The sequence below is a fragment of the Leptinotarsa decemlineata genome, unplaced genomic scaffold (assembly GCF_025532065.1).
Source record: "Leptinotarsa decemlineata unplaced genomic scaffold, Ldec_3_MD MMD2_tig00026328_RagTag_RagTag, whole genome shotgun sequence".
Classification (NCBI taxonomy): domain Eukaryota; kingdom Metazoa; phylum Arthropoda; class Insecta; order Coleoptera; family Chrysomelidae; genus Leptinotarsa; species Leptinotarsa decemlineata.
The window spans coordinates 14304078-14360513 of record NW_027412688.1 but is presented as its reverse complement, the minus strand read 5'-3'; the positions used below and the strand labels follow the sequence as shown (position 1 = coordinate 14360513).

Here is a 56436-nt window from a genome sequence, read left to right as displayed (position 1 = left end):
TTCTAGGTAATTTCTAGTGAAGACAAAAAATAACTAACTTATTGTAAGTGTTTAAGGATGTGGTATATGCGTGAAACAGGCATGGAGCGCTGTGAACGATGAGGGAATATAAAAATAACAAACGCCAAACAGTATTATTTTTAAGTTATTACAATTTATTCCTTAAAATTATATATCATTAATTAATTACGACAGTTACACTAACAAATAACATTAATCTCCTGATGCTATAGCGTGAACAATATTTTTTGTTAGCCCATCTTTAGCTAACACAAACAAACTGGATGGTTTACCAACTCGAGAGCATGCCACATATAATTGTCCGTGTGAAAAACATGGTGTGCTCAAATCTGCCACGAATAGACAACGTTTGGCCTTGGGATTTGTTGATGGTCATTGCAAATGCCAATCTAATTGGAAACTGAATACGTTTGAATTGAATTGGCACATCTGTAGGTATAATAGGAATCCGTGGTATTAATATATTTTCACCTCGGAACTTGCTCTTCAAAATGTTGGCTTCGGTAACGTTTTTCATTAATTTTTGAATGACTAATCGCGTACCGTTGCACAGCCGTGACGGGTTCAAATTCCGAAGCAAGATAATAATTTTAATCGAAATAGAGTGAGAAACATTTACGAAAAAAACGATAATTGATCAGTTATCGAGCAGGATGAAAATTGATGAAATTACTAAAATGGCTATTAAAAAATAGGGGTTGGTGATAAAAGGGTAAAAATTTAGGATTGTATGTATTTTTTATTGCTACATGATAAAAAAATAAGAACAAAAAATTTTGTCAAAAAATTAAAAAAAAAATGTTAAGGGTGAACAACCCTTATCACTAAGGGGTATGAAAAATAGAGAGTAGCTGATTCTCAGATCTACTGAATATGCATATAAGGTAACTAACATTGTGACACGAGAACAAAGAAGAATATTACATTAAAATTTTCTAAAAATCGTTAATTGTTACAAAATTATGGATTACCGGTAAAAGCCATGAGGTTGAAGAACAAAGAGAGAGACACAAAACAATTGACAATGTCAGCTGTCATGTAATTTAGTTTGAAAAGGTGTGTTTGTTTGTAGATGATAAACCATGGAACAAAAGAGAATATTTTGGTGCAAGTGTGATAAGAGACATCTGCTGTTCTGTAAGTAACTCAATGAGAAAACCCAAAAATCAAATATGTTCATTAATTGAACAACATCCTCATTAGTCTTGAAGAAAACAACAAGTGAAGAGGTGCTGTTAAATGAAAGTAAAACCCTGCCTTAGGAGGATGTTGGAATTATTTGTTGAAAGAGAAAATGTAACTTATGAAATTATATTAAAGAAAAAACAGAATTATTGTTGGTTTGGAAGTCATGTAGGCATAGGCAATGTCTAATAAAAACGCATAGATTTCACTGAGGTGATCAATGTCTGATCTTTTATTGAGGCAATTATTGGATTGTAAAATTAATGACATTTCCATAAACAATCTTTCAGATGTATTTCTTTCAGTTGATGAAATTTGTGTTGAATTATAGTCCATTTTATGACCTTCTTTGGACACATGATTCTTAAGAGCACATCTCTCAGGATGTAATCTACTATCACTTTCATGTGAGCTGATTCTGTCTTTGAGTAATCTTGACGTTTGACCAATATATTCGCTACCACAATTTAAGCTTGAAATAGAATAGATTAATTGAGATTGAAAGTTAATTGGAGTTTTATCTTTAAGTTTAGAAAATAATTTATTTATGGTGAATATGGTTCTAAAAGCTATTTTTACATTTGAATCTTTGATGATTCTGCATAACTTGGGTGTCATATCACTCATGTGTGGTAAAGAAGAGAAAAGTATAGGAACTGGAGGTGGATCAGTCCCAATTGACTCTAAAGGATTTATGTCCAAGTGGTTATTGTTAATTTGAACGTCAATGGTTGACGTACTAAATAAGATCTACTTGAGTAGAGCATCCGGGTAGGAGTTGTTAATAAATAATAAGGAAAGTGTACTTACATTTTTTTTATGACAAGAGGGATCGGAAATCTGCAGAATGCGATTCTTCATTTGTTTGACCAAATTGATTTTCGTTGACTGTTTATGGTATGACCAATAGTTTTAAGAACCTACTAGAACTGATAGGCTTGCGATACCAATCTATGAGTGAAGTATTATCTGGTGTTCTGATAACCTTAGTGTCAAGGAATGGAATCCATTGTTTGTTGTTCTCAGTTTCGATGGTGAACTGTATGTAAGGGTCATAACTATTAAAGATGTCCACAATCTCAGATATTCCATCTTGAGGAAGGGATATAATAATGTCATCGATATATTTTTTTATAAAGAAAAGATTAAGGGGAAATACCTGTAAGACCAAATCTAGCAGGTTATCCATGACGAAAGTTGTTAAAATGGGGCTAATCTTAGCTCCTATTGGAGTACCAAAAGTTTGTTTGTAAATTTTACCATTAAATGAAAAATGTGTGTTATTAAAAAGGAAAGCTATAAGTTGGAGAAAATCGTCTTTTTGAATGTCACAAAATTGACTAATACGTCCCCACTTTCTATCAATAGATCTGAGACAAGTGTCCAAATAGACATTACTAAAAAGAGATACAACATCTAAGCTAGCAATAACATAATTGTTAAGTAGTTTCATTTAATTGAATGTAGCGAAAACATCAAAAGAATCTTTAATATAGTATTGATTGTCAAATTCATAAGCTTCAGTTAAATTATCTGTTAGAAAAGAAGCAAGTTTTTCAGTGGGAGCGCCAATTGAAGCAATAATGGGTCCAACAGACAGGGTTGGTTTGTAATAATTGCCTCAATAAAAGATCAGACATTGATCACCTCATTGAAATCTATGTCTTTTTATTAGACATTGACAAAAATCTACATGAATTCCAAACCAACAATTATTTTGGTTTTTCATTAATAAATTCATAAATTCATTCATAAATTTCGAACATTTTCTCTTTCAACAAATAATTCCAACCTCCCTAAGGCAGGGTTTTACTTTCATTTAACAACACCTCTTTACTTGTTGTTTTCCTCAAGACTAATGAAGATGTTGTTCAATTAATTAACATATTTGATTTTTGGGTTTTCTCATTGAGTTACTTACAGAACAGCAGATGTCTCTGATCACACTTGCACCAAAATATTCTTTTTTGTTCCGAAGTTTATCATCTACAAATAAACACACCTTTTCAAACTAAATTACATGACAGCTGACATTGTCAATTGTTTTGTGTCTCTCTCTTTGTTCTTCAACCTCATGCCTTTTTTATATATATATATATATATATATATTATATATATATATATATATATATATATATATATATATATATATATTTCAATATTAAATTCTACAAAAAAGATTTGAAGCTTTATATCTTCTAAATTATCTGCGAGCGCTTTCGACAGTTGGTAGTACTGTCATCATCTGTCACTCCTCAAACTGAATTGGTCATCCTGACTTGAAAACTTCAAGTTGATTATTTGATAATCGATGCATGTTGAAGTTATTACGAATAGTTTGCTTTTTTCACAAGAATGCTTTGGAAATAAATTTGACGTTTGTGAGTAGTTTTGGTAATTACATATTTTGTGACAGTTAGACGTTTTGTTGAAGTTTCTGTAAGTAGAAGTAGAAAACCCTTATTTTGAAAAAATGGATTATTTAAACAATAATGCTCATTTAGCCGATATGCATTTCGTTTATGGCCTTGCGGATGGCAATGCGCGCGAAGCAAGACGTATTTACCAGGAGCGATTTCCTAATCGAGTACTGCCTTCAGCTCCAACATTTGCTAGTCTCCACCGTCGTTTGGCAGAAACAGGTATCTTTAAGAGGGCAGCTGATATTATTGGAAGACCACGAGCCGGCCGAACCCCAGAATTGGAAGAAACTGTTTTGAACGCTCTCGAAGAGAATCCAGAAACAAGCACGAGAGTAATTGCTGAAGCTGTCAATTCTACTCAATCCACAGTTTGGAGAATTATACACGATCAACAGTTTTATCCATACCATATTCAAAGGGTACAAGCTCTTTTGCCACGAGACTTTCCCCAACGCATTACTATGTGTCAATGGTTTTTGAGAAAATTGGCTGGAAATCCTAATTATTTAAGATATGTACTCTTCACGGACGAGGCAAACTTCTCCCAAAATGCTATCACAAACTTTCATAACAACCATGTTTGGGCTCTCGAAAATCCGCACGCAGTTAGTGAAAGGCATTATCAGTATCAATTTTCTGTAAATGTATGGGCGGCAATAATTGATAATTACTTGATAGGTCCTTTCTTTCTTCCGCTCCGACTGAATGGCGCAACTTACAGACATTTTTAAGAAAGTGAATTGCCGGGACTACTTCAGAATGTACCATTAGAAATTTCGTATCCGCATGTGGTTTATGCATGCTGAAGTTTGTCAAAGTACATTTGAATCACCCTGTATACTGTATATCCCGTTTTGGTTTTTGTCTTCTTCTTTTTCATAGCTGTTTATTTTTTGTGTTATTTTCGTGTGTGGCTTGTATTTGATGTTGATGTTCAATGAATTGAAGATGTTTGTTAGTTTTTTGGTTTGGTGTCCTACATACGTAAATGCTGTCCATCGTTGTGTTGTTTTGTCTGTTCGGTTGGCTTGATCCTTGTTCTGTATTTTTTATTTGATATTGTTTTCTAATTTATCTATTGTATTTTGGGTGTATCAACAGGAACAACAACCACAGCGTCAAAAATTCAATGGAATTCACAGACAGAATCTCAACGACAAAAGTCAGCCCGAACACTAATCTATTCTCATTCGAAATAAAAAACATGTACTCCAACGTACCAGTCAACGAAAGTATAAACATCATATCTGATAAACTAATGAACCAAAACATAGACAAAACTTACATCAACACAGTCTAAATACAATACTCAATCAAAATTCTTTCGGATCTGAAAGAAAAATTTATAAACAAACAGATGGACTAGCGATGGGATCCCTACTATCTAGCATTATATCCGAAATATACCTGCGAACCATAGATGAGAAAATCTTAACAATAATAAAAACACATGATTAAAATGGAGAATGGTTTAGATACGTTGAAGATGGACTGAACATATCACAAAACAATGGTAAACGAATAGATCAAATAACAAAAGAAATTAACGAAATAAATCAAAAAATATTTTTCAGTATTGAGGAAGAAAACAACTCGAAACATAAATTTAACAGTCAAAAATCACTTATCGAGGAAAGTACTAATCAAAAAACAAGATCTAACATTCAATATATTAAACAAATCAATATACACTCCTAGAAACAATAAACCTAGAGAAGATTCAACTCAAAGAATAGTACCTGTTGTAATCCAAATACAGGCAAATTTACCTAAAGCAACAGAAGTACCTGTATTGAGGCGTTCGGACCATATAAAATGACACACAACCAGCTGTCGAAAGCGCTTGCAGATAATCAAATATATCAATATATATATATATATATATATATATATATATATATATATATATATATATATATATATATATATATATATATTACTATTAATGTAAGTTACAAAAAGGATTTGAAGTAGGTACGGAGGATCATGAAATGAATTTTGAAAACCCAAATATATTAGATAGAGAAACCAATGCAACTAAAAGAATATTTTATGATACATATTAATAACGAAGAACATTCAATGAATAAACGAATTGATATTGATAGTCTCAGCAACATTTACACGTACCTACTGAAATATGATAAAGAAAATAAAAGATCTAGTAATTCGAGTATCATTCAGAATTTTCTCACTTGACATTGTCAGCCAAACATTTTTATCAACTGTCATTTATTAATGTTTTTCTATCTGTTTTTGAACCTTTTCATATTTTATTCTCACGTTAGTAAGTTCTCCATATTTATATTATATTTTTACAAGATATATAATCTTATTATTGTAGTTGTCCTGACAAAGGTGTGAAATATACCGAAAGCTTGACATATAACAAAGAGTTTTCTTTGTAACAGCCCAGCTATTGACTGCAACCTCACGAATTGAACCGAATTATAGTTAATCCAGTCACTAATTATTCTGCGAAACATAAGTGGAACCACCTATTGGTGTGACACCCAAGTCACCTTGCCAAGTTCTTTATGTCAGTGTTGGTGGTTTGACCAATCAACCGACAACTGCGGTAACAGAAATTTGGGAAGCTAACCTGAAATGCCATTGGAAAACGAATCCACATGTTTCTAGAAATGATATAGAAATGATACTTATGTTTCGCTTGCGTTTACGAAGCTATTTTTATCAAGTTCTTTCTTGGTTTTTCTCATTTTTTCTTCAATAGTATAGGCCTTAGGACTGTACCTTGCGGTACTCCACAGTCAATCGGCTTTACGTCACTGTGTACACCATCAACATTTACTGACTGAGTTCTATTATTTAGATGACTTTTGAAGAGCCTCTGACACCAATATCTTCCAGTGACTGCAGAAGGAGACGGTGACTAACAGTGTCGAAAGCTTTCGACAAGTCTACAAATATACACAGATAAGGACTGCTCCCATTGAGGGCTTCTGTTATTTTTGTTGTAGAAGCAATTATTGCGTCTTCAGTAGATGTCTTCTCTTTGAAGCCAAATTGATGTTCTGATAAGATTTTTCATTTGTTGAGGAAAGAGACTAATCTGTTTTTAATTATTTTTTCAAATATTTTTGAAAAGTGGCTTATTAAAGATATGGGACGACTTATTTCTAGAGTATCTCCTTTTTTATGTACGGGAATTACTACTGAATTCTTAAAGGCTGACGGGAATGTACCTTGTTCAATGCATTTCTTTACAATATGCTTTAAAGGGTCAATAATATGATAACATATAATTTCAATTGTTTCAGCTCTGAGATTGTCAATACCAACTGCCTTTTTATTTTTCAGTGGTCCTATTATGATCTGGAGTTCAGCTGAGTCTACCGGAGTGAAGACTAAGGAGTTCGACATAGTTATTCGTCTTAAGACAAAATTTGGTTTTTTTTTGAGTTTGTTGGCCATTTTCCTACCCATACCTGAAAATTTGGAATTGAATTCGTTGGCAATATCTCTTCTGTCTGTCAACACCCGCCCACTTTCGTTTTACTAATTTCTTGTACTACTTCCCATACTTTTTTTGTATTATGATTGTTTTGTTCCATTTGATCTTTATAATATTTGGATTTAGTTTTTTTATGATAGTGTTCAGTCTATTCCTATATTTTTTGAATCCAATTCTGAGTTCAGTATTATCAGGTTGTCTTAGGAGAGTTTTTTCATTTTATTTTTTATTTATAGAGTTTAGTAAACCATCAGAAACCCAAGGTGCAATTTTTTTATGTCTCCTATTGAATTTTCTTTCCTCAGTACATGCATTCACCGAATAAGAAATAAAATATCAATAAATATATTTGTCGCAGAATCTGCATCATTTGAAAAGAATACCGGGTCCCAGTTTATACTTTTGAACGTATCGTTGAGTTTTTTTTCATTAATGAACTTGATAATTTTAGTTTGTTTGTTGTTATAACGAGTTTCATTTTGTAACATAATTTGAACACTAGTTGTATAGTGGTCTGTTATCGATGTTTCCAGAATTATTGGTATTATTTGGTCTTCAATATCAACACTCGATTTTAGAAATATGTGATTTATACAAGTGCTACTGTTGGCTTGGACCCTTGTCGATTTGTTGATTGTAGATATATAACCATGCTCATTCAAAGTATTCAGATAATCCGAACATACATCGGGATCTAATAAATTGATGTTGAGATCTCCTGCAAATATACAAATATCATCAGTATTCTTGGTGTTTTCTAGAAATAAATTCATAATATAATAATAAAGAAAAGTAAAAAAAAAACTTTTGATTGTACGTCTCGATCTGGATAGCACTTTATAAAATATATTTTCTTGTATTCTTCAATTCATCTGATATATTCATCTCTTGATTTGCTCATTGAAATTTCATTGACAATGTTTGATTGTGGACATATTAACGTGAGATCGCTTCTCAATGATTTCGATATTGTTAGAGATCATTTAGAAAATTTCAAATATGACATACTGGGAATTTCTGAAAGCTGGTTGCATGAAGGTATAAGTGGAGAAATGGTACAAATAAAAAATTATGATTTCATCAGGCAGGACCGGAATGGGAGAGGTGGGGGTGTTGGAATTTATATAAAAAAGCATTTGAAATATAAGATATCGTATCAGAATCCCAAAGACTTTTTGGAACAGATATGGATTGAAACTACAATTTCAAATAGAAAAATTATCATAGGAAATATATATCGCCCTCCCAATTCGAACTTTGCATAATTTATAGATCACTTCGAAGATACTTTGACTGAATTATTCACTGAAACCGATGATATTATGATATTCGGTGACTTCAATGTCAATATGTTCATGAATGATGATAATTATGTGGTTACTCTTAAGAATCTAGTAGACACATTTGATTTATTACAAATTATCAACCAACCCACTAGAATAGCTGACAATTCTTCAATATTGATCGATTTGATTTTCACCAATTCTAAAGATGTTTCTGATTTTAGCGTTCGGGATCTTGATATATCTGATCACATGCTCGTTTACTGCTCCACGAATGTAGAACTGAAAGCCTGTCACGATTATTCATCCAGTTTTAGGTCTCTACGTAACATAAACATGCTCTGTTTTCAAAGGGACCTCGAAAACATAACATGGGATATTTTGTACTCGATTGAACACATAGAAGAGAAAATTATTTTTTTAACAGATAACCTACTGCAACTTTTCAACCATCATACACCTGTTCGATATGTGAAAAACAAAAGAAAACCATATAGTCCATGGATTACAGATTCGCAGAATGCAAAAACTAAGGAATGAATTACTCAATCGTTATCGGTTGACAAAAATGGTGGAACATAGGGAACATTACAAAAAACTATGAGAAATTTTGTCATTGCTGCTGTAAGGTCCGAAAAAAAAGCGTATCTGAACTATAAATTTAAAAAACTCAACCAAAAACAAAAATGGCAAGAATTCAAAAAACTGAACATTGAAAAAAAACAATGCTTCTTTACCAGAAGAACTACAGGATGTTTAGGCACTCAATCGGTACTTTGTTGACTCATGTAAAAACTCTCGCCAGCCAAGCACTAGTTTACTAGATGAATATACTGCTGAAAAATTACCAAAATTTTTTACATTCGTGGAGGTGAATGAAGAATTTGTTTTTCAAATTTTGAAAGGTATCAAGTCTAACGCATTTGAGTATGATAACCTTAATATTACTCTAATAATAATATGCTGCCCCTTTATTGTGCCATATATAACGTATATAATCAACTCTTGTATACAAAACTCCTATTTTCCACAGGTATGAAAGGAAGCTCTCGTCAATCCTCTGCCAAAAATAAGTTCACCATCAGAGTTTTCACACTTACGTTCAGTTTCGATTCTACCTGTTCTTTCGAAAGTGCTTGAAAGAGCCATTGAGTCAGAAATAGTACCATTTATCAACCAGCGAAACAATCAGGTTTTCGGCCAGGTTACAACTGTAACTCTGCATTGACTGATGTGTCAGATGATGTTCTGAGGGGAATGGACGGAAGTAAGGCAACGATCCTGGTGCTCCTGGACTACACAAAAGCGTTCGATATGTTGAATCATAGAATTCTATTGACAATTCTAAATCATATCGGCTTTTCTGTGCGAGCTTGCGATTTGATAAAATCATTCCTAACGAAAAGATTACAGCGAGTAGTGTATGAAAATGAGACATCGACGGCGATCACTGCCACCACTGGTGTACCTCAAGGGAGTATTTTGGGTCCATTATTTCATTTGATTTACACTGCACAGTTCGTAAAGTCATTAACTTTTTGCAAGTATCATCTTTTGCAAGTATCATCTATACGCAGACGACACGCAGCTATACTTTTCCTTTAACCCACCAGATACTGCAGCAGCAGAATATTCCCTCAACTATGATCTGCAAAAACTTTGTGAAGTATCAAATGAACATTTATTGAAAATCAATCAAAAAAAATCCATGGCTATACTTTTTTGTAATCATAGAATCAGAGAAGAATTGCAGGCATCTTTGAACATTAGTATAGCTAATGAGATTATTTCTTTCAGAACATCCGCTAGAAATCTGGGTTTGATAATTTGACAATAAACTCAAATTCACGGAGCACGTCATGTCGAAGTTGAAAATTGGCTATGCTGATTTGAAAATGATCTGCCGCCAGAGAAAATTTTTAAATCAAAGCACAAAGAAAGAACTTTGTGATTCAATTGTTCTCTCACACATGAACTTCTGTGATAGCATATATGGGCCGTGTTTAGATAATAGAGATTCCGGAAGCATTCAGAAATTACAAAATTCTTGTTTAAGGTTGATATTTGGTATAAGGCGAAGACAGAGATTGTCGCATAAACTAAAGAAAAGACATTGGATGAATATGTATAATCGAAGACTACTTCATACAACCTGTTTTTCTTATAAAATTTTAAAATCCGAAAAACTCCTTTATTTACACAAAAAAAATCATCTTTAGAAGCCATGATCATAATGTAAATATTCGTAGAAGAGGAATTATAACTATACCCTCCTATAAGCAAGAGATATTCAAACGTTCCTTCACATACTGCATGGCAAATCTTCTGAATAAATTCCGGATCACTGACTTCACAAAATCGATGGCGTCATTCAAAAGAATAATAAAAGAGAAACTATCTCAACATTAATATATTTAGTATTCAACTGACAGTTTTTATAATATTCGAAATATAATAATCTCAATCTTACTCTCAGTATATGCATTTTCCCTCTGGGCCTCAACAGCACCTGATTTCGTATCAGAAAGCTGACAATAGGCCAATTAATCTGTATGTCACAAAATATATGTATTATCATACTGGTCATGTAATTGTGAATTCGGATTAATAAACATATTATTATTATTATCTATGAATTCTCTAGCATCTGAATGTGGGGATCGATAGATTGCTGTAACAATTATATTTTTTCTACCTGAGTGGATATTTTAATGTCCATTATGTTAATATTATTGTAAATTTCAGTCTGTTAAAAAGTGTAATTCAATGATATTTTCACATAAACTACAACGCCATCATTTTGATTATAGTGACTTTCGTTATATAGCATGTTATATCCGTCAATAGTGAATAGAGTTTGGTCAACAATATTCCATGTTTCAGTGAGAATCAAGCAATCCATGTCTGAATTCAACCCTTGTAGAAGAATTTTAAACAGATCAAGATTTTTATTGATGCTACGAATATTCATGTTTGATATTTTGAAGTTATTGTTCAATGAATTGATAGTTAAAACATTAGTGCATTCCATAATATCTTCCAATGAATAAGTTATTATTTTGCTGACTTTCTGCACATTCTTTCCGTAAGTCCCGCCTCCAGTCCCGCCAAATGTATAAGCTCATGCAATATTGCAACAAATCGATCTTGGACATTGTCAATCATGCTTGGGATAAATATTACTGGAGTTTCATCCCAACACCAAACCGTTATTTTAAACAACTCGACACGTTTGTTTGAAGGTGATTGACAATGTTTCGTGATGAATTTCACTAGTTCGGACTTCCATTGTCTATTAGATAAAATGATTTGAAATCCCTGAAACAAGTAAAAAAGAATAATTAAAAAAAGAGAATAGTTGAAAATAACAATTATATTAAGCAACAATAAACCTGAAATGAAATGATAGTAAAATAACCTACAAGTAAAAATATAATAATTGAATAAATAAAAAAAATAAAAATTAAAGGAATGCAAACAGAAAATAATAAAAATAAAAAAGTGTAGAGATTCCAAGTCACGTTAGTTCACGACGTTTCGATTGTTGGTATCTACAATCGTCTTCGGGTGATGACTGGACTGATTCCTCCGAGAGATGACTATTTTATAGGTCGTTGAAATACTTTCACTTTCTCTACTTTCCATTTTCCGCTTCACTGATTCCGTGAGAGATGACCGATTTGGCGGGAGTTGGTCATTTCTCGTTTGATGATGGGTTTCCATATGTTTCGTATATCTACGCTGGCCTGGCTGAATACGTTGTTGGACAACATGTATGCGGCTTCCTTAAATTTTCTCCTGAACCAATGTTCCTCTCTGTGCAAGATCTCAGCTTGGGACCACTCGATGTTGTGTTGATGGGTCCAAACATGGTCTGCTATTCCTGATTTGCTGGTTTCTCCTCGCTGTGTGTGCTTCTTGTGCTCGGCAATGCGAATATTCAATGGCCTCTTAGTTTCACCAATATAGGATTTTCCGCACTCACAGGGTATCCGGTAAATGCAATTCTTGGAATCACAGTCCGCGTTTGGGGGCCTGGTTTTCGTGAGGCTGCTACGAATAGTGTTACCGGATCTAAAACAGGTTCTAATGTTGTACTTGGAACCAATTCTTCTTATCCTCTCCGATAATCCTCTGATGTAGGGAAGTGAAAGCACTGGTTGTGACGGCTTCTCTTCCTTGCGAGGCTCCTGCTGTCTTTTGGCCAAAGTCTTTTCTACCATCGCTTTGGAGTATCCATTCCGCTGAAGATCACTTTTGATGATGTCTAGTTCCTTCTCGAGACCTTCCTTTGTATTACAAAGCCCAAAAGCACGGTCTAAAAGAGTCTTGATGATTCCTCTTTTTGTCGATTGATGGTGGTTGGATTCGTGGTTCAGATACTGTCCCGTATGAGTGGGTTTTCGGTATACAGATGTTTCCCACTTAGTGTCGGTCCTCTTCACCAAAACGTCTAAGAATGGCAATTCATTGTGGATTTCCTTCTCCATTGTGAAAGTGATGGAAGGTCTCACGCTGTTGATGTGTTTCAGAAAGGCGTCTAGTTCAGTATTCCCGTGGTTCCATATTATGAAGGTGTCGTCAACATATCTCAACCAGACTCGAGGTTTCTTGTGGGCTTCTTCAATGGCCAGAGTTTCAAACCACTCCATATATATGTTGGCTATGACTGGTGAAAGTGGCGATCCCATTGGCAGTCCCTCATCTTGTGTAAAGAATTCGTCCTTCAGTTGGAAATAACAGTTTCGTAGCAGCCTCACGAAAACCAGGCCCCCAAACGCGGACTGTGATTCCAAGAATTGCATTTACCGGATACCCTGTGAGTGCGGAAAATCCTATATTGGTGAAACTAAGAGGCCATTGAATATTCGCATTGCCGAGCACAAGAAGCACACACAGCGAGGAGAAACCAGCAAATCAGGAATAGCAGACCATGTTTGGACCCATCAACACAACATCGAGTGGTCCCAAGCTGAGATCTTGCACAGAGAGGAACATTGGTTCAGGAGAAAATTTAAGGAAGCCGCATACATGTTGTCCAACAACGTATTCAGCCAGGCCAGCGTAGATATACGAAACATATGGAAACCCATCATCAAACGAGAAATGACCAACTCCCGCCAAATCGGTCATCTCTCACGGAATCAGTGAAGCGGAAAATGGAAAGTAGAGAAAGTGAAAGTATTTCAACGACCTATAAAATAGTCATCTCTCGGAGGAATCAGTTCAGTCATCACCCGAAGACGATTGTAGATACCAACAATCGAAACGTCGTGAACTAACGTGACTTGGAATCTCTACACTTTTTTATTTTTATTATTTTCTGTTTGCATTCCTTTAATTTTTATTTATTCAATTATTATATTTTTACTTGTAGGTTATTTTACTATCATTTCATTTCAGGTTTATTGTTGCTTAATATAATTGTTATTTTCAACTATTCTCTTTTTTTAATTATTCTTTTTTACTTGTTTCAGGGATTTCAAATCATTTTATCTAATAGACAATGGAAGTCCGAACTAGTGAAATTCAACTCGACACGTGTCGAGGTAACGTATTCCAAAAACACTTTATTGTGAGATTTTCACTAAATTGTTTTACAAAAACGCAACACGTGTTTCGCCATACAATGGCTTCATCTGGCGTGTCTTGGCGTGTTGAAAGACACGCCAGATGAAGCCATTGTATGGCGAAACACGTGTTGCGTTTTTGTAAAACAATTTAGTGAAAATCTCACAATAAAGTGTTTTTGGAATACGTTAGTTATGGATTTTCATCAAGTATCGGCCGATTCCATCATATACGTGTCGAGGTGTTAAAAATAACGGTTTAGTGTTGGGATAAGACTCCAGTAATATTCATTGCTACACCAAAGGTTTCAAATAGTACGTTCGGAATAGACAAATCTCCGTTATTGATGATTAAAATCGTCCGTCCTTTGACAAACCAATTCAAAATCTGCCGCTATCCCTCCAGCCACGAATAGAAAACGCTGAGTGCTTAATAATTTTTCCATCAACGAGCCTATTTCGATCCGGGACAGAAATGTTATTTGAGCTCTTCGAATGTTATCCGGTGTTATCGGGTTATGCATTTTATTGTATCCAGGCAGACGAAGATCTCTACGAAAGATTTCGAACTGCGCTTAGGCTAGAATGTTTGAGTGAAGTTGCTACTGATGTTCATGAATGTTTTTCGAAAATGATTCCATACTATCAGTGATGATAGATTATGTATTTCACGATAAATCAATCTTGCTCGCCTCACTAGGGATGTTTGCAGTCACTAGCATACCTGTTTGGCTCAAGCTACTGCTGCTTGGTGGTGGTCAGCAGCCGATCCTGAGTAAAAATTTGATAATATGTTCACCTGTTTGTAGTCCAAGACGTATTAGATACGTGACGTATGTTAACTTCGATCTTATGTATGCGTTGGATGATTGCTATTATTTTTATTGTTATTGATATTCGGAATTCTATAAAATTACTAAATTGAAAAAAAAGGTATCCAATAATTATGGACTCATATTGAATAGCAATCAATGAATTTATCAACAAACGTTGATGACCGCTTGACTTTGATGACCTCTGAATTGAATATAATAGTGAGTCATTTTGTACTGTACAGTTTGCCAAGTATGACACTATAATATATGTGTTTGTAAGTCATTCGAATCGGGAATTAGTATTTGCGTTTTAAAAGGTTTTGTGTAGAAATGCGTGTATTTCAGATGCAGCGATTAGCAATTATTTTATTTTTATACGCAGTAGGTGGTTTAGAAATTTCGATACCTTCTTTACCTTCGGAATCATGGAAAGCAGCTCTAGTATGTAGACATATCATGCATGAATCAGGTAAAAATTTGTAATTATTATATTAGTGATTATTTTTATTTCCCGCAGGTAAGTTTTTCCCTCAATTTTCTATAATCGTGAAATGTCTGGTTAATGATGAAGACAGATGTAAGACCATTCACTTGCTCGGCAGATTTTCCGAACTATTAGAAAAATAAGGGGTTGCTATATTATAATAGTTCAAACTTACAGACATAATTTATTTTAGTGAATCAATATTTTGGTAATGAAGTAATATGCTTTCAAGAATGTAGACATATTTTAGTTGAAATCAAGTACCTTCCAATATAACAGGCAATTCATTTTCAACATTTCAACGTCAGATCACTGCTAGTCATGAAGTTTAGACATACACATCTTTTATGATATACTTTGAGAACAATGTGGAAAGTTCCAATGATATCATCACATATACTCATATAGTTGTCATCAGAATCACCTATAATTCTAAAGTGCTCCTCAAACCTGATCTATTCGAATACTCAAGATGATATTTCTTGATGATGCTAGGTAGTTTGAAAAGTGATGGGAACGTATTTTAGCTATAATAAAATACGAAAGAACCATATTTTTTGTATCTCTTTGTATGTTGAAACTCATTCCGCAGTGATGTATTTTGACGACTGTCAAAATTCAACTCACACCTATACATGATTCATGACTTTTTTGTTGTGAAAGTAATGAAAAAATCAATCGATTCATATCGAATATTATTTATTTATATTCATTTTTTTATATTCATTTTTCACTGACAAAAATATATTCCAATAATGAACTGAGAAGGCAACAAGCTATGAATTATAACAATGAATTTAAAAAAATATCATCAGTATACTACAAAACCAGAAAATGAGGCTTCAATCTGTCATAAAAGTCATTAATAGCTGGGGTACGTTTTAAACTTTTCTCTCATGAGTAGCACCTCTTGAAAAGTGGTGATGACTTCTTTCACGTCATTTATAGAATTAACAAAAAAATCAAACCACGAAATATTACACTATGCGCGTGCTTGAAACTTTCCTAGATGTCATTACAGATCTTGCACGTATTAAAATTTGCTTGCTAGGCGGGAAGAGGAAGAGGAATACCTCTGCCGGGTGAGGTGTCACCAGTGGTGTCACCAGCCTCAATGGACCTCCTTTAGAGGAGATGGAGAAATCCACTATGCACCAAATTCTTGATCAACAAAAGCCAAATCTGCTTGGGATATAAATAACGCCTTTGCCTGCGTTGGCTGAGCCCGAAGGCCTTACAACTGGCATCTTCCCGCTCTCTAGCGCCACCAATGTCAAGGGAATCCTACTCCACCGAACTCTCCCCTCTCCTCCTGTGGGCGACGCGTAATACATCGCACACACGAGGGGACGAAACTAGCGGAGCAGAAGACCCATTTTTTTATTATCCCAAATTAAAACATTTAACTTAATAATAATTATAAAAATGAACTCATTTTTATTATCTCAATTCTCAGTATAAATTCATAATACAAATGAATTTCACCCATCCCATATAGCACAGAAAAAACCATACAAATATTTCGACGGAGTTTTCTACATAAAACCAACTCACTGTCCTGCCTGAACTGAGTCTGCCACTACTTGATTCTGCCACTACCACCTCTCGGTGACGTATCAATTTTATTTGGTCCACTACCGATACCTCGTAAGCCAACAGCTCACCACTCATTCATTTCTCTCAAACTTCACCACATTTTCTGCCCATTCATTAACAATCCTAATCCATTCATTCCGTTTTCCATTCATATCCCTTGGTGTCAGTTCTCCATTCGCACGCTCCATATTCTCCTTCCATTCCCTCCAACCAATCTTATCGATTCATACCCGACTGTTCTACAGAATCCTTTCAGTCATACCACTCTCCCACTCTCGTTGCCATTCTCCTATGATTTTTCTTTTGATCCTCTTTCTCTCCTTATTCTTGCTATCCATTCTCTTCACGTTCCATGTCACACTTCCTCGTGGGCTCTCTTGTTACCTGTATTCTCTTCCCGATGTCCCCTCCGCCAGACTATCTGGGTACGTGCCCCCTTTTCGCTCCTTTCCTCAATAATCCGTTAAATATTCGCGACCCTTTTATTCTTCACTCGCCCTGCTTTGATTCTCTCCACAGCCATGGCAGAGTCACTAATCACAGTCATGCTCTCTTCCATGCTCCGTATGCTGATCATTCTTCCAATGGCAATCAACTCTGCCTCATTTACACTGTCCTGTTCGGGTATCCTTTCATTCCCCATCATCCACTCATTCTCTCCGCATTTGTACGCCCAACCTATTCCCATTTTTCCCTCCTCCATTTTTGCTCCGGCATCCACATACACTTCAGTCACTCTTTTGTCCTCCCCCTCTCCAGCAACATACCTTGCATCCAAGGGAATATCCTGTACATCCCTTTCACTCGTTCTTTGTATTTTCAACCCCATTCATTTTCCATTCGCTTCAATATGAAGCGGGGTTATTTCTGAGATTAGACTGAGCGCAGCCGACGGCGTCGTCCTATACGCCCCGCACGAGTCTCTAAGAAAGGGCCTCTGTGCTGCTCTCAGTTGTTTCCTTACTCTGCTATCATGCATCCTAATCCCCCGTATTTGTACGCCATACACTGCTGCAGGTTTTGCTACTCTTTCATAGATCATCCTCACGCATTCTCTCTTCAGCCCAATATTCCTCCCGGTCCATCTTCTCAGCGAGTTCACTCAGTTTTCTCCTCACTTCCTTGTGGTGTTCTACAAAGAGTAACCCTGAGTCTACTACAATTCTGAGGTATCTCACATTCATTTATAGTTCTATCACCCTCCCATTCATACTTATAACCGGGAGCCTTTCATCCCTGTTGGCTGGTATGTACATGCATTCCGTTTTCTTATCGTTATATCTCAGCCACATCTCCTCCTCCCAGACTTTGCATTCATTCCATACTAGCCTCCATTTATCCTCTATGCTTTTGACCGAGTTACCTTCGACAATGACCAGCTGGTCATCCACATAGGCCTGCACTTGTACCCCAATCTTACCTTTGCCTTGTCTGTCTTTTATGCTCCGGATTCGTTCAAACCGTTCTTCCATCACTAACAGCCATAGGGTTGGTACCAGACTAGATCCCTGCGAAGAGCCTCTATTTACCGTTTCAGAGACCGCCCTACAGGTGACAGTTCTCTCCCTATGAAGCTCATACATGTCTTCCCCACATTCACCGGCATTTCCATTCTTCTCATGCATCTCTCAATTGCTGATGCCCACACGGTATTGAAGGCGTTCGACAGGTCCAACGTCACAACCAGACTGTGTCTCCTCGCTTTCTTGTTCTCTTCTACTCTATTTACCAATTTTTCAACAGCCACCACGGTATCCATTCTCCTTCTGAAACCAAATTGGTTTGGCGAGAACTTCAACCCTCTTGCGCACCATACTTGTATTCTACCGTTAAGAAGTCTGTCCAACATCCTCCCCATGCCGGTCAGCAATCTGAAGGACCTGGGGTTTCCGTCCTTCTTCGGTATCCATACGACCTTTGTCCCCTTCCATACTTCTGGGAAATGCTCCTCCCCAGACAGGAATTGAAGAGCTCTAGCATGCATTCGCCTTTCTCGTTAGGCAGTCGCCTTCCCGTCGAGTAGCTGCTCAGCTATCGCTCGCTGCTCCCCGATCGAGAATTCCGGCTGCTCCTCACCCCATGCCTCTCTCCCTCCCTTGCCTTCTGTTGGGAGTGTCGCTCGAAGGATCATCATTGGGGAAGTACTTATTCAGCATACTCAGCATACCTCAACCATACAATTCTTGCATTCCCTATCATTCGTATATACCTATTCCTTTCTCTCTTGTACTCACTCATCCTTCTTCTCTTTTCTTCCCCATCTCTCATACTCTAAGCTTCTCTTCTCTTTCTCCTAACGTTTCTTCGTGCGCCTTCCAGCTCCACGTTCCACCATTTCCTCTCCGTTTCAAACATCTTTCCACTTTTAGGTATATATCTCTTACACGCTTCTTTCAATTTTTCTTCAAGCTGTGCAACTTCCCTGTCAATCTCCTCTATCGTATCCAACCTTACTGGATGGTATTCGGAACTCATCCGATTCATTCCCACCCAGTCGGTTGCTCTTATATTCGTTACTATCACCCTTCTCGTCTTTGATAACCCCATCAAGCGAAATTCAATCATCCAGGTCGACCCAACTTTCACCCCTGTTGCTGGAGGAAGTGGCAGGAGTTTCGCAGTCATTTTCTACCATGTACCCCCTTTCCATTTCCCATTCTAGCACGTCTTCTCCCCTTTTATCCATGATGTGACCACCCTATGCAACATTCATCTCCATTCACCAAAAATTCTCCTGATCCCAACCATTCTAGTTGTCATCAGAATCACTTAAAATTCTAAAGTGATCCTCAAACCTGATCTATTCGAATGGTTGTAATCCCAACCATTCTAACATTTCTTCTTCCACCCGGCTCGCCATACACATTTATGAATTTTACATTGCCTCTTTCATTTCCTGCAATTGTACCTATCCCGTTCATACTACTAACATTCTTGAGGGCCAAGGAATGGTGGATCGAACCCAGGTGCGAACCTTCGTTCCTCCTCCACCGTCATGTTTTATCCATCCTTCCCAAGCGGGTTGACTTTGGTGAAAATTCATTTGAAATATGCTCTTTAAAATTGGCTTTCCGTAAAAAACAAAATTTCAAGTATGGAAAAACCTATTCAATTAGGGAAAGAATCGTTGGATTCTATTGATTATCACTCCACGTGTTACAACAAAGTTAGGCCTGGCGCACATTGAGACACATGCGACGCAACCCACGCAGGGCAGCACACGCCACGTTTTTGTATTATGTAAGACGCAGCACAGTGTAGGCCACGAACGTGCCAAACAAAACGTGTGTCGCCCAGTGATAGAGACACAGATTTCGTGTGCGTGTGTGGCAAAATAATTGCAAAAAATGCAGGAAGAACTTATTGAGGCTGTCAGAAAATGTCCTGTTCTATATGATACAAATGATCCCTCATATATGAAATCCAAACTAAAAGATGACATCTGGAACACGATTGCCAAACATGTTAAGTTAAAAAACGGTAAGTACATAAATACAATATACAGATAGAAACAAGTCAGACGAGTTTATGATATTTTATTTTTAAATGAAAAACATTTACAAGCTGAAAAAATTGTTATCGAAAATTCGTTGGATGAAGCAATATTTTTCGTTATAAATTTAAAATTTTCCACTTCGAACACTTTGCTCTTGCCAGGGTAGAGCACCATCCGTGTTGAAATATGTTGTAAACTTTTCTCTCACTGCAAAAGCATTCAATGAACTTCTACTATTTGTTGGTCGTAAGGAAAGTAACTGAGATGTAGGCATTTCTTCTGGTTGTTCGTCCAAAGTATTTACCCTTTCTTCCGTCAAATAGTTGTGTAATATACAAGCTGCTTTCACAATACTGACGACACTGTCCACTTTTATTTCAAATGCTTTTTGGAAAATACGAAATCGCGAAGCTACAATTTCAAAAGCACATTCTGCACACTGGCGCGCTCGTGACAATCTGTAATTAAATACTTTAGTGTTGTAATCACCAAGGACGTTTTTTCTTGGATAGGGTCTCATAAAATTTTCTGTTAAAGGAAATGCCTCATCCCCTACGAAAACGTAAGGCAAAAGTCCTGCAACTGTTGGTAGTTCACTGGGGTCTGGTAGATTCAAAGTTTTGTTTACTATTTTTTTCCTAATGGACTAGTAGAAAAAATATTTCCGTCGCTAAATCTTCCAATTGACCCAATATCTATTGTTGAAAACTTATAGTTAGCATCAACACTAGCCATTAAGACAATGGAAAAATTATGTTTATAGTTATAGTACGAGGATACCGTTTTTGACGGTTTCTTTATAACTATATGTTTTCCGTCAACGGCACCTACGCAATGTAGAAAATTCCATTTGTCTTGAAACTCCAAAGCTATTTTTGCCACATTTCAGTTGTGGGCTGTGGGAAATATACGGGTTGCATTTTCCCAAATAGCTTTTGATACTTCATGAACGATATTGGAAACCGTGCGATCTCCCATTCTGTAGCTATAGGCTATACTTTTGTAGCTGTCTCCCGATGCCAAATATCTGTAATGAAAAGAACCTTGATATTCTTTTATAAAGAAGAAATGTTATAATAGTTAAATCTAAATGTTCATCTTTTATTGCAGGAAGCGAGGCAAAACAAAGTTGGCTAAAATTGCGAAGTTGTCATCGTGAAGCATTATGTAGGCAGAAAAATACTTTTAAAAGTGGATCTGCTGCAACCGTAATAAAACCCTGGAGATACCAGAAGCAAATGGATTTTCTAGTCCCTTATATGGGAAATCGACCACGCGAGGGTAACCTACAACTCGAAAGCGAAGAAGAACAAACACGGGATTTGCCTCAAAATGCAGACATTGATACTTCAGTAAATGAAAATGGAAACACTGAAAACTTGTCCGCAGAGGAGAACACCGAAACCGAACATTTGCTAAATGAAAATACATTAAGTAATTCTGATACTTCTAAATCAATGTCGGAAACTATTGTTCAGAAAAATAAACGAATGAAAAAAGATGATTTAGCCAGCATAATGAAGGAGTCGATGATTCGGCGGGAAAAAAGAGCTGAAGAACGGGTAATTGAAAGAAAAAAAGCCAGTGAAGTGTCAGTAAAGCCTCAACGTGATGAAGGACTTCAAAACATTTTTTTGGCCATGTATGAAATAGCAAAGGATATGCCTGCTACATACCAACATGTCATAAGAAATAGAGTATATCAAGCAGTGTCAGAAGTAGAAGCTGAATATTTACAGATGGGCCCTTCTTCACGACAAAATTTTTCACAAACTTGTCCCCAGACTCCAATTTTGCACCAGCATCAACCAATCCCTCAGAGAGCCTACAGCCCTTCAACATCATACTCCCATACTTCCTACTCATCTGTTACTAGCACACCCATACAGTCTCCGGAGGCACCAGAGACAGTCAGTGCTCAGTGCGCAGTCCGAAGATACCGCATCATTTTTTCATAACTTTTCAGTTTAACAAAAATGCATTCCTGTTGTTTTTTTTTAAATGAATCAATCTTCAATTTATATTAAATAAATTTCCTACCTTAAGAATACAGCTAGTTTTTCTTTTGTTCCAATGGGTGTCTGGGCATTACAACCTTCAGAATAAATTGTCTCTTGTATTATATTGTGAACTGCATCAAACTGATGTTTATTTAGTCGGAAATAATTAGTGAACTTTGAGTCCCAAAATTCAGATGCCAAATTAAATTCGCCATGACCTTGCCTTTTTTTCATGTGATTGCTTTTCCAATATGACTTCTTTCTTTTTTTTGATAGGTCGTACAGCAAAACTTTTGTTTCCCAATCTGCATCCGAATCTGACTCGGAACTTAAATCTAGTAATAAATGGTCCATGATTACTTTTCATTTTACAACTACCTACTATTCAGGAAACAACACAGCTCGTGTAGATAATATGCGTAGGCCAACACAGCCCACGAATTTCGTGCACTGCGTCGTTTGCGCTGCCCTACGTGGGTTGCGTCGCATGTGTCTCAATGTGCGCCAGGCCTTACAGTTTTGAAAAAGAAGTATCGGGTTTTCCAATAAGGACTTGACAACTTTTTTTGTAAATAAAACGCAAACCATTTGAGATATTTCCAAAACTTTATTACCGACTTGAAATACATTCAAAACATTCATGAATGGAACTCGACTTCGTTCATATGGCCACCGCGGGCACGTCGGCAGCGGTCGATTCGTTGGACCCAATTTTGAATGACTCGGTCACACATTTCGGCCGGAACGGCCGCTATTTCGCGTCCAATGTTGGCTCTAAGTTCTTCCAACGTTGTCGGCTTGTTGGCATAGACCAATGATTTGACGTAGCCCCAAAGAAAAAAATCTAGAGGCGTTAAATCGCAAGAACGAGGCGGCCAATTGACTGGTCCATTTCTTGAGATAACACGCTCGCCAAACTTACTCTTCAATAAATCGATTGTAACGTGCGCTGTGTGGCTTGTGGCACCGTCTTGTTGAAACCACATGTCATCCAAGTCCATGTGTTCCAATTCGGGCCAAAAATAATCGGTAATCATGGCGCGATAACGATCGCCATTCACAGTAACGTGACGATCGTTATTGTCGACAAAAAAATATGGCCCAATGACGCCGCCGGCATGCAAAGCGCACCAAACAGTAATTTTTTGTGGATGAAGTGGTGATTCGTGAAGCACATGTGGATTTTTACCAGACCAATAACGCATATTTTGCTTATTGACGAACCCATTGAGCCAAAAATGAGCTTCGTCACTGAAAATGATTTTGCGATGAAATTCATCATCTTGGTGCATCTTCTCCAGAGCCCAAGCGGAGAATGTACAAAGGAAAATTTGAAAATTTTGTTAAAAATTATGAAGTTAGTACCAATTTTTGTTTATAATTATTGAAAATTCACAATTTTTTATATAAATTATCGAAATTAGAGTTATAATAAATTAGAGTTCAAAATTACTGTAGAGTGTAAAAAAATATTGTCTCTGTCACTCACATGTACACGAGCATATGCAATCGGATACATTCAACGGTCAGGAGGGTGCAGCTGCTATGTTCTGTCCTTTCTCTCTCGCACGTATCATATAGCTAAAATTCTAAAACTTTGTAGCTTGGCAATAATATTTCATGAACGATTTTTTACAGGCAAGCCTATACGATTGCTTTTGTAATTAAAATATCTTACATAATATCAATTTCGATTGGTTAACAGATCGGTGTAGTTATAGTCAAAGTAAACGATATTGTGCATACTTAAAATTGTCGGCACTCTCAAAGGCAAAAAAAAAACCAATATATAAAAATGAACCGGCTGCGAAGTAGTCCACGTGGACCGTAGAATTGGCGGTTCGTATTGGATAATTTTTACTAACCGAGTTTTATGATTGGTTGAAAAGTCATAAAATTAAATTTGAAATCATGTTATGGTGACGAATAGAAATCGGGAATGCGGGGATAGTTATCGTGGTTGTGTTCAGTTCAGGAACTGATCGCGATTTGAGTGTTAAAATTCAATATTGGTGCAGTTATAATTACTCAAAATTTTTGTTATCTGTTTAAAATGTGTCCTTGGACAAGTACTAATAGTAATAACGAGTATATTAACAACACAGACTTTTTCCACTGTAGTGAACAATGCATTGGAATATTGAAACACAGAGAGTATGTTTCAATGTATATAAGAATCTACATCTCAAATTTGGTTTCGAGGGAAACAAACTATCACAAGCAACATCAGATTTGACCGAAATTCCTTTCTCAACTGTTCGTAAAATAATCAAAAACAGACCTTATGAACGCAAGACGCGATGTGATACAGGTTTACCAAAACCTTTAGATATTCATCTAATAGAATCATTGAAAAAAACAATATACTACTGTTACAAAAGCAATGAGATTCCTACAACTGAAATCATAAGGAAGGAATTGAATACTTCCGGCCATAACATGAGCTGCTGTGACAAAACTCTTCAGAATTGGATAAAAAAACTAGGTTCTAGATTTGGAATAATAAACAAACTCCAAGCAGTTATGGAAAGCAGAAGAATAGTGGAATTGTGTAACACATACTTAGAACGAATAACTAAATATAGACAAGAACAACAGCAAATTTTCTATTTGGACGAAACTTGGTATAACACTCACGACACAGTTACAAAAGAGTGGACTGATGGTTCGAGAATGTGTACGCCTAACCTGTCTGAAAACAACATTTGATAAGAAGGTAATAGAGCTTATTAAAGAAGAAGTATCTAATATTACCGAAGAAGACTGGCAGAGAAGGATTAAAAAAGTAATTTTAGTTGAAAAAGACTATATGGAGATTGGATACTTCCATATTAATGATGGAAATAAATTCATTGTTGATTTAAATGACGATAGTGATAGTGAAACAGAGAATACGGAATATAAATTATCAGAAGCTTTCTAAAAAAGTTATATATATATATATATATATATATATATATATATATATATATATATATATATATATATATATATATATATATACAAATATGGAAGTTATTGAGTGTCTTGATATAGAAACATAAGTTAATATCAGACATAGCACTCATGAAAGTGGCAAACCATAGACACGTGTTTCGGGCTTTTGGCCCATCATCAGTATGGTGCAGCCAAGTGTAAGGATGGGCAACACTTGGTTACCAAAAGATAGAAATACAAATGCACGGAGCCACCAACAGGAGCCAACCGCATATTTGTGGTTTCAGTTGATAGATCTCGTGTTCACAAGAAAACTATCAAAATCACCACGGAGGCAGCTATAGCTACCTGCGTGACATCCGGGTCCAGAAAATTATACAAATATGGAAGTTATTGAGTGTCTTGATATAGAAACATAAGTTAATATCAGACATAGCACTCATGAAAGTGGCAAACCATAGACACGTGTTTCGGGCTTTTGGCCCATCATCAGTATGGTGCAGCCAAGTGTAAGGATGGGCAACACTTGGTTACCAAAAGATAGAAATACAAATGCAACTTATGTTTGTATATATATATATATATATATATATATATAATATATATATATATATATATATATATATATATATATATATATATATATATATATATATATATTTATAGATAGAGATTTTATCGAGTGTGTATGATACAAATCAAGAATGAAATAATTCGTGGACACAACACTCAAAAAATAGGGGCAAACCGCGGACACGTGTTTCTGGCTATTGGCCTCATCAGCGCGGTGCAGCCAAGTGTAAAGATGGGCAACACTTGTTTGCCGAATAGCGAACTTAGTTAGCTCCCTAACTTCACTTGAACTTTACCTATATCGACTCACCTGTTCACATCTGCTTGCAGGTAGCCATGCACAGAAATAAGTAGGCAAGCCTACCTCAGCATATTCTGTGTGAATTTCATTATTTCGGAGTTCCATTGTCTGATATTATATGAAATAATTTGAAATCCCTGAAAGAACTAATAAAAAACAATTATAGCAAGCAAAAAAACCTGAAATGAAATGATAGTTGAATAAAATACAAGTAAAAATAGAACAATTGAATGAAAAATAAAAATTAAAAAAATTAAAAATAAAATGTTAAGAGATATTAGTGAAGTAACTTGGCTCTGAATAAAAATAAAAAAATAAAATTGAAAGTTAACTTGTATTTTATTTCACTATAATTGTATTACAGGTTTTTATTTGCTTAATATAATTGTTATATTCTTTTTCATTAGTTCTTTCAGGGATTTCAAATTATTTTATATAATATCAGACAAAGAAGTCCGAACTAATGAAAAACATCATGAAACACTGTCAATCACCTTCAAACAAACATATTCTGTGTGTTGAAAAATAAAAGTTGAGATGAAATTCATTCCATTATGAGAATAGTGAAGGTGATGAAAGAAAATTGATTCAATTGAAAATAGGTTGTATGTATGTATAAACTTTTCGATAGGCAAGTTATCATACACAGGTTTCTTAATATATTTATATTTGATAAAAAATGTATCTCATCAAGTTATCCAATGAGTGAAAGTTGATCTTCCACCGGCTCTTAGACTATTTTGGGTGATCCGGATCATAAGAAATACACATGTATAAAACTCAGTCCTGAATGTTACCTATCCATTTATCAATGGAAATGGGTGTATAGATACTTCAAAAACCTTTGTAAAAATTCTGTTCAGTTGGTTTTTGAATTCTTGCTGGGAATAATCTTTTTTTCATTTTCAGATTGGATATCCATAGCTACATTATCTACTCAAAATGCAATTAAAGGGTATCCATTCGTCAGCTTGGAATCGATGAGCGATGGTCCAAAAACAAACTCAACTGGTGTTCCGTACCTATATATGACTCCCCTTGACACACCATCAATAGACATTATGGTAACGTACTAGATGAATTTCAGTTAGTTTATTGGGTAGTGGCATATTGAAATTTTAGTAAATGTTAATTGTTGTGCAGATTATCAAAATATTTTGAAATAAAATGAGATTAGAATATTTCTATAAGGAGATCGCAGATGCCCAAATTATTAATGTATATGATATGCATACAACACTATGTTTTTTATGGCATTTTCTGATATTGTTGCTGAAATTTCGAGATATAACGCGTATACCGCTGATGTCTGCCGCAGTAGCAGACGAAACTTTTGATACTACAAGTTCCATTCGACCACGGGCTACCATCCCGAATTTTGTTTTCTCTAATCGTGGCTTCGGCCGTGAAAGTGTGATCTTATATTTTTCGAAGGAATTATTCAATATTTTTTTATTCTAGGGCAGAAAGTCCTTAGGGTGTGTTGAATAGAAATATTTTTATTTTTTTTCCTTTGTTAAAGTAATCTACTTTCATTACTTTTCACCGGCTTATATTCAATTTGCTTTTAGGGCCAGAGTTACGATTAGGGAAAACAAAATCCGGGTTGGTAGCCATAGATGAAACGAACTTGTGGTACCAAACGCCGTTGTTCATATGAAATTAGTTATTTCAAAAGTTTTTCTCCAGTTTGTATTTAAATGAAACTTCTCTTCATGATTTACGCTAATATCTCGTGAAAATATTTCAGTTTCAAGTGATATAAAAACTGCCATCCTTGAAAGAATTGCCTCTAAGAATTGTCGACCAATTCCTTTCTTCGAAATGAAAGGAACCTTTATAATCATATGGACGCGGGTGCACTTCATTTTCAACATTAAATCAACTATTATATAAGTATTTACACAAATATACATTCAAACATGTGATCCTTAATCAAGCCTTAAAAAAATTCATACAAGATACATCTACGAGCACTTACTGAAGGGAGGCCTATCAATATAGCCACTATCAACTTTTTTTCAAATACGGATGTGACCCTTTTATTTACAAATGTTGATGGAGTAATAAAATCATAATTCAGTAGTTGATTACACTCAATATTTTCATAGCGTTTCATTTAATATAAGACGCATAAGTGACAATAATCAAACAGAAAAACGAATCATTTCATAATGAACTTGGAAAAAATTAAACCAATACAGAAAATGAATTTTACACGAAAAACTACATTGTATGCTGAATCGACGACCTCTTTGTTGCGCATAAGTTGTGTGTCCATCTGTTTCAATTTTCTAGCATAATGGGTGTAATACTATTAAATGCATATCTTATTTTTTGTTGGGGAAGGTCAATATCTCTACCAGGTGTCAAAGAAACCTCATCATCCATATATCCCCAGACAAAAAATGTAAAATAATAACATCTGGGAATCGAGCTGGCCCAGCCAATTGGTCCATTGTTTCCAATCCACTTTGTTGCGAATATTGCATCTGAATGTTTCCTCAGTATTGCTGTATAATAGAGTGGACGCCATCTTGTTGAAAATATAGTATGTTCAGTGGAAATTTATCTGAGTAGTCATCAAACTCATTTGCTGATTTGCTTTCAAAATTCCCAACCAAACATTTATATCGAACGTTTCAAAGAAATTGGTTTCTCTCTGTAAACGTTTCTGAATTTTATAACAGATGTTTCAGTTGAACCAACCATTTTTGGTGAATTTCCAACTTCCCTATTTCTACGTCTTAACCACTTTGCAAATCGTACCGTCCTTACGTAATCCATGTCATCAAGGTGATGAACTTTGCGTATTTTGTAGCATTTGTATTCTTTATTTTTAAAATATCCTGATATATTTTACAAAAGTCCCTGATTATTGGGCTATTTCTCGTAAATGACCTGCCATTCTGCCATTCTGGCAGGCCATTATGAACCCCTCAGCTTTCGGCTTTAATAAGCCGAAGTCCTCAACGTTGTTGAAAAAGACCTCATGCATTGGCCCATACTTGTGGTGATCTCTGCGGCTTTTCTGTGGACGTTTTGCTGAACGGTTTCCAACAATGTGACAGAGTTGTAATCACCTTGTTCATTGTCGAAAACTAAACCAAATTCATCAGCTGCTTGGGCAGCTACCCCAAAGAAAAGTGCTTCAGTTTCTGCTCTCTCATTGTTGCTGACCATGCAAAGAAGGGAATTGAAACTCCTGATGACTTTACAGCTCCATCCAGTACCATTCTGTTTTGTAGCCTCTACAAACTCAAGAGTATATGCCCTCTCTGTTGCTGGGAAAAGAACAACCGTGGATCAGATGATTTGGGATGCAAACTCCTATGAATATTCATCGTTTTTCAGATTCTTACGTCAAGTTGATACAGCTTCTTACAGTTCCACTTCACTACTTCAAACGAGTAGACTAATATTAGAACGACAAGCATATTCATAGCAGCAACTTTATTTTCCCCGACAGCTCCAACGACCAGATCTGTCGGAGTTTGTGCTGATACTTGCCGCGTAGAGTATTCTCCACTGCTTTCACATCTTGAAAGTGGCCTTATGCAACCCCAAGGTCTCTCTGGCATCCAGATGGTGCAAGTTGCTTCCGTCTCTTTCAAGATGGACCGTTGCACATTTATCTATCCCAAATTTCATACCGATAATATTCGTGCACCCTTTCATCACCCTCAAGGACTTATGAAGATCTCTTTCTTCAGAGACATAAAGTTCAAGATCGCCCATATAAATGAATGGGTGACCTTATGCCTCCGGTTTCCTTGGGCGCCGCGTTTATACCCTCGAGTACTCCTGAGCGCAACGGATAATGGTAATAGATAGATGCAGAAAAGAAGGGAAATTACCCACTTTGGACTCGAGCCTGACCAGATGTTATGGTGAAGCGAGTCCACCAGAGTTCGTCAGTTATTCAAGGCATCTCACTATTTTGTCGGGTACCGCAAGGCATCTGAACAAATGCAAGATGACGATTATTATTTTTACTTATTCTTTCATAGATTTCGAATCATATTGAAATCATATCAGACAATGGAATTCCGAAGTAGTAAAATTCACCTCAATTATTCATTAATTTGAAATTTATAGATACATTTCAAAAATTTTCAAAATGATTAGTAAATTTTAATTATCACACGCACTACGTATTGCATTATCGGCATAAAGAAACTTTTTCATTTCTGATTACTTTTTTCAGAATGACGATAGGGTATCAATAATGGCTTCACTAGCTCAGTCTGACTACTGCAAAAAAGAAAATTTGGACCCCGAAGATCCAAGATGTGCCAGAGTTATGATTTCCGGAACATTCAAAAAGGTTTGCCGATAGAGAATATAACTGAAAATTATTTGTTTCATTATTATAAATATTTTTCAGATTGAAAAATCTTTCCCAGAATATGACTTTGCCCTTATGTCTTTGTTTGAAAGACATCCAGTAATGAGAAAATGGCCCAAAGGTAAGATTTTTATAATGATTCGTGTGAAATTCCGCAGTTGCTTCTGGACATTTGACTTTGAAAAGATGTTCTCTTCAGAATATTTATGTTGAACGACACATTTTAATGTGTACATTCAATTGTTCTGAAATTCTCTATTTCCTGTACAATGTTCATTTTATTAGAATCAGACAAATATTGATGGTGGATGATTTAGTGGATTTTTGTAGATTGAGTCTCTTGTTGATGTCATTGATGGCGTCTTCGGAAATATTGCATCACTTTCTTTTGGTTAGACTTGTTATTCCACCATGGATTCGTAGATCAGTTATCACCACTGATGGTGAATCTACGGCAGGTCTAAATAGCGGTGTATTGCGTTGGATCATGAATACGTTGTTATATTGACCTGGTGAGCTGTAAACAATACTGTTTGTTAGTAACCAGGTGATTCGGCGTCACCTGACACGGCCACATCACCGCAAATGCGATAACATGAAAATAGTTAACTGATAAGAGATGTCAAAATGTGTTTTTATAGAAATAATAAATTTATCTATTTTATTTTGGAAACAGTTCTACAAAAAACTTTGTCTAATATTTGTGTTGAAAGTAAGTTTTATTTTGTTCGTGAAATTGCTCAACTCGCAAACTTTTTTACTCACAAAATAAAATCTTACTTTTAACACTCATATCATAAATATATATTTGTTAAATTTATAACAAACACTTCTTGTTTATATCATGTCATGCAACCACCCTATCTCGCGTATGATACCTAATACTAATACCTAATACTACGTAATACCTAATATCACGAGTTGAGTTATTCTTTATTGATAAGATATACTACATAAAACAAATGAGTGCGTGAGTATATATGATTTATATTAAAATAGTTTTCAACACCAATTGTTCATGTCAAAGGCATCTGCTACTATGATAACCAGCATAGTGTTCTGGGAAGGCAATAATAATAACTCTTCGAAGCACCTAGGGAGCTTCACGGCTATCAGCAGTACCATCAGTCATGTACTTTGGCAAAATCTATCCAACTTCAATTACAAAAATTCCAGAAAAATGTCTAGTCGACGTTGGGTTTGAACAAAAGACGGTCCGTCGCAAAGTCAAGCTTCGACATCGAACGAGACTGGTCCTCTGTCTTTCTGTGCAACTTTCACTGTGAGACAACAAGAGACTCAAAATAAAGCATTTGTCATATCGCCTTTTCTTACTAAAGCGTCTTCTTTAAGGAAAGTTTAGTCCACACATTCGCAGTTCAATCTAGCAGCATTGATGAAACCTCGACTGATCTAGTTTCATATTGAACATATTCAGGGTGTATCGTGCATTATGACTTCAGAGGATCTTGATGTTTGGAAAGTTCATATATGAGGTATGTTCGAAAAATGAGCTGAATTTCCATTTTTCTCAATACATTCATCAATTTCTATTTTGTTCCCTTCAAAATAGTCCTCCTCAGATATAATACACTTATGCCATCATTTTTCCAATACTCGAAGCAGTTATGATACATACTTTTTAGTATATTATTGAGCTCTCAGCGATTCGATTTTCATCTCCTCAAAACGCTGTCCTTTCATGGGCCTCTTCAATATTGGGAACTGAAAAAAGTCGCAGGGGAGCAAATCTGGTACATACGGTGACTTATTGAACGTACGACCATGTGGTAAAAACTCCTGATGCACTACACTACGGTTATCGAAGAACAGTGAGAAAAACCTAGACATTTGATCACCACATTTTTCATAACCACATAATCACTGGCGTCGTGTCACGTTACGTAACGAAGCGGTTTACCCTCCCATAAGAAGTTATCACTTCAAAAAATCGCTAATCGAATGTGCGTAGTTTGCGAAATTTTAACATTCACATAAAAAAAGGGATTCTGGCCTATTCAGGCTTCAACTGTACTCAGTAAAAGATTTGTAAAAACAGTCAAACAGTGGCGTCGAAGAAAAATAAAGTTAGTTAAGTATGTTGAGTTCGTAGGGAAGCTTGGAAAAAGAAGTTTGAATGTGTACGAACCAATCTGCAATATAATGAAAATATTACCTGAAATACATGCTGGCGAATACAGGCTGGAGATGAAAAAGCTCGCTGATTGCATGTCGCAAAATCAAAAACTCCAAATATGTTGATGCATGTCGACTGGTAGGAGACCAAAAGCCTAAGATTACGAGACCACGAGAGCAAATGTTTTGGATTGCGAAGCAGGTCTATGCATGATTAAATATCATGAGAGTCAAACCAAAACTAGATTGCTGATAAAGCTTGAGTGAAGAATAAAATGGTTCAGGACAAATTACGTTGTTGAGTGAAAATGTAATAACGTGCATGAGTCAATCTAGGCATATGCAGACCTGCAAATGGCAAATTCTCCATCGTTGGAAGTTTTTGACTACAATAATATTCTTGGATCCGTGAGATTAGGTTGGAGAGATGGAAGCGAGCCATCAAAACAAATTTGATAACTTTCAATGTATGAGTTATGGACATTGGAAAAAGTGCATGATAAAATGAAGAGCCTTGGTAGTGCTCCCATTTTGATCTAAAAAATTACCTCTAAAAGTGTTTGGACCATCCCAGTGTCAGACTCCAGTCAACATTAAATCTTGAACGGTTATATTTCATGTCATGAAAATACGATCAGAAAAATTTAACTGGAAAATTGGTATTGGTCTTTGAAAAACCCTGTAAGCCAAATTCCATAACAGATTGTTGCCGCCATTCCGGTGGACAAATCTATTATACTTGTCTGTGAATTATACCGAATAGCTCTAGTTTTGCTAGAAAAGAAAATCGAAGAGTAACTTAAGGAATTAGTTGAGTCCTGAATAATTGAAGTTTTCTTATTAGTCAGTGGGCTATGCTTGAAGACTGGCAGCAAACAAATCTAAAGCAAATGAACTTCAAACGTTCAAGCCAGTCTCGATATACTTACACAGTAGGTTTAATTGACTGACGCCTATCAGAAAACAACTATTCCCCTGGCTAATACCACGAAGGGCGTTGAATTATATCCGACAGGCGTAAGTGCAGGAACGGGCACACTTGCCCGTTCTAGAATTGAAGGTCGACTCTCAGTTGTATTTCCAATTGCATATGCAGGAAATTTTCTGTGAAGATTCCTGCACTGACGCCTGTCGGATATAATTCAACGCCCTTCGTGGTATTAGCCAGGGGAAAAGTTGTTTTCTGATAGGCGTCAGTACTGTGTAGGTATATCGAGACTGGCTTGAACGTTTGAAGTTCATTTGCTTCAGATTTGTTTACTGCCAGTCTCCAACCATAGCCCACTGACTAATAAAGAAGTGTTTCTTCCTTATGCAGAGAAATCGGGCAAATTACGGATGTGCAGTTGGTTAGGACCTCGTCCACTAGATGGAGTGACACTTCGTGATGTTCGCTTCAACTTCGGAAGAGGAATGAAATACTCTGAAAGAATTCCAATTTCCAATTGTGGAATATTATTGACTTTAGGTCGATGATGGTCACTATCTTGCACTGATGAGTAGCTAATGAGCCGGAAACCGGTCTGCAAGTGTGCCCGTTCCAGAATTGAAATATAAATTATGTGCGTTTTTACCTTATTTGTTTTTTTTGTTTCAGGTCATGCATTTTATCCAGCAAAGATAGATATTCAGCAGATACAGCTTTTCGATAATTTTGGTGGAGTCAAACAAGTGACCCCTAAGGAATACTTCGATGTTAATATCACCAATATTTTGAATATGAATTTAAATTTTGATAAAATATTTATAGTTGATGTCACTACTGTTTAGAACTCAAGAATATTCCAGGTCTTACAAAATTGTTACAATGTGAACATATATATATATATATATATATATATATATATATATATATATATATATATATATATATATATATATATATATATATAAATAAGGAAACTATACAGAAATTATGTAAATGAAATTTTATAAATAAATCAATATCATTCAGGCATGAAACTTAATTTAATGAATAATAATATGAACCTGAAGAAATGTTGGTTGAGTAACAGGATCAAGTTTTTTTAAAAAAACAATTTTTTTCTTGCCAACGTTTCAAATTCGATTGAATTCTTCTTCAGGGTTCTCTAACAATGAATTTTCATAAACTTACCTCTAACAAAACTTATACGATTGTTATCGTTTCAATTTTACAAGAAATAATTAGTACTTAATAAAATTACTTACTGAAAAGTAATCTAATCATGTTATTATTACTATTTTAAAAACGATTAGACATATCAGACACATTAAAATAACATTGCATATTTATTACTTGGGTAATGAATATGCAAATACATAAACAGTATACGGATAATTAATCAAACCTCATCAATTCTCAGAATATTATTTTTATTCATCACAATATTTAGTCGATAAAAATAAACTTGATAACCTTAATATTCTGTAAGAGGAAAACAAAAATATTATTATTTCTTTATCTGAGCATTGAATGAATAACAAAAAGTGAAATACTATGACCCTAATAATTTTTAATTGATATCTAAATTTTTTCGAACCTAATAATTTCTCATGGGGATGCAATTTACGCGAAACTTGTATTAAATATGAGACAGGTGAGTAGAATGAATATAACCCCAATCGAGAAAGAATTCGAATTCAATTAAGCATATAACAATACATTCAAATTAATCATTATATGCAAATATGAAAGCCGTTCAGGAAATTTTGCATTTTTGAAAAATACAACGTACACAAAGTACAAATACTAATCTTATACACTTATTTAGACTCAGAGAGCCTATATGCCTATGTTCATTTGCATGTTTAAGAACGAGACTATGACTTACGGTATGACTTCTGAATATGGATTCAAGGACGAATAGAAGATCAAAATGATTTCCAGAAACACATTCTTTTCGGGGACGATTCCAACAACAAATGGCATTGTCTCTTCCCAGAAGTGTAGGTGGTGGTCAGACGAAAATCCAAATTTTTTCATTGACATTAGAAAGCAATTTCATCAAAAAACAAATGCATAGTGCAGTATTGTTAACAACAAATCAATAGGTCCGTTTTTTCCACAACCTAAGTGGTGATACCTATTTACAGTTTTTGGAAAACAAACTAACAGACTTTTTGGATAATATGGGCTTTCAAGAACGACATAATTCATGGTTTATACATGATGGATGTTCATTATACTAGAATTGTTTTTGAATGGTTTGATGGGAAATTTGGTGAAATTTGGACGAAATGCTGATCCATGGTGGCCTCCTGGTTCGCCAGATCTCACCTGATTTTTTTATGGGCCATTTAATAATGCCGAGGAGCTTGAAAATTCGATACGACTTCATTGCAGGAATATTCCAGCAAGATGAATTTAACGAGAAGGTGGACATATAGAGACATGTCGATAATTTTTTTCATACATTTGATAATGTTTAAGTTATAATAAAAATAGGCCGATAAAAAGTGTCAAAGCCATCGGCACCGCTTTCAAATATAATTGAAAACATTGAAGTATTCGTTTTTGATTATTTTGTTGATATTTATTAATAATAATGTTCACTTTCAACTCTCATTTGTTTTGTTCCTTGGGTATTCGCGATTATTTCAAAAGGATATCATGTTTTTCGATTAATTATATATTAATAATATAGCTTTCTCAAGACTATTTCAAATACAAATTGTTCACTTCAAATGATAGTTTTTGAATATACATATTACAATTACTAATGTGTCACCTCGTTAAAAATATGGTTTGCGAAAATTTAAAGTTGGGTTATATATCGTTGCAACAAACATGAAATTTGTAATTCCCTAAAAAAATTAAAATCCAAGTTGTAAGCACAAATATGCATGAATTTGAACGAAATTATGTTCGACTGATTTTGTTATGATCAACGTATGAAAGTGTTTAAGGTGATTACAAAAAAAAATACAAACTGGGAAAAAATTTACGAAAAAAATTGAAAAAATAAAAAATTCAGGCATAACTTTCAACTGTAAACAACTTTTCTCAATAACATTTTGCTGAAGTTTCTGGAATAAGGTTACTTTCCTTTTGAGCTACCGACCTACCCTGTATGCTTTTTGACAACAACCATTCTAGGTGCACCTAAAATGATTACCGTATGGTTGTGCAATTTATTTAAAAAGATCCCATGAGATGCACACTTAAATGACCGCACTATATATTCAAAAATTGTTTCTTGTTACACAAAAGAGGAAATATTTTTACACATTATTTCAACGCATACGACAAGAAACATATTATTCAGTTTAGCAAATTATAATTATGGAAGAATGCGAAAGGGACCTATACAGTGTGTCTCACTTCTCATGGAAACACCTCCGTATCTTCCGTAATATTCGAGGTAGAACGATGAAACTCTATGGATTGATGGAAATGCTCAAAATGCACCTACCACCTGAATGGGGTTGGCCAAAGTGATATACACTGGTCGCCACTCGCGATGGAACACCGAAATTTTTACGGTAAAGCATATTAGGGGGCAGAGTAGGCTCAAAATTCCTTCAGATTCGTGATCAGGACTACCAACTTACTACGATTACACTTTTTTCCTGAAAAAATTTCAGTCCTGAAAAATCCGAATTTGTCTCACTTCTTATGGAAACACCCCCGTATCTTCCGTAATATTCGAGGTGGAACGATGAAACTCTCAGGACTGATAGAAATGCTCAAAATGCACCTACCACCTGGATGGGGTTGGCCAAAGTGATACACACTGTCCGCCACTCGCGATGGAACACCCCATTTTTACGGTAAAACATATTAGGGGGCAAAATAGGCTCAAAATTCCTTCAGGTTCGTGATCAAGACTACCAACTCACTACGATTACACTTTTTTCCTGAAAAAATTTCAGTTCTGAAAAATCCGAATTTGTTTCACTTCTCATGGAAACACCCCCGTATCTTCCGTAATAACTGAAGTAGATTTTTTTTTTTGGTTTTGACATCAAAACATGAACGAAATTGTTTGAGAGAAACTCAACTTTTGTTTTCACATAAATAATTTATTTTTTATTTTGTTGTCAGGAAAGTTATTCCTTCTCAATAAGAGAGATAATGGTAATTTTGTAAGAGGAACGGAAACATGTCATCAGTGAGGTTTTAGGATGGATAATGTTAGTTCATATTCTCATTTTCCCATTATAAAAAAAATATCAAGGATATTTTGTGGCGAAAAATGTTATGTAGTTCAAAATTCTTTCGAAGTACTACTTTCAAAATCACATTTTCAATTAAAAAACAAAACAATCCATTTCAAATGATTTAACTGTTGACAATTTTATATTTTCGTGCCTTCTATGAAATTTCCCTTCAATCGAACACATTTTTCTATGCACCTTCTATTATTTCCTCCAACTCTTCTCAGTTCTCTAGGTGTGATTTCTCTACACGCTTGTATAAGTAATTCTTGCACGGAGATCTTCCTTATTTGTTGGCCTATCCTTTCAAACTTCATTTTTCAAGTTTCCTCATAAATAAAAATTCAGTGGAGTTAAATCTGGGGATCGTGGTGGCCATACTACGAGAGGGCTATTGGGTCCTATCCATTTCATAGGTAGATTCCTATTCAACCAAACCCTTGTTATGACACTATTGTGAATTGGTGAACCATCTAACTGAAAAATCATGCTGTGTCTCACATCCAAAGGTAGTTCTTCCAACACATCGGAAAATGCATTTTCGATAAAATCAACGAATAGTCGTCCGTTTAAATTCTGATCGAAAAAAAATGGTCCGATAATATTTTTGTTCAGGATACCACACCACACATTATTTGGTCTCTACAATTCATCACCCAATTTGGATTTTGTTCAGCCCAAAACCTCATCATCACTGTATAAGATATACTTTAAAAAATTTCTGTCATTGAGATAATTTCCCTGCATCCATAAGCAATACTCCATACGGCGGATTTCATCTCCGTCGTGCAAAGTATGTAAAAATTTGGATTTGAACGCATGCATTTTATGCCTCTTCAAACACCTCAATATTTTACTTTGGCTCATATTGAGTTGAAGCGATAAGTTTCTCAAACTAATTCTAGGATCAGCTTAATGTGCCGCCAATATCGTATCGTCATCAATATGATGTTTTACAATTTTTCTGTCCTTTGTTACTTGGCCGGTGCTCACGAATAGATTATATATTTTATGTACAGTTCCAGACACCCGCTACCTCTAGCGGGTGTCTTCTGTTAAAGTCAGCGGCCGCTTCACGATAAGACCTCACCCCATCACCAACAATTAAAACAATTTCAATTTTTGCTTGAAGTGACAGACGTGCCATGTTGAACTTTGTCTATCAAAATGAGCTGATATCAGTTGAAATGTGAACTTCAGAAATATTAAAATATGAACAGGAACTCACGAACAGAAAACAACTGGAACACAGGAACAATATCCAACACAAATACAGGAACAATAAACACAATGGGAACAAAAATACGGCAGAAACAACAGGAACAACGGTGATTCAAAGAACAACAATACTAGAAACAACAAATGCCCTGAGAGTTTCATCGTTTCACCTCGAATATTACGGAAGAAGTGAGACAAATTCGGATTTTTCAGGACTGAAATTTTTTTAGGAAAAAAGTGTATTCGTAGTAAGTTGGTAGTCTTGATCACGAATCTGAAGGAATTTTGAGCCTATTTCGCCCCCTAATATGTTTTACCGTAAAAATGGGGTGTTCCATCGCGAGTGGCGGACAGTGTATATCACTTCGGCCAACCCCATTCAGGTGGTAGGTGCATTTTGAGCATTCCCATCAGTCCTGATAGTTTCATCTTTCTACCTCGAAAATTACGGAAGATACGGGGGTGTTTCCATGAGAAGTGAGACATACTGTATACCTACTGGAGGGCTAACACACAGATGGCGATACTAGTATTAATGTGATTGATGACTTGTTTATTTTTTGGTAATTCATGATTACTTCAGTGAAATTAATAAAAACACTTTTGTGTAATTACCACTAGTTGATTTTATTCATACGACCGGTTTCGGGTTTGGTCACAAGTACAAATACTTAGTAATGGGGTCAAACCCGAATTCGCCCGGTCGTATAACTAAAGTCAACTTGTGGTAATTAGACAAAGGTGTTTATATTCATTTCATTAAAGTTAAATGGGGTAGAAAGGAGTAATGGGGATCACTTAAGCAATAATTGAAATAAATAAATGAAATTAAACTAAATTTTTATTGCATCCGCCTCATAACAAAATCTACTTAATTGGCTTTCATTTGACATCAGTTTAATAATCATCTTTGATAAATATTGAGGTAAAAAGATCAACTATTTTGATTCCCATTGCACTGAGGTGAGCGTAATTGTGGTCAACTTGTTGGCAATGAGGATCATACAAAAATCTAGCACAAATCGCATACATAACGCTTGGCAGACTCCCACCCCGTACAATATTCGTGACCCCATAAACCACATGAGGTACACCTATATCACACATCATTATTTCGGTCGAGTTCTTGGCAGATTCAGCACGTATTCCCTGCGTGCGAATATACTGGACCAGGTGCTAGTCAAACACTTTCCACTTATGGGCCAGGCGCTAGACAATAAACGGCGCTAGAAGTTTCTGGTGGCGTAGGTGGTAGCAGTGAATTACCTTGCATTGATGTGCCAGGTACTGAAGAGCTTTCTAGGCCTGGCGCTGAGCTACTATTTGCAATTGACTCACCAAAGTTTTGAGTGGCAGCAGTTTCTGATCGAAACAATTCACCTGGTAGAAAATCTTCGTCACTGAGGATACACTACTAAAACACACTTTTGTCTATTTTCCACTATATTTCTTTATTGTTGACCGGTTTCGGCTATTATACCATTTTCAAAACTAGACAAAAGTGTGTTTTTGTAGTGTATCCTCAGTGAACATGAATTTCCACAAAATAAACAAGTCGTCAATCGAAGAAGTAAAATCTTCGTCACAAAATACGTCGGGATTGATTGGAGAAATACCTGTAAGTCTAAATTCCGACTGTCCCTTACTAATGGACGCAACGTTATTAAATGCCTTGCTCAATGAGGATGCTACTTCGTAAGGTGAGATCTGTTCTGTGAGGTAACTTCTCATTTATAAGTCGCATTCTTTTTCATATGCCCCTTCAAGTGGTCTAAAAAACGAAACGTCGAAACCTTAGCGGATTTTTGTATAGAAAACCCATCTTCTCCAATGAGTTTCAACGCTTTATTCAAAGTGTCAGTTGACCAGTAAACTTTTGTGATAGTTCTAACTCGTAGTATTGGCATCTAAAAGCAGAATAACGAAATTATAGGATGCCTTTACATTTCGGGAAGTCGTGATTACTATCGGGCAATGGGGGTCACCCGATCCTCATTATCCACAATTATTTTATGAAGAAAAAAAAATAAACACAAAAACTAGATAAGCAATGCTCGGGATATGAGTATAAAATCGTTACACTGAATGTACGAGTAAAAGCGTAAAAAAGTCACATGCTAGTAGATCAATAATTAGAATACTTACCGATAATTTTGCGTCCTTAAAAATTTACATCGGCGAGCCGTAAAAACAAAACACACCTGTCATTCCCTAGACGCGGCGCGCTCGCAGCTCTAGCTGCGGGGACGGCAGTAAACGCGTTTCTAGCGGTTATAGTTTTGGAGATATGTTAGTGACTATCATTGCTCGCTGATTCCTATTACCCGGTCTTCCCCTACATATGATTTTTACTCAACCTTAACCTTCAAAAGACACTTGTATAAATTTCACAGCTGTCGGATCATTTACTATTTTGGGGAATAGAACATTTTGAGTGAAACAACTTTTGTTTGAAGAAAATGTATTAAAAGAAATTTCGTGTGTTGATAAAACATTACTTTTGGATGAAAAAAATATTGTTGAAGCCAAGGCTTGGCAAGATGAACATTATTTGGACTTTGCACAAGGAAAATCCACGATTGAGAAGTGGTATGCTGAGTTTAAACAAAGTGCAATGAGCACCGAAGACGATGCACGCAGTGAACGTCCCAAAGAGGTTGTTACCGATGAAAACATAAAAAAGTCCACAAAATAATTTTGGATGACCTCAAAGTGAAGTTGATCAAGATAACTGAGGCTCTAGAAATATCAGGAGAATGTGTAAGATAAATCGTGCACGAATATTTGGGTATGCGAAAGCTCTGTTCAAAGTGGGTGCTGCGCGAGCTCACAATCGACCAAAAACCCAAATTCATGCGTCGATATGTGACAATGAATAAAACACGGCTCCATCATTTCACACTAGAATCAAAACGATCGTCATCTGAGTGGACCGCACTAAAACGTGCAAAGACGCAACAGTCGGCTGACAAGGTTGTGGTATGAGTATTTTGGGATGCGCATAGTATAATATTCATAAACTGTCTTGAAAACCATGAAAAAACCATCAACTATTACATAGCGTTTTTGGAACGTTTGAAGGACGAAGTCGCGAAAATACGCCCCCCTTCGAAGAGAGAGAAAGTGCAATATCAACATTATATTAATTCAAAATTTCTTCAGGCGATCAACCCTTTCTGAAGTTTGAGACGTAAGGAAGTTGAGAAGTCTAGCGTACCAAGGTTAGGTTTTTCAAATAACTGTTTTTGGACTCCGTCAGAAATGTAATCTCAAAAATATAAGATTATATGGATATATGCCAGGCGATTGCGAAATTATCTCAAACATAATGCCGATGAAAAATAAACCTGTTCAAGTCGAAAAATTATTACAATTCAATACAGAGTACAATGAATTTCTCAGTGGTTATAAAAGAAAAAAAACGTTTTAATGATTCGATCCTTTTTTATTAGTCAGTGGGCTATTGCTTGAAGACAGACAGTAAAACAAATCTAAAGAAATGAAATTTGAATGTTCAAGCCAGTCTCAGATGTACCTACACAGTAGGTTGAATGGACTGACGCCTATCAGAAAACAACTACTCCTCTGACTAATACCACGAACGACGTTTTTTTTCTTCCTATTCTTCCAAATTTCGGATATGCAGTTGGTTAGTACTTCGTCCACTAGATGGAGTGACATTTTTGTTGTTCGCTCCAACTCAAGATGAGGAATGAAAAATACTCTGAAAGAATTTCGATTTTCAATTATGGAATATCATTGACTTTAGGTCGATGATGGCCACTATCTTGCACTGACGAGTGGCTAATGAGCCCGAAACCGGTCTACAAGTGTGCTCGTTCCAAAATTGAAGGTCGACTCTTTTAGTTGTATTGCCAATTGCATATGCAGGAAATTTTATGTGAAGATTCCTGCACTGACGCCTGTCGAATATAATCCAACGCCGTTGGTGGTATTAGCCAGCGGAGTAGTTGTTTTCTGATAGGTGTCAGTCCATTCAACATACTGTGTAGGTATATCTGAGACTGGCTTGAACATTTACAGTTCATTTCTTCAGATTTGATTCGATCCTTGTTGTAACTGTGAACCAACATAATAAATACAAAATTGAAAAACTCAGAAAATTAAACAAAATTACCAATATGATTCATTTTGACACGTTTCTCTATGCATCAACTTTCTCAACCAAGAGGTCTTGCTTAACAAATCTATTGTATAGTGAAAATCAAAATGAATCCTATTAGTAGGTTAGGTTAGTTCTAAAGTCACGTCGCAACCCGCAAGGGTTTATTGTGGCTGACACCTATTCACACTCGGCTAAATAAACCCAGCTCCTTATCGAAGCCGATTAGTTTGTATGGTGAGTGGTCTTTTAGGTCAGATGATAAGAGTACGGCTCTGCCAAACTCTAAAAACCTGATTCGGTCCCCAGCGGGGCAGGCACAAAGTATATGCTCTGCTGTTACATCATTTTCCAAAAATCCTATTAGTAAGTTATGACATGGATTTTCATCAAGCAAAACGCCGTCCTTCTATGGGTCTCTTTATTCTTGGAAACTTAAAAAATGCGTAAGGGGCAAAATCCATTATTATGAGCATGTACATTATCGTGATTCAAAAGCCATGAATCGTTTTTTCACAATACCGGATGCTTTCTTCGTACTGATTCACGCAAGCTGCCCATAACTTTAATATAATACTCCTTATTGACCGATGCTCAAAGATTTTTTTGGTCAAAATTCAACAATATTGCAACGAATATTACTTGAGTTTTTTTCCCAACACCAAATCGTTATTTTTAACACCTCGACACGTGAAGATGATCACCAAGTGATCATCTTCAAAGAGCAAGATTAAAACTGTTTTAATCTTCCTCTTTGAAGATGATCACTTGGTGATCGAAACACGTGCCGAGGTGTTAAAAATAACGATTTGGTGTTGGGAAAAAACTCCAGTAATATTCATTACTACACCAAAGGTTCCAAACAGTGCATCATAAGTAAATATTGAAACGAACATCGCCACTCGCTTCATGCCCAAAATTTCCGAAAAATTGTATGGCATGAGCCAACCGATATCCTTAGCAATTGCAAGTGTCTTGAAATATTTGGAATGGCAGAAAATATTTTTTTTTCTTATCTCAACAAAATGATGATTCATTATTTCGCAAATTTCAGATGAATTGTCAGTTCAATTATTATTCAATCTTATATTTTTTATATTTCCATTATTATTGATATTACTTCTGTTGTGTAACAGTGATTTTATACCATTCCACATTATTTTTGGAGTAGAGTTTGTGAATCGTTCTTGATGATACTTTAATTTTTTTTCTTGTTGTTTGTTTAACCAATTTATTCAAGTGAGAATATTTTTCATTGAAAAATTGCGAATCAGGAAAAGTATTTCTTTAAGCATTTATCACGTTCTTTAATCAATTGTGATAGTGAATTATCAAACCACGGTTTTGATTTTTTTTAAAATTTTGTATTTGCTTATGAAGGAACAAGAATTGAAAATGTTCATTGTATTACTATATGCCTAATTGATATCTGGATACAAATGAATTGAATTGTGCAATTATACAAATTTTTTGGGTTCATATTTTTTCACTTCGATAAAGTTATCTTTAGGGTATACTTGAGTCACTCACTTCAATACAAGAAATGTACATCTTATGGTCACTGATGGCAGAGTTTGTAATGGAGAGGTGTATTTTCTTTTTTTTTTTGTTACGGAATGATCAACTATCAATTGCTTCTCCAGGAGGAATACCATTATTTACTACATGTAGATTATTAGATCTGTATATATTCAATAATTGTTTTTTCCATTGGTACTAGACAAAATGTCAATATTTATCCATGTAACGAAGGAAAAGTTGTTTATTCAATTGGAAATGGTCGATATAAACCACAGAATAGGCAATTTGGATATTTGATCTTCACTGCAATGAATACAGTAAAGATTCTCTTCTCTTTTGCGATTTCAAAATTGATATTTTCTTTAATAAAAACATATTTTACGCCTCGTTTTTCTCTGCTAGAATATACAGACGTAAACCCATAGAAATTGTTGTATTTTTCCTCTTCTTTTTTCAGATATGTTTCAGTCACTACAAGTATGTCCACCTGCAACTCGTTTAGTGAGACTTCTAATTCATCCGTTTTGTGTTTAATTGACCTCAAGTTCAAGTATACAATTTTAAAATGTTGTTCAGTGAAATTGAAAACGGAAATTAAATGTAATTTTTAATCTACTCTGAATTGTTGAAATCTATTTGTGAATGTAGTTTTTTTTCTATGATATATAAATACCGAACATTTTTTTCTTTGGCACTATGATTTGAGTGATATTGTTTATTATAATGCGAGTTAGAATACTCGCAATTCATACAGCTTGCCTTTTCCATAGATATAGCACGTACTATTTCCAAATGACTTCTACCTCATCGATGACATAATAATACATTGTTTCTACATGTTTCCGTTGAGTGATTAAATCGATAGCAATAAAAACACTGTGTAGCATTGCTGTTTTCGAACACAACACAATATCTGATATGGTGTATTGGAAAAAATATTTCCATTTATTATTATGTTTTGCTCTCTTATGATCTTCTCCAGTTCTTCATTAATTTGCTCTTCTGGGCACAATCCAACAATTTTGATTTTTGGACTCGTAAGCTTCTGAAAATCTGTTCATTATTTAATTTGATATCAACTTTATTTTCAAATTTCAAACATTTTTCTTCACTTCTACACATTACTTTAAGTCCACCAGTTTTTATAGGTTTAATTTCATTTACATTTATCCTCAATTCGCAATTCCTCTATGAATCCATTCTGGTTTCTGTTACAGTTTGGGTAGACTTTGGTTTAACTAATAAAGTATGTTGAGTAGTTGGAGGATTAGTTTATTAGAAACTACTTAAGATTATCATGGCCACATGTTTTTCCTGAAATTCCTGATTTGGCAATGAGTTAGGTTTTTCTTCGATTATCTTGATGCTCTTCGCGATAACTTTCATCCTTACACATTTTTGGCCCCTAAAATTGCTTAATTTATCTTCAAGTTGTTTAATTGATAAATTGATGGATGTAGCCGCTAGTATGTGGTAAGAGATTGTCATGAAAAATAAGAAATGAAACTTTCTATGTTTTTATACCACTTGTACCTATCTGTAACTAAAGTTACTTCAGTTTCGTCCTATGAGGACATTTTCGAACGAATACAATAAAGTGAAATAACTGATAATGTTAACTCTTATTTAGCTATACACCACTGCTAGTAATAACAGGAGTCCTTAACTTAATTGAGTAACAGAATTTTGTTTATTTGTGACAATGTAGAAACGAAAATTTGAAAAGCAGCGAGTAAACTAGATAGATTTGGTCATGCAGATGTAACTTGCGAAATGACACAATCGATTTAGTTTACTCACCGGTTTTCAAATTAACGTACCCACATGTGTGATGACAAGCACACTCGTTTCTGTCCTGGTCACAAATATCAAATGTTTCAAGGAATTCCTTCTGGCTTTTTGTGAATAAATTATTAGGATATTTGTTAGAATAATACTTAATATATTCTTGTGAATTACTGCGGTCACTTTCCCAATCTGGTGAAATTTTGGAATCTTTCTTCTCTTTTATGTAATTGATTTGAATGGCATTTTGATAATTTTCTTCGTAATTTTTAATAATAAGAATAATAACAATGAACGTCTTTATTACTACAACCACAAAAAAATCACAATAATAAGTTCTAACTAAATATTTAAAGTTATAGTTAAAGGCGAAGTTCAATTTTCGCAGCTATGCAAATAACTGCTGAAATGTTCCTTTCAAACTGTTCTTTTCAAAGTTTCTGTCGACGTTTTTCTTTCTTGGGATTTCTTCATCCACTGAGTAATATTGGAAACAACTTCATAAAAGGATGATATATGAGTGTTCTGTTCGGGCAACGTACCGCGCGTTTCGCTCATTCTACGGTGGCCATAATGGTCCTATCGAGAGGACCCTTCGCAATGTGTCGGATAAGTTTGAGTCCATTGGTTCAATATGACCAACACTCGTATGTCGCAGCTGTCTGTGAGAGTGTGCAGGAAAAGCCGAGACAGTCGATTTCGAGTCACTCACAAGAACCTTGGCCTTTCGCAAGCCACAATTTGGCGAATTTTGCGTCGTGACTTGACCCTGCACCGTACAAAATATAATCGACCCAGGAACTGGAGGTAAACGACTATATACAACGACGTGTATTCACTGAATGGACTCTGGCAGTTGGCAACTGACCCTAGTTTTCAACAAAAAATCATCTTCAGCGACAAGAACCATTTCTGGGTGAATGTGTACATGACCAAACAAAATTGTCGGATTTGGGACGATACCAATCCACATAAGATCCAAGAGCGTCTAATGCAGAGGTTCTCAAACTTATTTTGTCTACCGCCCACTTCGGGGATTAATTATTTTCTAGCGCCCCTCAATTTTTTTTACTTTACTACATCTTAAGAATCACAATCGCAGTCATAGCCAGTCAGTAGCCAGGCGGTTCGACGTGGGTGCTTTGTTCACTCACTCGAATTGACTACCGTGTTGGTCGGTGGTTCAAGCCCTAGTCTTAACGATCGATTTTCACTTGCTATCGTCCAACCCGTGTTAGGAATCACACGTTAAAAGGTAAGACCTCGTTAATCCTCAGCTCGCACAAGTTTCGACTTGTGACAGCTGGTTAATGGAAAAACAGATTTTTAACAGATGTGTGTCATGTGAAAATTAGACTTTCTGATGAGGGTAATGTAAAACACCATTTTGTAATATTAGGAAAACTTTTATTCATGTTTATTCATGTAGAGAAAACAATGTGTAAAAATTGGAAATATAATGAGTGAGGAGAGAAATGTTCAATATGGTGTTCCTCAGGGAAAAGTTCTCGGTCCAATTTTGTTTTTAATTTATATTAATTATATTTTCAACTTGCCTGTAGATGGTGAAATGAGTTCATTTGCGGATGACACAGTTATATTCTTCAAGGACAGTAACTGGTTCAGTTTGAAACAAAAAATTATTAAATCATTTCCTATAGTAGTGGATTTCCTTAGGAAAAAATTACTTAACATGAATTTGAAAAAAACCATTTATGAACCCTTCACAAGCTTCGAATCAAACTTACCCCCATTTACGAAAATAAAGTTTGAACATGGAGATGAGATGATGCTAATTAAATCAGATAAGAAAGTTAAGTTTCTAGGAATATATTTCGATTTCCACCTAAAATGGAATGATCAAAGTGAAAATGTCATAAAAAAAGTAAGATACTGCTTACCCAAATTTCGATATTTTAATTTTTTTTTGATATTAAACATTTAAAAATAATGTACTATGTCTTAATACAAACTCATTTAATTTATGGTATCATAGTATGCGGTGGAGCTACAAATTTATACATGAGAGACACTTGGAGATTACATAAAAGAGAAATCAAAGTTGAGCAGATATGTATACCCACGCACAGGATTTCCTTTGTGGGTTCCTTGAATTTGTTCAGAATAAATTACGGTCATTGTAACCAATGTATCGTATCAATGTATTTCACATATTATGCGTGCCTGTAACATTGTATTTTATGTCTTCGCTTGAATAAATTCATTATTATTATTATTATCATTATTATTATTATTATTATTATTATTATTATTATGTTATTTAAATAAACATTTCAATTTGAATTTTGAAACTAATCTAATGCGAAGGATGAATTTGATGATTTTTAAAAAGTTTGTTAATATCAGGCTCGAATTTACTCCAAAACAACCGTAAGTCACCGCGTTCGGCAATCTGCAACCGAATTCTCTTTTTAGTTAGCAACGTTGCCACAGCACTAAATTCACGTTCACACAAATACGATGATGGGAATGCTATCAAAAATCATTGAACATTGGATCACAATCCAGGGTACAATTGCGGGATTAGTTTTTGTAGCCAAAATTCTTGCTATCCATTTTTGAATTTCATTTTCATTTCCTCGTTCGTTATCAGTTCTATGAGTTCTTCTTCCAGCTGGGGTGGTCCTGCTGTGTTGACATTTGAAAAAGGAACCAACACCAAGTCCGGTATTTCCAATTTTAAAATGTCCTGGAATTGTTCTGCGAAATCACTGTGGAGGTTCTCCAAATGTTGGCAGTAAACAAGCAAGTCGTTGTTGTTGAAGGATACTGCTGACAAATTAGGGAAATCGCGAAACTCACGTCTGCCGATATTATTCTGGTATAAGAGCAATTTGGCTACAAAAACAGCTATTACATTTTTTGTTTTAATCAAATTCAAGTCGTCACCTTGAAGGTGGAGATTGACATCATTGAATAATTTATACAGGTCTGTCAAGTACGCAATATCATTCTTTGAAGTAATGAGGTTGTCGTGCAATTCTTTGTTTTCCAAGAACTCTATTACAGAGTCAAATAGACTGTAAAATCGAGTCAGACAGTTACCTCTTGATAACCAACGCACTTCTGTGTGAAATAGCAATCGGTTGAAATCTTCATCATTAGCAACACAAAGCTGATTAAATAATCTGTCATTTAAAGAGCTGTTTCGGATTTTATTGACTGCTTTGATCATATATTGCAGTGATTGAGAGAGGGGCCCTCAATCAAATTTTTCGCAACCAAATGTTGCCTATGAGTGACGTAATGTACAGCGAGCACATCTGGAATTATATTTTTTAAGTACGCTATGAAGCCTTTGTGACGTCCTGTCATAGCCGGAGCGCCATCCGTAGCGGCTGATATAAATATTCTTCAGTGGAATTTTTTTCTCATCAAAAAATGTTTCCAGTGTATTATATATGGTTTCTCCTTTTGTATTCGTCTCTAAATTTCTGCCAAATAGTAGTTCTTGATATATTTTCTCATTTTTATTAAACCTCACGGATGACATTGGTTGGTAAAGTGGACTCATTTAACTAAATTGAGAATTTAAAAGTCTTCAGATGATTGCATAATGACTCTTCAATGTTTTCAGCCATCTCATCAATTCTTCTTTGCACGGAACTATTGCTCAAAGGAATTTTTCGGATAACATCTGCCGCTGGTTTATGGAGCACAGTAGTTATTACTTCTTTTATTGCCGGTAAAATCAAATCCTCTCCAATAGTGTGAGTTTTACCTGTTTGAGCAATTAGCAAGGAGATATTGTAGGAAGCTCGGAGTCTGTCGTCGTCTTGCTTAGAAGCCGCTGAAAAAAGTTTTGACACAGTTGGCTGAGCTGAGTGTTTCTTTTCCAGTTCTTGAAAATAAGTCACACTTTTGTCTTTTTTATCTGAATGCATTTTATTCAAATGATATTGTAGCTTTGAGGTTTTCATTGCTTTATTCGAAAATGTTTTTTGGAATGTGTTAGGAATCACACTTTAAAAGGTAAGACCTCGTTAGTACATAGCTCGCACAAGTTCCTTAACTCCTGAGAGTGGTCGTTCGTATGGGGGCGACAGCTGATTAACGGAAAAACAGATTTCAAAAACATTTTTTTTAAGAAGGCACATAAGCGAAGATGGATTTGTGAGATTTTCAATAAATCCACATTTTATATATTTCGCTATACTGCCGTTTCTTCTTTTTCGCTTCCGACATAATTTTGTCTTCAAAAATGACGAAGTAAAGAATCGAGTATTATAAACTTGCTAATGACACCACTCACAGTATTCACCACCGCACGTAAATCACTTTACCTAGCTAGTCGCTAACTAAATTCACTTGTTTTCGTAATATCGTCAAATGACATTACTGGCTGGATGGCGCGCGCGCTTTTATATGAGACAGCGGGAGGGCCTAGTACTTTTGAGAATGGAGACTAGAAACTTCTCGCTTCGCATTGAAGCTTATCTATTGTACAGTTTGATAACTATCGGATAGGAAATAGTTACTGTTTAGTCCTCTAGATAGCGTTACACGAGGAAACGCGCGTTAAGCGTAAAGGAGCGGTAAAGTTTGTGTTAAAAGCAAAAAAAACATTTTTAAATCAGCTATCGCCCCCCTAATAGCCCCCTAATAGGCCTCCAGCGCCCACAAGGAGGCGTTATCGCCCACTTTGAGGGAGACTGGTCTATGCATTCCGAAAAAGTCACTGTTTGGTGTGTATTTTGGGCTGGCGGCGTCATTGGTTAATATTTCTTTGAGAACGACATTGGTCAGGCCATCACTGTAAACGGCGAGCATTATAGGTCGATGATTACGAAATTTTTTTGGCCTGAATTGGATAATATGGACAACAACATGTGGTTTCAACAAGACAGCGTTACGTGTCACGCAGCTCATGCAACATTCTGCACAAGCGATTTGAGGGCATGATCATCTCACTTGGAGGTGATGTGAACTGTTCACCGAGATCGTGCGATTTAAGCCCGTTAGACTTTTACTGGTGGAATTTTTTCAAGTCGCAAGTGTATGTTTATGAGCTAAAACCACAGACGTCCTCATGGCCAACACAACCCATTCCATCTGTCAATTTTCGACGATATTCTACATATAATGACATTAATAGGTCTTCAAACGAATAAAAAATTCCGATGATATCTCACGGAAACCTTGTTTTATTGAAATTCAAAGATAGGAAGCGCTCAATGAAAAACCGTATTCAACATACTCTCTAACTGAATGTATTTTCATTGAGAATGATCAAATCAATAGATCAATTGTTAACAAAACCTAATTTCAATTTTCTATACATTATTTTAGCACTTTTATGTTGAAATTCGAATATATATAGCAACATATCGTCAAATAATAAAATTTAATATTTGGTGGTACAATTCGAATCTCTGAGTTCTGAAAATTGAATCATTCAATACATCTAAGTCTAATTTATTGTCCTACTTCACAAATTCTCATTTCTCAAATTGAAAGTTCAAAAACTAGGTCGGTTATTTCCAACACTTTTAAAATCAGCAATAATCGTCTGAAAGTTTTGAAGGGGAAGTAAGGAAATAGAGGCTGTTGATTAAGTACACACACCTCATCAAATACGTTGTTTGCCACATATTTTCAGGCTCATAATTATCAAATTCTTGAACATTTTTAATCATTGTATTCATTTCAATAAATCATATTTCCTTTTGAATATGCCTCTTTAGGAATTGTGTTTCTGAGGATTAATCGTTTCTAAGGGGGCGACAGCTTTTTAACAAAAAGCCAGATTTCAACATATTTATTATAAATAGTTATGATGGATCCTCATTAACATGAATTTTAATTAGCACAACTGATTTTAAAAACCAAATATGAAGTACCTACCTAATATAGCTTCCACTGTAACAACAAATAATGTGTGCAAAAAACTGTCGCAGAACACAAAATCATTTCGACAAAAACAGAAATTATTCCACTCATTTGTCATCTGACTTAACCACTTTATTTTTATGGTTAACTAAAAATACTTTCGAAATATCTTCTTCAAATTGAAACATTCGTCTGGAAATTTGAGCAGTTATATATTCTGATTTTATTTAAAAGCCTAATAGATCACAAATTCTAAACGAATATCTTCAGGGATGAAATTCTTGAGCTTATGCGACCCCGTGTCATATGAAATATATCCTGAATATGCTATTCTTGAACACCGTATGGACTGCAACTAGTATCCGGGAAAATTAGTCGAATGAGAAGCGTAGAATGTGAGCTACATCGTCTGCGGTTGAACTTCAAAAATATTCGGAAATAATTCTCCTCTGTTGGCTTATTTCGAGTCTGTTATTTGGATTTATTATATTATGTATAGTTGATTTTTTTTTCTATTGAGATTTTCAACTTTCCATGCAGAATGAGCATTCTGAGAAAATCAATTCCATACTTATTTCCTACCCAATTCTACCGTCAATGAAACAAAAATGAGTTCTGTAGAAATTTGTATTTATTCGGTTGCTCATGTTATATCCAAACATTCTACATAACCTAAAACTCATTCGAAAATAACAATCCGGATGAGGTATACCATCCGATGTATGTCCGTATAAACTAGGCGTAGGCCGCAGGTTGAAAAATAATTCAATTCAAATAATAAAAATAATAATAATGATAATTTCAAGAAGTACATCTCCGGTGGGTTTTGATGTTAGTTCGTTCATCAATATTTCGATTGATGAAACCTTCAAATTGTAAAAATGAATTTATAGAATGCTACTGATTTGAAAAAGTCAATAAAATTTAACAAAGAAGCTATTTTGGAGTTTATGAAATTATGTAGCTACGCATAAAACTACTGCTACCTCCAACATAGTCATTAAAACTATAGTGTTTTTTTGCATCATGGTCATAAATTGCGATTTTAAAATTAGATGAGTTGTGGTTTAGATACAGGGCCTGTGGTCGGTCGGGCACACATGCTCAATGTTCAGTAAGTGATTCTTCGAAAGATTATATGTTTATGATTTTTGAGTCAGGAAATAATCGCTTTCGGGTATATAAAATCAAGATAAATTTTTGATTTTATCATTTTGGACTACCAGTGTCCAATATGATTGTAATGTGATTTGAAATCTAAATAAAATTAAAAAAAGTTGAAAAAATTTCGAACCAAATTACTTCATGACGTTTCGATTATTAGTATCCACAATCGTCTTCGGTTAATAAGTTCGGGTGATGACATTCGTAACCGAAGACCGTCGTGAAGTAATTTGGTTTGAAACTTCCATAAACTTTTTTGATTTCATTTGGATTTCAAATTACATTATAATCATATTAGACAGTGGAAGTCGGAAATAATAAAATTCACCATGAAACATTGTCAACCACTTTCTAACAATAAGTTTTGAATATTTCCAAAAATATAATAATGGCTTTTCATAAGTGAATAATAGCTGAATAGAACTGGCCGATAGGTACTTGATGAAAATCGATATTAAAAAAAACTAAGTAATACAGTTCATTGTATGATTTGTATAGCGAAACACGTGTCGCGGTTTTTGTAAAACCCTTGATAGTGAAAATCATACAATAAACTGTATTAATTAGTTTTTTTTTGTGAATAATAACCTCAAATTGGAATATAAAACATACATTTTGTGAGCCTGTAATGTCTTGTTATATTTTGGTTTGGTTACTACTGCACCGGTACTATACTTTGATCCTAGCCAAGGGCCGAGAAGAGCCATAAACCCTTGCGGGTCGCGGTGGACAGTCGAATAGACTCGCTCACTTTTGACCTAACCTAACTGCACCTGTGAATGTCATACTTAATTGTAAGATATTTTTTGTGAAGGGCTTAATAGTTCTTACTGTTTGTTTTTCTGGTATACAATCTTCCACAATCTGAAAAATGAATAAAGATAAATCAATAGAGAATTATCCGAAGTGTAATTGAGGGCAAACTGAAAAGTTTACCATAAAAAGTTACTGCGCAATATGAACCACTAAGAAGTCCAATTAGTCAGTAACTAGTTGTATTCATAAATTTTGCCTACGAATTGAAAAAAACAAAATTTCAATGCTTAGCTTTCTTTTGTGGTCGAAGTTTCGGAAAACAATGTTCTTCCATTATAAAAACAAAAAATTCACTTCAAAACTTTTGCCTCAAATTGTAAATAGCTTTAATTATTTTGATATTCTCAGGTTATACTTATGGGCATACTTATGGGCAATGGGAGCCAATGCTATTTTTTTAAATGAGGATAATGTATTCGTTCAGTTTTGTTTTAAATTTGTTTTGTTGACTATATAAAATATAAACTGTCAACTGATCATACAATGACAAAATTAAAAACCCCATTGGAATGTTATTATTATAAAACGCTGGAGTTTTTCCTTGAGTGGCGCAAATACCTGTTCTCCCCTACTTCACTTTAAGTTGTGAGTTGTGAATTACTGTAATGAATATCAACGGATATTATGAAGATGTGCAATGTTTAGAGGTGAATGAATATATTTTTTGATCTAATTTGAATTTTTTGCCCAGTTTTTGAAATATGTTATAAGAAATATATCAAATATGATTCAGTTGGGAATGAATGAATGAATACTTTTTGCGGAAAATGCAAAGTTTTATAAAAAATTAAGAGTCATTTTTTCCTGGGGAGTCACTCTTTACCGGCTCTGAAAAATACATTTTTGAATCATGAAAATAAAGAAATATTTTTCCATGAATTAATTTTTTCCATTCATCAATCAATTCTACAAATCAAAATATTATGATAGTTAAGTCATAAACAACAAATGATTCCACTGAATTGGATTCAGGTGGGTCGATAAAAAAATTCTGGGAAAGCTTGATGAATTCATGTCATACCTTTCAGTTTTAGATCTTTCATCTCGCATTTCTAATTATAGACTTTCTCGAGCAGATATAAGACTTTAATTACTTTCAAACCACTAGCTACAATCAGTTCAATAATAAAGTAACGAGCAGGTTTTGCGTGACGGAGCGGAAATGTAAAGTATATGCTTTTATTGCTTCTGAATTAGAAAAGTGTAAATTTACTCCAGACAAATTAGACACTTTTTAAAACTATTAATTTCAAATGACTTTTGAGGTGAAATACATAAAAAACTCTTGCCGTGATTCATCAAAAACTATTATAATTGTTAGAATTTTGAAAATTACACGAACAATAAATGACAGGTCAGCTGGCAGCAAGCCAGCCAGATTATATTGTTTTTTTTCTGATTGATTCGGCCGTTACTTGATGAAGATCCATAGTGATTTCAAAAACTACACCTCCCGATTTGATCTTCACAAACTTCACTTGAAAAAATATAATCACAACATGTTTCGCTAGTACAGTAGCTTTCTCAAGTGTATGCTTTCTCATACACTTTCTCGGGAGGTGTAGTTTTTGAAATTATATTGTTTTGATCGTTGTTTTTAACATATGAGTTCCACATGAGTAGTTGAGGTAGTAATAAAAAAATATATAAAAATCAGCTTTCGGCCATTGTAGAACACCCATCGTAACTTTGGCCAATATATCTATAAGGTTCAAGTTCTGCGTTTTCTAAAAACTTATCAATTTCTAACGATATAGTATTGACATCCATTGCAATCAATTCTACGAATCCTAGAAACTCATCACGTATCATTTTTTGAACTTCGTTATAAAAACGGATTCTAATGGAAATCTTATCTTTTTCAGCTATGTCACATGTCACATGATTCACTATAAGCATCAGCTTTTTTTGCAACCTGTATAATTTAATTCTTTACGGCCAAGCCGCATAATCAATAATTTCGATTTGAATCTGTGGGGATGTATACATGACATATTTTCCCATGCTATAGATATATTCGCTAGATTCAATTGTCAGATTTGAAAGGTCTTCAAGAATACCTTCATGTGCCACAAAAAATAACTGTAGAAATTATAGAGGGTACTATGTTTTTATGTTTCTCAATTTCCTGCTGATGAGCCGTATTCATCATTACATCCACAGGTATTTGCTCCGAT

General features: G+C 35.1%; 2 protein-coding genes across 2 annotated transcripts; both read left to right on the top strand.

Moving 5' to 3' along the window:
* The first annotated feature begins 14997 nt into the window (after positions 1–14997).
* On the top strand, positions 14998–34605 carry CREG (Cellular Repressor of E1A-stimulated Genes). Its single transcript, XM_074182038.1, has 5 exons — positions 14998–15241; positions 27069–27223; positions 30367–30486; positions 30547–30628; positions 34241–34605. Exons 1-5 carry the CDS (start codon positions 15103–15105, stop codon positions 34411–34413), a joined length of 669 nt encoding a protein of 222 aa, XP_074038139.1. The 5' UTR covers positions 14998–15102; the 3' UTR covers positions 34414–34605.
* LOC141485473 (uncharacterized) lies at positions 20200–22374 on the top strand. Its single transcript, XM_074182267.1, has 2 exons — positions 20200–20332; positions 21459–22374. Exons 1-2 carry the CDS (start codon positions 20200–20202, stop codon positions 22304–22306), a joined length of 981 nt encoding a protein of 326 aa, XP_074038368.1. The 3' UTR covers positions 22307–22374.
* Positions 34606–56436: the final 21831 nt, after the last annotated feature.

Excerpts from the sequence above, each read along its gene's own strand:
- CREG (XM_074182038.1), top strand. The coding sequence starts at position 15,103 with ATGCGTGTATTTCAGATGCAGCGATTAGCAATTATTTTATTTTTATAC. Across the intron at positions 30,487-30,546 it reads TTTCCGGAACATTCAAAAAG|ATTGAAAAATCTTTCCCAGA; the intron begins GTTTGCCGATAG and ends AATATTTTTCAG. Across the intron at positions 30,629-34,240 it reads AATGAGAAAATGGCCCAAAG|GTCATGCATTTTATCCAGCA; the intron begins GTAAGATTTTTA and ends TTTTTGTTTCAG.
- LOC141485473 (XM_074182267.1), top strand. The coding sequence starts at position 20,200 with ATGCAGGAAGAACTTATTGAGGCTGTCAGAAAATGTCCTGTTCTATAT. Across the intron at positions 20,333-21,458 it reads ACATGTTAAGTTAAAAAACG|GAAGCGAGGCAAAACAAAGT; the intron begins GTAAGTACATAA and ends CTTTTATTGCAG.